The sequence below is a fragment of the Macaca fascicularis genome, chromosome 3 (genome assembly GCF_037993035.2).
Source record: "Macaca fascicularis isolate 582-1 chromosome 3, T2T-MFA8v1.1".
Classification (NCBI taxonomy): Eukaryota; Metazoa; Chordata; class Mammalia; order Primates; family Cercopithecidae; genus Macaca; species Macaca fascicularis.
In genome coordinates, this window is record NC_088377.1 from 43,499,730 (window position 1) to 43,571,818 (window position 72,089).

Here is a 72,089-nt window from a genome sequence, read left to right on the forward strand (position 1 = left end):
TGTCCGTTGTGACAACTCCACCCAGCATGGACCAGCACAGCATAGAGGACATAGACAAGAGGTCCTGTGTTCTGCTGAGACATGTATGGCTGCATGTCAAGGCACTCAGGGTATTGCACATTCTTGGCAAGTTTGTTGCCTGTGACATTGGAGAATCTCTTCAATACAAGGATGGGGACCTTGGCAGAAGTGTGTAGAGTGAACGTCTTGGAGGCAGGCGCCTTCTGGAGACAAAGACCACAATGATAGGCATTCTCTCCATTGAGTTCTTCGGGCTTCACCACCTGTTCCAAAGCTTGCTTCACACTCTGAGCTGCCTGGATATCCAGGGCGATGTCCAGGTAAGGGTCAAAGGTGTCCGAAACGCCCTGGCAGTGGAGACACTTGATTTGAGATCTCCAGCAGCCTCCAAATATCTGGTGGATGAGGGTGGTGTCCTCAGAGTCATGATCTACCTGCTTGTGCCCGGGAAGGCATGCCCTTTTCATGGCATCCACAATGAACATCAGAAATTCATGGGCATCTTCCTGCTTGCCTCGATGGAAGCCAGCAACCAATGCCTGTGAGGGCTGGATGACGTGGCCAGGACGGTGGAGGGCCCGTGTGATGTGAGCTTCCATCGTACACAGCATGCAGCACTTGTGATGATGACAAAGTTGAGAGTGCTCCCGGGACAGCATGTAGTTGGCAAGGGGTGGTGTGTATGTCAGGCACTGCAGGGAAGCATTCACATAGCAAGTATTTCCCATATTCTGGAGCCCAGCCCCCACCGCAGCAGGTCTCCTGCTACTGAGAGGAAGCTTCTCCCCAGGGGCAGGCTGTCTTGCCACAGGAGCCAAACCATCACAGAGGTCGACATGGGTCTCAGATGACAGTGGTGACTTCTCAGGTAGAGAAGTCCGCTGGATTTCAGCAAAAGCTGCATCTGGCCGAGAAGATGTGAGTTTTGAAAAGTGGTTGAACTGCCACTCACCTCCCAATTGGAGTGAATCGGCCTCCATGTCGCCAGGAGCAAGGATCACAAGCTTTCTCTGCTGGGACCGCACGTTGCAGAAAGATGCTATCTCTTCCGAGAGAGTCTTCAAATGACACGCCATCTGGCCGCATCAGCCCTTATATAACTCAACCCCGCCTACCTCGAACACCCCACCCACCCATCAGGTACGCGGTCCACCAATCCAATATCAGCACTCAGTTAAAGAATGAACCATAGGGTGTGTCCCCTTGTATTCCCCAGGGAGTTCACTTAAAACTCCTGGGGAAGGCGTTAGTTTACTTAAAACAGTGGTGTTTACTTAAAACAGTAAACTTAAGTGGTAGTTTACTTAAAATGCGTTAGTTTCCTTAAAACATGCAGAATCATGCCCATGTGAGTGTTTCTTTGTGTTTGTTTATATTTCTGGGTGTGTGTGTGTTTGAGCTGCGATGTGCTTCTAACTATGTGCTTTTGGCAGATACGATCATCCTTTCAGGCATTGAAGGACAGGAAGTCAGACCTGTACTTTCTGACTTGAGAATCATCAATGAAGTACAGTTAATAACACGGTGTATTTGTTTCCTTAATATCAAAGAATAGATCCACGCAGTCTAATAAGTATTCTAGCAGTAACCTTTCCATGTTCAGCCTATTGATTCTGTGTTCGAGTGAAATGACTTACCAGTGGGGACCGAGACATGTCTTTGCAGGAAATGCTCTTGTGGAAGCTGTATACCCAAATCATAAAGCATCAAGTGTTGGAAACATGCACTGAACCTAGACGAAATACTTAGTGCCCAAATTAGACTGTGAAAGACTTTCAGGAAATCATGCAATCACCGACATACCAATTGATGACATTCCCCGAATTTATGATTGCAAGTAAAGAGAAATACTCATGACATTCTATTTCCAGTGATTGAGGTCGTATGACCGCAATTTAAGAAATCATGAAATCAGAAAACTTGACTAATCACAATCTAATCCAACTAAAACCTTTGGTTCATTTAAGAAAGGATGAATATAAAAACAACATATCACGCAGCATGGGAGATAATATTTTAATACGTATGTGATAATAGATCAACATTTGAGAGAGATGAAATGAATAGTTGTAAATTTGAGAATAGCATATAACCAGAATTAAACACTGTAAATGCCTGGGTGATGGGAATGAGTCCCTGTCTCAGGAAGAAACATAGAGATTTAAAAGCAGGGCGTCTAAAAGAGATTTGCATACCATTGTTAATACTGGCAGTTGTTTTAGTAAGAAAGGGAAAAATAAACCATTTGTCTTAGGGATTCTTGCATGTATTTTTCATCGTCTGAGATGTTGCTTCCAATTCCAGTTAAGCATTGTGTGGTGGACTTGCAGTTACCACCTTTGGTGGAAAATGTCATGCTGATGAAGGTAGACTTGTTTCCCAAACTAAGAGGGACAGAATTTGGGTGTTTCTTTGGGACTTTCGGCTTACTAGGAATAAAGATCCTGGCTCTAGGGATTTTCTTAAAATTTTTCAGATAATGAGAAAGAGAATAGCATTTGGGCCAGGCGCCAAGGCCTCGAGGTGTACAGAAGCATCCCCGGTCTCAGGGCCCATGAAATCAGGACGATTTTAGGGAGGATGGTGGAATGAGGAGAGTGTGACCTTTGGCCTCCTTTCTTTCCCTTTTCTTTTCATGGGTCAGGTGTGTTGAATCAGAAGGCTTCCCGGGCCCGATGAAATGAGTCCTGGGGTAGGAAAGAAGCGCTGCGTAGAGAGTTGCTCCACAGGGAGAAAGGAGCCACCATTTTCAGGAGAATGATCCCCAGAAGCATGAGCAGTCCAGATGCCGTGGCTTCACACAAGACGCTGGTGGGTGTTATGTCTGAAGCGGGGACCTGGGCGTCGGTGTTCTTTCATGCTCATAACTGATTTTCAGGTGAGCCCAATGGATCACCTGTCTGCCAGTCATGCTCATCACACTGTACTTTGCACACACGTCACACACAGAGACACTGTTAATACGCGCATTTGTGTGCTTGAGCAGGGTTGCACCCGAGATTCTGTGGTTGTATGGAGCCCTGAGTTATGCCCTGGACATCTTTCCTCTCGGGTTGGTCAACTTGGATCGCTGTACCGAACGAGAAACGGAGCCTGAAATCCAATCAGCGAATACACAAAAGGAAGGGGCCATTTCCCACAATCATTTCCACTGCAACACCACCTCGGATGAACAAGTCTCACTGCAGGTCAGGGACTGTGCTTCAGAGATGCACCTTTCGCAGCTGGACGATTGACCCGGAATCTCCCAGACGCCATTTTGATGCACACCAAATGCGATTTATTTCAGTGCTTGCTGATTTTATTTTAGTTGAATACACACACGCTCCTGTGTTTGATTTCCTTTATTATCAATACGACTTACTTCCAAATGACTCACATACCAGTGGGATGATTTTCTGCTTCAATTCATTGGAAATGGACACCATTCAATAGGCAAGTGTGTCTGTCTGTCTGTCTCCAGCATTCTGTGGGTTCCACCAAGGGCACAAGTCCTAGGGCGCCTGACGTCCATTCAACAAGTAATGTAAAAACGGCGAGGCAGGTTCCAAAGAAGAACACCCTTCCTCTCTTCAAATGCGTTCCAGTTTCCACTACTCAAGGTAGCGAGAAGGATCCACGGAAGTCCCACGTTCGCAAAATTTCAACTTCTGGTGCTCACCAACAACTGACCAATGAAACACACCCCAAGAGAAAATAGTCTACCCCGTCCCCTGCAATAACCTCACGCGCAACCCTACACCGCAATATGTCATATTCAGAAACTCACACTGAATGACATCTACCGTGAACACAAACACACAGACAATCCCTCCACAGGTTCAGAAGACTCACGACTGCAAAACTCGATGTTTCCCATGTCTGGGCTCATCCTGAAACGCAGCCATCACTATCCAGTTTTCCCTCTTGTGTAGACAGACACCTGGGCTCCTCATTACTTTATGTCGGATTGACTGCGTAGGTGATGGTGTGTGTGTGCGCGCGCGCGAACCCCCTCGTGGGTGTGTGTGTGTGTACGTGTATGTGTGTGTGTGTCAGTGTGTGTGCGCATGCACTCCTGCGTTTGCATGGAGACTTTTCCTGAGATCACTGGCACACAAACAGAGCCCTCTTGCTGTGTTTGTTCCTCCCTTTGGATCTCCTGGTCCTCCCTTGCAGAGAAGTGAGTGTGCCAGTGTTCATGGACTCCTGAGGTGCCAGGTTCCTTGAAGAGAGGTTCAGCAGGGAGCTTTGCTGTTCAGGATGACGGTTGTTCATCCCACTCTTGTATTTTGATGGATGAATCACAAGCACGTTGGGAGGCAGGGTACATTCGACTTTTCTGACGTTGAAGTCAGGCTTGGTTTTGTTTTGCTCTTGGAGGAACTTCCAGTGGTCTAAGGTGCTTTCCTGAGTGGCTCTTTCCACCGAGTGCTCCTCCAAGTCGGGTACCTGGAGGCAGGGTTCTCTCTGGAGCTCTCCTTGCGTTGCTCGCCTGTCTTTGTGTTCAGCACCAAGGGCTCCTGGTTCCCTGCCTATTGACACACTCTCACTGCATCTTTCCAGTTGACTCTTCTGGATGTAAAAGAGGACATAGGCCTGTTGACTCAGGACAGAAGCGATGCTACAGGCAGTGACCTCGGCGTCATCCATTTTATACCACTGGCCTCCTGGAGCTTTGACATAAGAGAGGTAATGTCCGTTGTGACAACTCCACCCAGCATGGACCAGCACAGCATAGAGGACATAGACAAGAGGTCCTGTGTTCTGCTGAGACATGTATGGCTGCATGTCAAGGCACTCAGGGTATTGCACATTCTTGGCAAGTTTGTTGCCTGTGACATCGGAGAATCTCTTCAATACAAGGATGAGGACCTTGGCAGAAGTGTGTAGAGTGAACGTCTTGGAGGCAGGCGCCTTCTGGAGACAAAGACCACAATGATAGGCATTCTCTCCATTGAGTTCTTCGGGCTTCACCACCTGTTCCAAAGCTTGCTTCACACTCTGAGCTGCCTGGATATCCAGGGCGATGTCCAGGTAAGGGTCAAAGGTGTCCGAAACGCCCTGGCAGTGGAGACACTTGATTTGAGATCTCCAGCAGCCTCCAAATATCTGGCGGATGAGGGTGGTGTCCTCAGAGTCATGATCTACCTGCTTGTGCCCGGGAAGGCGTTCCCTTTTCATGGCATCCACAATGAACATCAGAAATTCATGGGCATCTTCCTGCTTGCCTCGATGGAAGCCAGCAACCAATGCCTGTGAGGGCTGGATGACGTGGCCAGGACGGTGGAGGGCCCGTGTGATGTGAGCTTCCATCGTACACAGCATGCAGCACTTGTGATGATGACAAAGTTGAGAGTGCTCCCGGGACAGCATGTAGTTGGCAAGGGGTGGTGTGTATGTCAGGCACTGCAGGGAAGCATTCACATAGCAAGTATTTCCCATATTCTGGAGCCCAGCCCCCACCGCAGCAGGTCTCCTGCTACTGAGAGGAAGCTTCTCCCCAGGGGCAGGCTGTCTTGCCACAGGAGCCAAACCATCACAGAGGTCGACATGGGTCTCAGATGACAGTGGTGACTTCTCAGGTAGAGAAGTCCGCTGGATTTCAGCAAAAGCTGCATCTGGCCGAGAAGATGTGAGTTTTGAAAAGTGGTTGAACTGCCACTCACCTCCCAAGTGGAGTGAATCGGCCTCCATGTCGCCAGGAGCAAGGATCACAAGCTTTCTCTGCTGGGACCGCACGTTGCAGAAAGATGCTATCTCTTCCGAGAGAGTCTTCAAATGACACGCCATCTGGCCGCATCAGCCCTTATATAACTCAACCCCGCCTACCTCGAACACCCCACCCACCCATCAGGTACGCGGTCCACCAATCCAATATCAGCACTCAGTTAAAGAATGAACCATAGGGTGTGTCCCCTTGTATTCCCCAGGGAGTTCACTTAAAACTCCTGGGGAAGGCGTTAGTTTACTTAAAACAGTGGTGTTTACTTAAAACAGTAAACTTAAGTGGTAGTTTACTTAAAATGCGTTAGTTTACTTAAAACATGCAGAATCATGCCCATGTGAGTGTTTCTTTGTGTTTGTTTATATTTCTGGGTGTGTGTGTGTTTGAGCTGCGATGTGCTTCTAACTATGTGCTTTTGGCAGATACGATCATCCTTTCAGGCATTGAAGGACAGGAAGTCAGACCTGTACTTTCTGACTTGAGAATCATCAATGAAGTACAGTTAATAACACGGTGTATTTGTTTCCTTAATATCAAAGAATAGATCCATGCAGTCTAATAAGTATTCTAGCAGTAACCTTTCCATGTTCAGCCTATTGATTCTGTGTTCGAGTGAAACGACTTACCAGTGGGGACCGAGACATGTCTTTGCAGGAAATGCTCTTGTGGAAGCTGTATACCCAAATCATAAAGCATCAAGTGTTGGAAACATGCACTGAACCTAGACGAAATACTTAGTGCCCAAATTAGACTGTGAAAGACTTTCAGGAAATCATGCAATCACCGACATACCAATTGATGACATTCCCCGAATTTATGATTGCAAGTAAAGAGAAATACTCATGACATTCTATTTCCAGTGATTGAGGTCGTATGACCGCAATTTAAGAAATCATGAAATCAGAAAACTTGACTAATCACAATCTAATCCAACTAAAACCTTTGGTTCATTTAAGAAAGGATGAATATAAAAACAACATATCACGCAGCATGGGAGATAATATTTTAATACGTATGTGATAATAGATCAACATTTGAGAGAGATGAAATGAATAGTTGTAAATTTGAGAATAGCATATAACCAGAATTAAACACTGTAAATGCCTGGGTGATGGGAATGAGTCCCTGTCTCAGGAAGAAACATAGAGATTTAAAAGCAGGGCGTCTAAAAGAGATTTGCATACCATTGTTAATACTGGCAGTTGTTTTAGTAAGAAAGGGAAAAATAAACCATTTGTCTTAGGGATTCTTGCATGTATTTTTCATCGTCTGAGATGTTGCTTCCAATTCCAGTTAAGCATTGTGTGGTGGACTTGCAGTTACCACCTTTGGTGGAAAATGTCATGCTGATGAAGGTAGACTTGTTTCCCAAACTAAGAGGGACAGAATTTGGGTGTTTCTTTGGGATTTTCGGCTTACTAGGAATAAAGATCCTGGCTCTAGGGATTTTCTTAAAATTTTTCAGATAATGAGAAAGAGAATAGCATTTGGGCCAGGCGCCAAGGCCTCGAGGTGTACAGAAGCATCCCCGGTCTCAGGGCCCATGGAATCAGGATGATTTTAGGGAGGATGGTGGAATGAGGAGAGTGTGACTTTTGGCCTCCTTTCTTTCCCTTTTCTTTTCATGGGTCAGGTGTGCTCTCTCAGAAGGCTTCCCCTTTCTGTTGGACAGAGTTCTGGAAGAAGAAATGAGCGCTGCTGAGAAAGATGCTCTACAAGGAGGAAGGAGTCACCGTTTTCAGGAGCATGATCCCCAGAAGCATGAGAAATCCAGATGCCGTGGCTTTACACAGGATGCTGGAGTTTCTTTCCTCTGGATCTGGGAACTTGGCATTAGTGTTCTGTAATGCCCATAACTGATTTTGAGGTGAGTCCACTTGATAACCTGTCTGTGTGTCGTGCTCATTACGCTGCAGTTCACACATGTGTCACACCGAAACACTCTGAATGAGCATATTTATATGCTTGAACAGTGTTGCACCCAAGATTCTGTGATTCTACAGAGTCCTGAGTTCTGTCCTGGACATCTCTACTCTTGCGTAGGTCAACTTTGATCACTATACCTAATGATAAATGTACAATTAAATCTAATCAGCAAATACACTAAAGGAAGAGGCCATTCTCCACAATTGTTTAACTCTGGTAGGTCAATGTTAATAACTGTACCTAAGAAGAAATTGATCCGCGATGATTCCACATCAAAGAACCTGTTGATTTTTTGCCATTTGAATGAATTATGTTAACATTTAAATAGAGTTTAAAACCCCAGATTTCCCATGAAATCTAATCAGCCATGAAATCTAATCAGCAGATACACAAAAGGAAGGGGCCATTCTCCAAAATCGTTTCCACTGGAACACCACCACCAATAAACAAGTCTCATTGCAGGAAAGGGATCCTGCTTCCAAGATCCAGTTTGCACCGTTGGACGATTGACCCAGAATCTCCCCTAATGCCATTTTTTTACACCCCAAGTGAGATTTATTTCTGGGTTTTCTAATTTTATTTCAGCTGAATACACACACTCCTGTGTTTCAATTTCTTTCCAACACCTTTTAATAATGAAGTATCTTGCTGCTTCACCCCTTATATAACTAATGCCCACCCACCGGTTCCACTACATTTACCCATCAATTACCCAATTTAGCAATGAAATATCAGCAGTCAATTAAGTTTTGTGTCTTAGGTTGTATCCTTTTGCATTCCTCAGGGAATTTAATGGACACAGCTTAAATTATGATTATAGAACAGTTGAATCAGATTTACTAATCAGTGTTATGGGCAAATATGATAGGAGTGGAAGTGGATTAGGACAGTGGCTACACATTTGCCTTATTTCATGTAAAACAATGCCAGTTAACAATTGTGTACATATTAAACAGTTTGTGTCTGTGTGTGTATTTGTATCTTTGTGTCTGGATGTGAGTGTGTGTGTGTGTTGAGAAGTACTTCCAAGCATGTGCATCTGGGAGATAAGATCATTCTTTCCGCTATTGAAGGACAAGAAGTTGGAACTACACTTTCTGATTTGAGAATGTGCAGCAATGTTATGTAATCAACACAGCATATTCTGTCTTAATTAAAATGGAGAGATCAATGGAGTCAAATAGACATTCCAGAGATAACCTTCCCACTTTTGACCAATTGATTCTATATCATGTTGCAATGATCTGGCTGTGGGGACAAGACAAGTCTTTGCATGAAATGTTCTTGTGGAAGCAATATATGCAAATAATAAAGCATCAAAAGGGACTATTCCTTCGATTTGTAGAAATATTCACTTAAGTTTGATGAAATTCTCAATGCCCAAAATAGACTGTGGAACACTTTCAAGAAAACATGCTATAACCCAGAGATTAATTGATGACATCCACCGAAGTTATGACTGCAAGAAAAGAGAAATATTCATGGAATTTTATATCCAAGGGTTTCTTGTATATGACAGCATATTTTGAAAAGTCAAAATCAGAAAAATTTGACAAACAGAAGATATCTAAGCTAAAACCTTTTGTTCATTAAAGGAGCCATGAGAGGCAGTTCCAAGATGGTCGAATAGGAACAGATCCAGCCTCCAGCTCCCAGCGTGAGCAACACAGGAGACGGGTGATTTCTGCATTTCCAACTGAGGTACCGGGTTCATCTCACTGGGGCTTGTTGGTCAGTGGGGGCAGGACAGTGAATGCAGCACACAGAGCAACAACCAAAGCAGGGCGAGCCATCACCTCACCCAGGAAGTGCAAGGGGGAAGGGAATTCCCTTTCCTAGCCAAGGGAAACCATGATAGACAACACCTGGAAAATTCGGTTACTCCCACCCTAACACTGTCCTTTATCAAGGGTCTCAGCAAACGTCACACCAGGAGATTATATCCCGCATCTGGCTTGGAGAGTCCCACGCCCACAGAGCCTCCCTCATTGCTAGCACAGTAGTCCAAGACCTAACTGCAAGGAGGCTGCAAGGCTGGGGGAGGGGCGCTCGCCATTGCTGAGGCTTGAGTAGGTAAACAAAGTGGTGGGGAAGCTCGAACTGGGTGGAGCCCACCACAGCTCAGAGAGACCTGCCTGCCTCTGTAGACTCCACTTCTGGGGAGAGGGCATAGCCAAACAATAGGCAGCAGATTTAAATGTCCCTGTCTGACAGCTTTGAAGAGAGTAGTGGTTCTCCCAGCGTGCAGTTTGAGATCTGAGAACAGACAGACTGCCTGCTCAAGTGGGTCCCTGACCCTGGAGTAGCCTAAATGGGGGACACCCCCACTAGGGTCAGATTGACCCCTCACACCTCACAAAACCGGGTACCCCTCTGAGATGAAGCTTCCAGAGGATAATCAGGCAGAAACATTCGTTGTTCAGCAATATTCACTCTTCTGTAGCCTCCACTGCTGCCACCCAGGCAAACAGGGTCTGGAGTGGACCTTGAGAAAACTCCTACAGACCTGCAGCTGAGGGTCATGACTATTAGAAAGAAAGCTAACAAACAAACAGAAAGGACATCCACACCAAAACCCCATCTGTACATCAACATCATCAAAGACAAAAGGTAGATAAAATCACAAAGATGGGGATAAAGAAGTGCAGAAAAACTGAAAATTCTAAAAATCTGAGCACCACTCCCCCTCCAAAGGAATGCAGCTCCTCTCCAGCAATGGAACAAAGCTGAACAGAGAATGACTTTGACGAGTTGAGAGAAGAAGGCTTCAGACGATCAAACTTCTCCGAGCTAAAGGAGGAAGTTCGAACCCATAACAAAGAAGCTAAAAACCTTGAAAAAATATTTCCTGAATGGCTAACTAGAATAACCAATGTAAAGAAGTCCTTAAATGACCTGAGAGAGCTGAAAACCATGACACAAGAACTACATGACAAATGCGCAAGCTTCAATAACTGACTCGGTCAACTGGAAGAAAGTGCGTCAGTGATTGAAGATCAAATAAATAAAATGAAGTGAGAAGAGAACTTTAGAGAAAAAAGAGTAAAAAGAAATGAACAAAGCCTCCAAGAAATATGGGACTATGGGAAAAGGCACAATCTACGTCTGATTTGTGTACCTGAAAGTGAGGGGGAGAATGGAACCAAGTTGGAAAACATCTGCAGGATATTATCCAGGAGAACTCCCCCAACCTAGCAAGGCAGGCCAACATTCAAATTCAGGAAATACAGAGAATGCCACAAAGATACTCCTCTAGAAGAGCAACTCCAACACATATAATTGTCAGATTCACCAAAGTTGAAATGAAGGAAAAAATGTTAAGGGCAGCCAGAAAGAAAGGTCGGGTTACCCACAAAGGGAAGCCCATGAGACTAACAGTGGATCTCTCGGCAGAAACTCTACAAGCCAGAAGGGAGGCGTGGGGCAATATTCAACATTCTTAAAGAAAAGAATTTTCAACCCAGAATTTCATATCGAGCCAAATTAAGTTTCATAAGTGAGGGAGAAATAAAATCCTTACAGACAAGCAAACGCTGAGAGATTTTGTCACCACCAGGCCTGCCTTACAAGAGCTCCTGAAGGAAGCACTAAACATGGAAATGAGCAACTGGTACCGGCCACTGCAAAAACATGCCAAAATGTAAAGACCATCGATGCTAGGAAGAAACCGCATCAACTAATGAGCAAAATAACCAGCTAACATCATAATGACCGGATCAAGTTCACATGTAACAATATTAACCTAAATGTAAATGGGCTAAATATTCCAATTAAAAGACACAGACTGGCAAGTTGGATAAAGAGTTAGGAGCTCTTGTAGGGCAGGCCTGGTGGTGACAAGACCCATCAGTTTGCTGTATTCAGGAGACCCATCTCATATGCAGAGACACACATAGGCTCAAAATAAAGGGATGGAGGAAGATCTACCAAGGAAATGGAAAACAAAAAACGGCAGGGGTTGCAATCCTAGTCGCTGGTAAAGCAGAGTTTAAACCAACAAAGATCAAAAGAGACAAAGAAGGCCATTACATAATCGTAAAGGGATCAATTCAACAAGAAGAGCTAACTATCCAAAATATATATGCACCCAATTCAGGAGCACCCAGATGCATAAAGCAAGTCCTTAGAGACTTACAAAGAGACTTAGACTCCCACACAATGATAATGGGAGACTTTAATACCCCACTGTCAACACTAGACAGATCAACGAGACAGAAAGTTAAGAATATACAGGAATTGAACCCAACTCTGCACCAAGCAGACCTAATAGACATCTACAGAACTCTCCACCCCAAACCAACAAAATATACATTCTTCTCAGCACCACATCACACTTATTCCAAAATTGACCACATAGTTGGAAGTAAAGCACTCCTCAGGAAATATAAAAGAACAGAAATTATAACAAACTGTCTCTCAGACCACAGTGCAATCAAACAAGAACTCAGGATTAAGAAACTCAATCAAAACTTCTCAACTAAATGGAAACTAAACAACCTGCTCCTGAATGACTATGGGGTACATAACGAAATGAAGGCAGAAATAAAGATGTTCTTTGAAACCAATGAGAACAAAGATACGTCATACCAGAATCTCTGGACACATTTAAAGCAGTGTGTAGAGGGAAATTTATAGCACTAAATGCCCACAAGAGAAAGCAGGAAAGATCTAAAATTGACATCCTAATATCACAACTAAAAGAACTAGAGAAGCAAGAGCAAATACATTCAAAAGCTAGCAGGAGGCAATAAATAACTAAGATCAGAGCGGAACTCAAGGAGACAGAAACACAAAAAACCCTCCAAAAAATCAATGAATCCAGAAGCTGGTTTTTTGAAAAGATTAACAAAATTGATAGCTAGCAAGACTAATAAAGAAGAAAAAAGAGAAGAATCAAATAGATGCAATAAAAAAAATGATAAATGGGATATCACCACTGACCCCACAGAAATACAAACTACCATCAGAGAATACTAAAAACACCTCTACATAAATAAGCTAGAAAACCTAGAATAAATGGATAAATTGCTGGACACATACATTCTCCAAAGACTAAACCAGGAAGAAGTTGAATCCCTGAATAGACCAATAACAGGCTCTGAAATGGAGGCAATAATTAATAGCCTACCAACCAAAAAAGTCCAGGACCAGAAAGATTCATAGCCGAATTCTACCAGAGGTACAAGGAGGAGCCGGTACCATTCCTTCTGAAACTATTCCAATCAATAGAAAAAGAGGGGATCCTCCTTAACTCATTTTACAAGGCCAACATCATCCTGATACCAAAGCCTGGCAGAGACACAACAACAAAAAAGAGAATTTTAGACCAATATCCCTGATGAACATCCATGCAAAAATCCTCAATAAAATACTGGTAAACCAAATCCACAGCACTTCAAAAAGCTTATCCACCATGATCAAGTGGGCTTCATCCCTGGGATGCAAGACTGGTTCAACATACACAAATCAATAAACGTAATCCAGCATATAAACAGAACCAAAGACAAAAACCACATGTTTATCTCAATAGATGCAGAAAAGGCCTTTGACAAAATTCAACAGCTCTTCATGCTAAAAACTTAATAAATTCGGAATTGATGGAACATATCTCCAAATAATAAGAGCTATTTATGACAAACCCACAGCCAATGTCATATTGAACAGGCAAAAACTGGAAGCATTCCCCTTGAAAGCTAGCATAAGACAGGGATGCCCTCTTTCACCACTCCTATTCAACATAGTGTTGAACTTCTGGCCAGGGCAACCAGGCAAGAGAAAGAAATAAAGGGTATTCAATTAGGAAAAGAGGAAGTCAAATTGTCCCTGTTTGCAGATGACATGATTGTATATTTAGAAAACCTCATCATCTCAGCCCAAAATCTCCTTAAGCTGATAAGCAACTTCAGCAAAGTCTCAGGATACAAAATCAATTTGCAAAAATCACAAGCATTCTTATACACCAATGACAGACAAACAGAGAACCAAATCATAAGTGAACTCCCATTCACAATTGCTTCAAAGAGAATAAAATATCTAGGAATCCAACTTACAAGGGATGAGAAGGACCTCTTCAAGGAGAACTACAAACCACTGCTCAATGAAATAAAAGAGGACAGAAACAAATGGGAGAACATTCCATACATTCCATGCTCATGGATAGGAAGAATCAATATAGTGAAAATGGCCATACTATGCAAGGTAATTTATAGATTCAATGCCATCCCCATTAAGCTACCAGTGACTTTCTTCACAGAATTGGAAAAAACTACTTTAAAGTTCATATGGAACCAAAAAAGAGCCTGCATTGCCAAGACAATCCTAAGTCAAAAGAACAAAGCTGGAGTCATCACGCTACCTGACTTCAAACTATACTACAAGGCTAGAGTAACCAAAACAGCATGGTACTAGTACCAAAACAGAGCTATAGACCAATGGAACAGAACAGAGCCCTCAGAAATAATACCACACATCTACAACCATCTGATCTTTGACAAACCTGACAAAAACAAGAAATGGAGAAAGGATTCCCTATTTAATAAATGCTGCTGGGAAAAGTGGCTAGCCATAAGTAGAAAGCTGAAACTGTATCCTTTCCTTACATGTTATACAAAAATTAATTCAAGATGGATTAGAGACTTAAATGTTAGACCTAAAACCATAAAAACCCTAGAAGAAAACCTAGGCGATACCATTCAGGGCACAAGCGTGGGCAAGGACTTCATGTCTAAAACAACAAAAGCAATGGCAACAGAAGCCAAAATTGACAAATGGGATCTAATTAAACTAAAGAGCTTCTGCACAGCAGAAGAAACTACCATCAGAATAAACAGGCAACCTACAGAATGGGAGAAAATTTTTGCAATCTACTCATCTGACAAAGGGCTAATATCCAGAACCTACAAAGAACTCAAAGAAATTTACTAGAAAAAAAAAAAAAACAATCCCATCAAAAAGTGGGCAAAGGATATGAACAGCCACTTCTCAAAAGAAGACATTTATGTAGTCAACAGACACATGAAAAAATGCTCATCCTCACTAGCCATCAAAGAAATGCAAATCAAGACCACAATGAGATACTGTCTCACACCAGTTAGAATGGTGATCATTAAAAAGTCAGGAAACAACAGGTGCTGGAGAGGATGTGGAGAAATAGGAACACTTTTACACTGTTGGTGGGACTGTAAACTAGTTCAACCATTGTGGAAAACAGCATGGTGATTCCTTAAGGATCTAGAACTAGAAATACTATTTGACCCAGACATCCCATTACTGGCTATATCCCCAAAGGATTATAAATCATGCTGCTATAAAGACACATGCACACATATGTTTATTGCATCACTATTCACAACAGTAAAGACTTGGAACCAACCCAAAGGTTCATCAATGATAGACTGGATTAAGACAATGTGGCACATATACACCATGGAATACTATGCAGCCATAAAAGAGGATGAGTTCATGTCCTTTGTAGGGACATGGATGCAGCTGGAAACCATCATTCTCAGCAAACTACTGCAAGAACAGAAAACCAAACACCACATGTTCTCACTCATGGATGGGAACTGAACAATGAGAACACCTGGACACAGGAATGGGAATATCACACACCAGGGCCTGTTGTGGGGTTGGGGGAGGAGGGAAGGATAGCATTACGAGATACACCTAATGTATATGACGAGTTAATGGGTGCAGCACACCAACATGGCACATGTATGCATATGGCACATGTATGCATATGTAACAAACCTGCACTTTGTGCATATATTCCCTAGAATATAAACTATAATAAAATAAAATAATAAAATAAAAAAGGGACGATGAAAATAAATGAAACGTAACACACAGTGTGTGAGATAATGTTTTAATACATATCTAAAAATGCCTTAAAATTCAATAGAAATAAAATAAAATCTTCTAAAACTTGACAAAAGGAAACAACAAAAATTACAGACTGGAAAAGCCTGGCTGACTGGAGTGATGTCCTGTCTCAAGAAAGAACAAACAAACACACAAACAAACAAAGAATTCTGAAAGCAGAGAATCAAACAGATATTTGTACACCGTTCTTTCTTCTTCCTACTGGCACTCTTCATAGTAGGAAAAGGCAAAAACAACCCAAATGTGTCACGAATTGCTTCATCAGTTTTTTAGGATCTGAAATACTGCCTCAATTTTCAGTTACTCATTGTGGGGTGGACCTGTAGTTACCACATTTGGTCCAAAATTTTATGCTGATGAAGGTAGACCTGTCCTGCATTTTCAGAGGGACAGAATTCTGGTGTTTCTCCAGGTTCCTTGGCTTACCAGGAATGAAGATCCGGGAAGAATGTATGTGTTTATGTATGTATGTATGTACATAATTATTTCCTGTTTTTAAATTGAAAAAATATGGGATACATGTGCAGAACGTACAGGTTTGTTATATAGGTATCCTTTGCCATGGTGGTTTGTTACACCTATTGACTCATCCTCTAAGTTCTCTTCCCTCACCCCCAGTCCCCAGCGGGCCGTGTTGTGTGTTGCTCCCCTCACTGTGTCCTTGTTTTCTCAATGTTCAACTTTCACTTATTAGTGAAAACATGCGGTGTTTGATTTTTTTGTTACTGTGTTAGTTTGCTCAGTATGATGGCTTCATCCATGTGTCTGCAAAAGACATGATCTCATTCCTTTTTATGACTGCATAGTATTTTATGGTGTAAATGTACCACATTTTCTTTATCCAGTCTAGCACTGAAGGGCATTTGGGTTGGTTTCATGTCTTTGCTATTGTATATAGTGCTGCAAAAACTTACATGTGCATGTGTCTTTATAGTGGAATGATTTATATTCCTTTGGGTATATAGCCAGTAATGGGATTACTGGGTCAAATGGTGTTTCTGGTTCTAGATCCTTGAGGAATCACCATACTGTCTTCCACAATGGTTGAACTAATTTACAGTTTCCCCAACAGAGTAAAAGCGTTCCTCTTTCTTCTCAGCTTCACCAGCATCTATTGTTTCTTAACTTTTTAGTAATCACCATTCTGATGGGTGTGAGATGGTATCTCATTGTAGTTTTGATTTTCACTTCTCTGATGATCAGTATTGTTGAGCTTTAAAAAAATATATTTGTTGGTTAGATAAATGTCTTCTTTTGATAAGTTTCTGTTCATATCCTTTGCTCACTTTGGATGGGGTTTGTTTTTTTGCTTGTAAATATGTTTAAGTTCCTTGTCAATTTTTGTTATTAGACCTTTGTCAGATGGGTAGGTTGCAATAATTTTCTCCCATCCTGTAGGTTGATTGCTCATGCTGATGATAGTTTCTTTGCTGTGCAGAAGGTCTTTAGTTCAATTAGATCCGAGTTGTCAATTTTGGCTTTTGTTGCAATTGCTTTTGACATTTTTGTCATGAAGTCTTTGTCCTTGCCTGTGTCCTGAATGGTATTGCCTAGGTTTTCTTCTAGGGTTTTTATGGTTTTGGATTTTACATTTAAGTCTTTAATCCATCTTGAGTTAATTATTGTATAAGGTGTAAGGAAGGGGTCAAGTTTTGGTTTTCTGTATATGGCAAGCCAGTTTTCCCAGCATCATTTACTGAATAGGAGATCCCTTCTCCCTTGCTTGTTTTTGTCAAGTTTGTCAAAGATCAGGTGGACATAGATGTGTGGTGTTATTTCTGAGGTCTTTGTTCTACTCCATTGGTCTATATGTCTGTTTTGGCAGCAGTAGCCTGCTGTTTTGGTACCGTAGCCTTCTAGTACAGTTTGAAGTTAGCATAATGCCTCCAGCTTTGTTATTTTTGTTTATCATTGTCTTGGCTATATAGGGTATTCTTTGATTCCAAATGACATTTAAAATAGTTCTTTCTAATTCTGTGAAAAATGTCAACGGTATTTTGATGGGTATAGCATTGAATCTATAATGTTTGGGCAGTATGGCCATTTTCACAATATTGATTCTTCCTATTCATGAGGATGGAATGTTTTCCAATTAAATCTGTGTCCTCTCTTATTACCTTGAGCAGTGGTTTGCAGTTCTCCTTGAAGAGGTCCTTCACATCCCTTGTACTCCTAGTTGTATTCCTAGGTATTTTACTCTCTTTGTAGCAATTGTGAATGGGAGTTCATTCTTGATTTGGCTCTCTGCTTGAGTATTGTTGGTGTAATGGAATGCTTGTGATTTTTGCACAATGATTTTGTATCTTGAGACCTTGGTGAAGTTGCTTATCAGTTCAAGAAGTTTTTCAGTTGAGATGATGGGGTTTTCTAAATATGAAGTCATGTAATCTGCAAACAGAGGCAAGTTGACTTTCTCTCTTCCTATTTGAATACCCTTTATTTCTTTCTATTGCCTGATTGCCCTGGCGAGAACTTCCAATACTATGTTGAATAGAAGTGGTTACAGAGGGCTTCCTTGTCTTGTACCAGTTTTCAAATGGAATGCTTCCAGCTTTTGCCTATTCTTTATGATATTGGCTGTATGAAATAGCTCTGATTATTTTAAGGTATGTTCCATCAATACCTAGTTTATTGAGAGTTTTTAACAGGAAGGGATGTTGAATTTTATCAGAGGCATTTTTGCATGTATCAAAATAATTGTCTGGTGTTTGCCTTTGGTTCTGTTTATGTGATCAATAACATTTAATGATTTGTGTATGTTGAATCAGCCTTTCATCCCAAAGATACAGCCCACTTGATCATGGTGGATAAGCTTTTTGATGTGCTGCTGGATTCGGTTTGCCAGTATTTTATTGAGAATTTTTGCATCGATGTTCATCAGGGATAATGGCCTGAATCGAGCAGGGGTGTGTGTGTGTGTGTGTGTGTGTGTGTGTGTGTTTACCTCGGTTTGCCAGTAGGTTGATGTGTGTGTGTGACGTGTGTGTGTGTGTGTGAATGTGTGATAGAGAGCCAAATTAGGGCAGAGGAGGCTCCCCGGCCTGCCATGACATTGAATGTTCTGAATTCAAGATGCTCCAATGGACTGTGTCAGTTGGCCTTCAGCCAGGAGGTGGTGCTTGAAAAAGACTGGCAGCTGTGGTGGTAGTGGTGAGATTTGGACTTGCCTTATGTTACCCATGGGAGGTACTCTGGTGTCTCAGGGAACGGGTAGAGCCAAAGGGCTTCTAAAAGTTTCTTCTGTTATTTGTGTTAATCTACCAGGGTAGGTGGTTGAGCAAAACCAGGTGGGAACTAGGTCAGGTAAAGTGATGCTCTGGCTCTCTACATGTGGGACAAGCAGTGGCTCCAGTGGGAATTGGAAGGCAGTTCTTGGGCCACTGGGGTAATTTTCCAGAGAGAAGTGAAGCTGCCTCTGCCTCTGTACAAGGAGAGTCCATATGAAGAATGGGGAGTAGCAGCTTGGCAGTAAGCCCCATCCAGCTCCCACACCCTTGGCAAGGCAGGTCTCACACCCACAGTGTTCCACTGGGAGTAGCTAGCTAAGTTTCAAGAAGTCTGAACTCAGAGCTCAAAACTGACCCATACCATAATCCTCTCCTATTGAGACAGCAACTGCAGCTTTCAGGCCACATCCCTCCTGATCCACCTGCAGAGCAGGGGCATCCAGCTCCTGTGCTTGCTGCTGCATCACACGTCCCACTCACCTCTCAGTTCTGGCCTGGGGAGTTTGTCCCCTCACAAGATTATATCAAACATTTCAGTTGGAAGGTTCTCTCAACCTGTGACCACCATTTGAGTTAGCTGGCAGACTTCTGGGAGGTCCTCTCTGAGGTAGAATCGGAAATGGCTTCCCTCCATCCTGCCAGAAACTGGGAACGCGCTGGAGACTCAAAGCGCATCCCAATGCCACTCCTCATATACTCATCACCCTTCACTAAATCAACTCCAGCTCTGAGTAGGATTAAGGCCTTCCCCTATGGCCTAGATTGATAGGTTTCCCAATGGAAGTGTATATCTTACAGTCAGTTTATCCCCCTCTCACACCCTCGAAACCCAAAATTTTCTGCCTAGCTTATGGCGTAACCTGCATCCTGCTGCTTCTTTCAAATGGTCTGTGGCTTATTTCAATTTTCCTGTTAAGTTCCTGTGTTGCTTCTTGAAAGAAAGTTCAGTGTGAATCTCTACACACCACTTTGTCTTTCCAAGTGCAAGAGGCAGGCTAACAATGCCTTCAATCCACCATCTTGGAAAACAAAAATAACAGTTTTCTCATTTTTAAAGGTTTTGTTAAGATCTGTTAATGACTCACAAAGAAATAGTATTGGGTATATTTGAAATTAGTATTTATTCATTTATGTTGATAAGTGAAAATATAAGATGGTTATCAAGATGGAAGTACTTAATATGTATATTTCAATATTCTTAGATGCAAAGAACTTCACTTTTGATGTATTTTTATTTTACATCAGTTTCATTTCAACTTAGGTTTAAGGGGTTCTTGATAATCTGACATGATAAGTGGTGTTGGAATTGGCACTAAAATCCACCATGCTCTACAGCACTTCATCCTTCTTCAGCAGGCACCAATTTGATCTTCTACTACTTTGCAGACATCTCTTCTGCAAACACCAGACAAATTGAGACAATGACCTTCAGCAGCACCCAAACCACCTCTCACTGCAGGAAAGAAGATCCAGTGAGATCTACATGGTCCACAAATGGAATGTAAATCCATAAACACTCTTAAGTAAGAGAATAAATTTAGTATGAGCATTTTTACGTGGGAGCTTTTGAAATGGTTGCTGCTCATATGTCAGAGACACATGCAGATTAAGAAAGGTAGTAGTTCCAATCCTGGTTTGGCACAACAGTCACGGTATTTTTAGTGGGGGAAAAGAGCTGTGGGAGGGGATGGTACATCTTCATCTTTTCCTCTGCGTTTTCTCTCAGAAATGGCTGTTGCTTACCGCAGGGCAAAAATGCCAGTGTCTTCTGCCAGAGTGGGTTACTGAGGGCCATGGTGGTTCCACCTTGTGGCTGATACTGATAGTCCCTTTCTGCTTTTTTTCGTTCCTAGCCAAAAAAGATATTTCTGCAGTCTCAGGTATGCTGATTTCAGCAGTTGTTTTTTTCTATATGGCTATTTTTTTTTTCTTTCACTCTCTCTCTCTCTTTTTTTTTCTTTTTTCTTTTTTTTTTTTTTTTTTTTTTGGCTTCACTGTGTTGCCGTGGCTTCTTAAGTGGTCCCTTGAACCCTCCCAGTGCTATTTTGGTTTGTACTTAGCTATCTATATATTTTTTCTTGGGGGAAGTATAGAGTTAAAGGCTGGTGTATCCTGCTCTTGCTCCCCCAAGTGATTTCATTCCCCCAAGCTAATATTTCAGGCTTTCAATTTATCCGTGCTTTCATCTGTCCAAACGTAAGTGGAAATTACTTTTTCTCTCCACATTTAGATTTGCTCTACCTACTTTAATTGCTAATAGTGTCTTAGTCATAGGATAGATTAGTTAGAAAAAAGTATATTTTTGACATTATAAATGATCCTTTCAATTTGTGTCTAAAAGTGGAAAATATTAGAAAGCTTAACATTTATTATTGTGTCCAGACCAGTATTTCCTCCAGATGACCTTTATTACAACAAAGATAATTTAATGAAGATCTCTCTAATGGTAAAGCTGATGGCTTTGTGCTGTTATAATATCCTTAAAATAAAGTGACAGTCTAGTGGAAAGACCAACTAAAGCAAGGGTTAGGAAAAAATCAGTTATTACCTTCATTTTGGTCTCACTCTGCATTAATAGTTTTCATTGTGTCAAAGATTTATTATTCATTAAGCAAATGTTCATTTAATAGTAAATGGATCCTATTAAAGATGATTTTTAAAATGATAATCACATTACTTTTATTCACATCTGTCTACTGATGCCATTCACAGATGAGAATGGTATAACGTTATTTTATTTTTTTCATTTTGCCACATCTTTATTTACTTAGGTTTATGCTGTATCAAACAATGTATGTGTGGGAGTAATGGGTGATGCAGGAATGCATGAGAGGGAGGTTTAAGCTCTTTAACTTCGAACAATTAAAATTAGCAACATAATATTGAAATACATGCATAACACTCAAGTGGTACTTTCAAAATAGTGTATATTTCCTCTGTTTATTTGTAGCTTTTAAACCCAGCTAGAAGTATTCTATTTCTTTTAGGCACCATAAGTCTGAAAGTCTGTAGTGAAAGCTACAAGTAGTAAATGATGCTAATTCATGTGCTCCCACCTGTGGAAGAATTGAATGTCTTAGATAAAAAAAAGATGGTGCAATTGGTGTACCAAGTATCTTAGAATATAATTTGGTGGTGGTTTTTCTGTTTCTGTAGCAGAGTAACATATATAATATATCCAAGTCATCAAGTTATTTAAATATGCCTTTAAACAGGGAGAACTGAAAATAATACTGTGAATCCTGGTAAGCATTTAAAAATAATGAGGAGAATATTGCCTTTACAAAGTCAAAATTTGTCTGAATACAACCCATATAGCAATTTCATAGCAAAACATTCCTTCAATCCTATTAAAGTCAGAAGGAAAAGAAGAATGTCCACTGTCAATGCTGTATTAATATAGTTCTAAAAGTTTTGAACAATGAAACATATTGTAAGAAGAGAAGTCAGAGGAGACTTGAGCCCATTGTTTTTCCTCTCCTTCTATACCTCCCAAAATACCATTGGAATGTTGTAACATTTTGAAGAATCTGTAGTAGTGTCCCAAATCATAGAATACTATGAATGCATCTGAATCTGAGATATCCCCAAAAGATACAAAATAGGTGTGACTAGAATGAATGAAAGATTTAGGCTTTTGGCCATGACTGCAAGTTAGCTGCTCTCAAGTGACTGCTGCTATAGAACAAATATATAGTAGAGGATCTCTTTGAAACATTTCTATCCCTGAAAATGGTTAGGCAAGTTCTTAAAATATCTCCTCTTTCAAACACAAAAATAGTCTGTGAACTGGAGCTTGAGCAGTGGGCACTTTGTACTGGATAGCTGATGGAGGGGGGTGAGGGTTTCCCAGATCTTCTGGGAAGATCTGCTATGATCAGTAATGCTAATGATGGTACTACTGACTCTTGGGCCATCAGAAATTCCAGTTTGTTAATGCTGAAACTTCTATATTGAGTTAAAGCATTGAGTCAGCTTCCCAGAGGAAGTCTGGATAATAGCATTCTCATTTCAGACCATAAAATGATGTCAGGTTAAGGATGAACAATGAGTTCAGTATTAAAAATGATCAGGTAAGCAAGACACCGTGAATAAAAGTTAATGAAATGAATAGCATATGTAGACCCTTTAAAACTAAATATATTGAAATCATCAATGTGGAGAAATAATTAAGCAGGTGTGTATCAATTGTTTAAAGAAACAATCTACTATTACAAAGATGTAAAAACAATAGTAAAACAATATAGATGATAGAAAAAATGGGCAGGTCTGGCTGGGCATGGTGGCTCATGCCTGTAATCCTAGCACTGTGGGAGGCCAAGATGGGTGGATCACGAGGTCAGGAGTTCAAGACCAGAATGCCCAAGATGGTGAAACCTTGTCTCTACTAAAAAATATATATATAAAAATTAGCCGAGCATGGTGGCGGGTGCCTGTAGTCCCAGCTACTCAGGAGGCTGAGATAGAAGAATCTCTTGAACCCGGGAGGTGGAGGTTGCAGTGAGCCAAGATCACACCACTGCACTCCAGCCTGGGCAACAGAGCGAGAATCCGTCTCCAAAAAAAAAAAAAAAAAAAAGGCAGGTCTGAAACAAGAAAATAATTTAAAAATAATGCAGGTTATTAATGATATATTAGACACAGGTAAGAGGATAACTAGTGAAGAAAAAAATGTTTACATGATATACCCAGAATATCGCATGGAAACACAAGGTCTAACATTTATTTAATTCAAATATGGGGGGAGAGAAGTGTAAAAGGATTCACCATTTCAAGAGATTCTCAGAAAGAAATTAAGAAATGGTATAAACCCATTGATTCAAAGAATATATTTCTAACAGATGATATAAAAATCAACTCACTTTAGTTAAATTATAAAACATTAAAACCAAACACCAGACCATACAAACATTGAAAAAAGGATAATTTATAATGAAATAATATTTATCTGATTATTAAAGAAAGAAAGAAAGAAAGAAAGAAAGAAAGAAAGAAAGAAAGAAAGAAAAAAGCATTAGTGAGGGAGGGCGAGTGAGAGTGAGTGTGTTTGGGCCCCTACTGATGATGCTAAACTATCACAAGCCCACACTCAGCCTTTCAACATTTGCTGGAGATTCACTTGTTCACTCATTCACTAAAAATGAGTAAACTAGTATCAACAAATGTCGAGAGAAAATAACTGTTAATATAGAATTGGGTACTCAGTAATGCTGTCTTTCAAGATCAAAAATAACAATATGAAATTGACAGATAAAAATTAAAATTGTTCACTACCAAAAGATCTGCAGCAAATAAAATTTCAAAGGCTACATATCAGAAAGAAAGAACTTAACCCAAAAGCTGATATTAGAGTCGACTTGGAATTCCATAAATATCACTAAACTGATGATAATAGTAACACTTTCTGACATGTGGGGATTCTGAAAAGAAGTGAACTTTTACTTTTGTTTAGAATTTAGACAGTTGTAGAAAAATGCTCTTGCCCTGACAAAGAGAATAAGCTGGATAATCTATAGATCATAGATTTCATTTTGAAACACAGAACTGAGGTCTCAAAAAAAGCTAATTATTTTAAATTCAGAGTGATGAAGCCCTGCTGAAAAAAGAACGGATCCACAGATGCTTTGTGCCTAGCTGAGTTGCAGCAGCAGAAGCAGGAGGAAGCTGCCCTTGATGGAGATAACAAGGAAACAAGTGAATCTCCAGCAAATGTTGAAAGGCTGAGTGTGGGCTTGTGATAGATTAGCATCATCAGTAGGGGCCCAAACACACTCACTCTCACTCACTTTCCCTCACTAATGCTTCTTTCTTTCTTTCTTTCTTTCTTTCTTTCTTTCTTTCTTTCTTTCTTTCTTTCTTTCTTTCTTTCTCCTTCTCCTTCCTTCCTTCCTTCCTTCCTTCCTTCCTTCCTTCCTTCCTTCCTCCCTCCCTCCTTCCCTCCCTCCCTCTCTTCCTTTCTCTGTCTCTCTGTCTCTCTGTCTCTCTCTCTCTCTCTCTCTCTTTCTTTCTTTGGAGTCTCACTCTGTCGCCCAGGCTGGATTGCAATGGCGCGATCTTGTCTCACTGCAACCTCCGCCTCCAGGGTTCAAGCGATTCTCCTGACTCAGCCTCCCAAGTAGCTGGGACTACGGGCGCATGCCACCGTGCCCGGCTCGTTTTTTGTATTTAGTAGAGACGGAGTTTCACCGTGTTAGCCACTGACCTCGTGATCTGCCCACCTCGGCCTCCCAAAGTGCTGGGATTACAAGCGTGAGCCACAGCACCCGACCCCACTAATGGTTTTTTCATGACCTATCTTGTGTGCTCCTAGGTAAGATCGGATGGAGAGCAGAACTACCTGAGACCCTTTTGAGGGACAGGCATGTAGGAACTGCTGCAGTTTGAGGTGAGAGCAAGGTAAAGGTCTTACTGTGAGAATCGGGTAAAATCCTCTGTTACTGGGGAGTGGGTGGGGGAGCTGAGACAATGCCCCATTCACTCTCTTTTCTCACAGGTGCATAAGCAGAGGGGCCTGATGTCTGAAGACAGGGCAGGGCAGGTAGATGAGAGAAACAGATTCTCTGGTCTTTCACTGAGTGTGAGGCAGCTACTGTCCAAGGCTGGGCAAGGGATGGGAGCCCTGAGAGATTCTTGAGGTGCAGAGATAGAGGCTTGCTGAGGATGAAAGTGTACAGGAGAGCTAAGAGAGGCTCCAGTGCTGACCATGGCATTCTGCAAGAAGAGAAAATCTGTATGTAGTGGTTTATGAGGGAAAATCATGAGTTCAATTTTGGATATCTATGACTTTTGAAATTCAGTGTCCAAGTAGATATACCAGTTATGCAGTTGGATAATTTATTATAAGCCTGCAGTTCAAAAGGAGGTCCAAAAGGAGAATTTAAGAGGATGAGACTTGCTGAGCCCCTCCAGAGTGTGTGGTGAGGGAGAAGAGAAGAGGATCAGGAACTGAGCTCTGGAGCTCTCCAATAGGAAGTGTGACGGGAAAAGATGAGGAAGAAACAAAGGAAGCCGAAGTGGTAGCTCCAGTGAGATAGGCTGAGAATCAAGTGAATGTGCTGTCCTGGAAGCCAAGTGAAGAAAGTATACTATGAAGAAGGAAGTGATTGTTTGTGTCAAATGCTGCTAATAGGCCAATTAAAGTTGTAGTAAAAAATGATCATTGGATCTAGCAATATGGAGATTATTGGTAACTTTGACAAAAGTGGTGTCAATAACATGATCGAAAAAAGGGGAGAGAGCCCAACTGTGATATATTTAAGAGACAATGAGAGGAGAGGAATTGAAGACAGAGAGTATGGACAACTCTTTTAAGATGTTTTGCTGAAAACTAGAGCAAAAAATAGACTGACAGCTGGCATCAGAAGAAAAGCAAGGACATGCTTAACAGCATATTTGTATGCTGATGGTAATAATTTACTAGCATAAAAATTGATGACACAGTCACAATTGATGACACATGATGTAGTGAACTGCAACAGGAAAATCCCCCAGTACACAGCAAAGAGGGAATATAATACACAAATATATTTTTTAAAAAATTATTTGAATCTCTGAAACATGTTTTGACATTAACCTTTCATTCCTGCAATAGTTATTTTAAGCATGTTCTCATTTGTCCAGTGTTGCCAGGTTATTATAAAGTATATTAGACTTTATGAAAAGCGTTTTTTAAAATGTTAGTTTTTTTCTCATTTGTTTCATTAATTTATATTTTGTATTTATAACTTTCCTTTTATCTTCTTTAGGTTTATTATGCGGTTTTTTTCCAAAAGCCCTCAAAATGCATGCTTAGACCATTAAATTTTAGCCGGTTTAGTATTGAAAGTGATGTTACCCATTTCTGTGTGGTTACCTGTAATATACCACGAGCGGCACTTCTTGGTGTCTTTACTTATTATTAATTCACTTGTCTGAAGTTCCTTTAACTCTCCTTTCTAGTCCTAAGTTTCACTTTGCAAATCATTTGTTATTCATAGCCACGTAAAATAGAATTTATTTTGAAAAGTCTCTCATATAATTTTCACTTATTCTAGGATTATAATTTTTCTGTTTGTCTCTTTGAATAAAACTTTCAGATTTGTCAACACTCATTTAGCAGTAGCTCCTATTGATAGAATTCCAAACATCTCTTTTGACCTAGTGAGCAAATATAATAATAAATGCTGCTGAAATTCAATCCTGTCAGATCTAACTGCCTGCATATAAATTTCCAGGTCCCACAAAGGCATCTCATTGAGGTCACGTTCTGTTGTATCCTTACTTTGTATCTTGAGATGCCTTGGTGGGGCATGGAAATTGATATGTAGGCAGTTTGATCTGACAGGATTGAATTTCAGCAGCATCCATTATTATATCCACTCACTAGATCAAAAAACATGGATGGAATCTTATCAACAGGAGCTACTGCTAAATGAGTCTCTTTTCTATTTTTCCCTATTATAATCTTAGTGAATCTGTAAATATTAGGTTCTTGAACCCACAGAACTGATTCTAGGATCTTGCTTGGCCAGGGATATAGCCTTCTAATCTGCAGAACCTTATAGTAATCAGCTACCAACTTACCTGGGGATAAAAGAATTGAAAAAAGAAGGAGAATAAGAAGAAGCAAATGGAGTCTCATGGCTGAAGGGCCAGCATCAATGTGGGTTGAGCCTGGAGTCTCTGGACATGGTAGGTCTGAGCCTTTTTATGATGCTGTCTGAGTCTGTGATTTGTTCTTGGTTGGTAGAGCCTAACGAAAAGAGAATAACTAAATCTTCCACAAGAAACTTCCGGGGACACACAAGTACCTAAATGTGGTGATATCTCAATGGATGAGAAAGCAGGTGAATGCTATTATTTCCAAAAGACTCAGGATGTCTTATTGTCACCTGCTTTCTTTATTATTTTCAACATGCACATGCAATAATCATTGCTCTTACTTTAAGTATAAAGTATTGTTTGCCAGGCAATATAGTAGGAACTGAAGTAAAATTGTTATACAAAAACAGTATGTAATTAATGGATATAGTTTGGCAAATTTGCACATATATATTACTCTTGTTACCACAATGAATATCCAGGTAATAATATACCCATCACCTCCAAATGTTTCCTACATCCCTTTATTGTTGTTGTTGTTGTTGTTGTCAGAATCCCTAAGATCGACCTTCTTAACAAATTGTTAAATACAAAATACCTCAGTAATAACTATAGGTACTATGTTTTAGAGCCTATCTCTGTAATTGACCCATTTTGCATAGCTTTAACCCTTGAACAATAACTCCCCGTACTGCTCTTTCCCACTCAGTAAAATACCAAACTCTTTTTTTTTTTTTTTTTTTTTTGAGACCGAGTCTTGCTCTGTCACCCAGGCTGGAGTGCAGTGGCCGGATCTCAACTCACTGCAAGCTCCGCCTCCCGGGTTCACGCCATTCTCCTGCCTCAGCCTCCTGAGTAGCTGGGACTACAGGCGCCCGCCACCTCGCCCGGCTAGTTTTTTGTATTTTTTAGTAGAGACGGGGTTTCACCATGTTAGCCAGGATAGTCTCGATCTCCTGACCTCGTGATCCACCCGTCTCGGCCTCCCAAAGTGCTGGGATTACAGGCTTGAGCCACCGCGCCCGGCCCCAAACTCTTTTAAAGCACATTCTATATAATCCGCTTTATGAAGCTTTTTCTAACATTCTTTTGTCTGCTCCCCCTCAGTAAAGAGAAATACTAACATAACAATTACCTATTTTGGATTTTTGTGTCTCTTACATATATTCCTGCATGAACCATTTACCACTTTATCTCCCATTATCTTAATATGAAGTAAAATAAAACTTGAAATGATTTTAAAAATGAAATCACAGAAGGGCTTTGTAAAAGTATGATGTACCATTGCTCATTTGTAAGAATTCAAGTGACATTAGGGGTTTTAAAACATCTTTTGTTTTGATTGGTTCTTTGCTTGTAAACCTTGTGTCTTGCATATTGTGGGCACAGTGTCCTTCCCAGCTATTTGCTTGGGGAAGATCAGTTAGAGCTACAATGAACATCAAAGGCTATCTTGTCTAGTGACTTACCTTACAGATGAGGAAATGAGCTGAGGGAAAGGAAGAAACTTGCCCTAGATCACCCAGTGATCAAGTGAGGAAGGTGATAGGGACAGCACTAACGCTTGGTATTCTCAGCCTCATTCTATTTTCCACTCTTGTCCCTTCTCTGTTTCCTCCTCTCTTCCCCAGCCTTCTAAAGAAAACTTTGCAGTTCTGCTGCAATGTCTACCTAAGGACATCCTGAGGAGACCCCGCTTTTCATTAGACTGCTTTTTTAAGCACTGTCCTGCATTTTCTTCTTCAGTCTTGTTGCATCCCATTTTGGCTATAAGTAATGCTTCTGCTGTGCTGTTCTATCCAATTAGTTTTTTTCTATTTTCATTGATTGAAAATTAAAACAACAAAAAACATGAGTTTATCTAAATTTGGAAGTTTTAAAACTTGATTAAAATTTCCTGGGGATATGGATGTAAGACATAGATTTTAAAATATTTTTCATTTTCAAAATTAAAAATCAAACCCATATATTTAGCCAGGGTGACTACTTGATAACTACTAATCAGATGGGTCTTCAGTAATGCCACAAGGTTAATACTCTTATAAATCAATTCCCTGGTGTTTCGTGCTACTGAGTTAATACAATTTGATACGGTATCACCTTTAACCAGGCTTTGAGGAGTCACACAAAGGAACAGCACAACAGAACCATAGGGTGGGATGTGTGGGGAAACCGAGATGTAAAACACAGCCTCGACTCTGACATTTACTCCACTGTTGGGAAAAGTACTTCAATTCCCAGGGCCTTAATATTTTCCTGTATAAAACAGGAAAAATAGAGCCATCTTTAAGGTTTTGTCAAATCTTGTTGCTGAGTGATTTTATAGTGTCTGCAGCTATCCTCTCTGCTAATCACAACAAGGTTAGCTAACTGTTCTTTTGTTTAGTTAAAGATATTTTTGCATTTGCTTACAAATACTTATTCTCCCCTTCACAAAGAAGGAAACATTTTAAAGATAATTTATAAGATGTTCAGAGTCTCTTACATATCAACTCTTCACATTGTGGTAGAGTAGCTTAACCCCGTTCCTAAGAGTATAGATTCAGATCAGCCTGTATGTAATTAACCCCCAAACCTATGTGGAGTGTGGGATAGATAATATATTTCAAACACATGAAAAGGCACACGCACACACACACACACGCACACACACACACACACGCAGTATTACCAAGGCAGAGGTTCAGGTGAAAATATTGGATAGACAGCTCAAAACTCTTAGTACTAAAATAATCCTAATAATAACTTTCCTTCCAAAATCACCACCGACAATCAGATCTCTTAAAGGTTGGTGTCTTAGGTTTTTGAACTTTGTGTAACTTTTGACTTTCTTATTTGGTTGTATGCTATTGATCTCATAGAAAGAAACTTCTACTTCATCCTATGCCAGTGCTGTGTTGTAGGGGCTTGTGGTCGTTTTTCTGGTCTATAGCAATCCAGGTTACTGGCCTCTGGCTTCATAGGAGCAAGGCCATCACATGCTTTTGTTCTTTGCTTGCTTCCTTGTAAGGGCCTGACATACAGTGGGTGCTTAACAAATAATTGATCAACTGAAATCATTTTCCACCTCCGTTCTCTCACTTCAACCTCTCCCTTTTACTTCTTCCAGATTAGTTTTCCTACAGCAAAATGGGAATTGTCCAAAAACTGCCCTTCATCTTTACAACTTGAAGGATTCATTACCCTAAGCAGTCCTTCAAAATTGACTATCAGAGACTAGATAAAAAGTCTGGGTTCACCAAGAATAGGCATGTGTGCCATTATATTTTCTGTTGAAAGCTTTGGAAAGTGTCTTTTAGCAAACAACATAAAGCATAGAATTTGACCATTCCTGACAATGTAAAAGGATCATCCACATTCTCACATGTCCATGGCTACTTTCCCACTCCTTCCCCAACCTTGAAATCCTGAATTCAAAAGAAAACATAAGAAGATAGTATGCCTCATGTAAGGCAACAGGTTGCTTAATCTTTCTTGCCTATACACATTCAAGAGCTCCAGAAAAATTTCTGAGCTACTTAGGATGCCTGATCCTCTTCTTGGGTAAAAGCAATAAGTCCTACGTGTAGTCACCAAAACCAAGTCTGTTCAAGGGGTCTTATACCTGTGATTCATGATTGCATGCTAAATGTAGAAGGATATGCTCTGTTGCAGGGCCATGTCTGGTCATTGTTTAAGTTCTACTTTGGAGGACTAGTTGCTGAGAATGAAGAGGGAATGATAATGTTAGAAATTGGAATAAAACTTAAGAGGAAAAATCAAGTACAAGGGACCAACAGTACTAAGGGGCAATAGGTTGAAGATTTCTTCGATTATTGTAATATTTTCAAGGAGACTCCCATGAATCCTTCCTGGCTGACCCCAACATAGCTTTGGCATAGCCCTTATGCCAAATGTCTTAGGCTAACTAACTTTTCCTAAAGAAAATAGAGGAGTTATGGAGACCAGTATTTAGTAGAATAATGCCTGATTATCTTGCTTTTGAGGTTTAGTAACTGCTAGTAAACTTGCCTAATTAATTCACATTTAGAGGTAGAGTAACGAGGGTTTCAAGCGCTTGAAACAACACTGGCTTCATTTCACGTGAGAGTTCTTATGGAGAGCTAATGAACTAGGAGGCTGCAGGTCTCTTGGCCAATAAGTCTTCTAGATTTTCTGTGACTCCCTTTTCTGGTCATAGGTGATTTTGCTTTTGCTTTGAGTATTATAGCACCATAAGATGTCAGACACTCTGCTCTTACCAAGGCTTACACAAAGTTTATCTTGTTATTTGGTAGAGTTTGGCCCATTAAAAAAAAGAGAGTGTGAGAATGATAAAGAGGAGGAGAGCAATCCTCACTGCTGAAGGAAGAAGAAAGCTTGGCTTTATTTCCAGTAGGCAGAAAAAACTTCCCTCTGTAGCTCTCTAGCACCAGTGGAATGTCTTTGTTTGGATAATAAGTGTCCTTCCATACCTCATTAGGCATATTCACAGACAGAGATGTACTATGCACGCAAAATCACCTTCATGGGATGACTGAAAGTCCATGTTTTATTGGACACTAAGTTCATTAGAAAGATGTGGGTGCACAGTTTTGACCAGAAAACCTTGTTAAATGGGAACATAAGCTACAAATATTTTGGCAAAAGATTAAAGTTTATGAACAACCAACCAAGCATTTATATTAAGTTACAATTAATTAGGCCATGTTGAGAAACCATTTGGTTTAGTTAATGATTAAACATTTTGTTAGTGAACACTTCCCAGACTTTACTAGCCCTGCTAATCCCTGCTTTGCTCCTGGTCTGAACCCCCACAGTGCATGATACAGTGCCTACTGCTTGTATGCTAGATTAGTGAATGTATAGTTGCCTCCTCTACTACTGTGTGAGCTTCTTGTTTGCCAGGACAGGGCTATATTCCTCAGAGCTGAGGAGAGAGTTGAATCATGTGGTCATTTATTCTCAAATCCTCTTCAACAAGTGAAGCGAAACAGGACGGTGCAAGGCCACTGCACATGGAACCAGGAGGTCTGGATTTGAGTTCTGAATCTCTAGATCTATTACTAACTGGAGGTATGGATACAGTCAGGAAAATATTCTTCCTTGTCTTGATAGCACCTATGTAGGTCCAGATCTGTTGGGATTCTCAATAATTACTGTGCATAAAATCAACTGAAAGTTATTTTGCAATGCAGATTCTTAGCCCCATTCTATGAAGTGGTTACTGTTTATAAATTGATAAATAATTTTTATTACACAATGTAAATTTCCTTACTTGCACCAGCATACAAAAATATTGAATAATATTAGCAGCAGAATCTTTCAACAAAATAACTATGTATAGCTATGAAACCACTTTGTTTCACTGCTTTTTATTTTCTTTTATTTATCACCATTGTTTTATTTATAAACATTGTTTCTACTCATAAGGAGTATGTATTTTCTACATGTTTATAAAATTAATGCCTGAATGAAGTTGCTTAAACAAGACAGAAGTTGATTTCTTTTTCACTTAAAATTAACCTGTAGTTACACCATTCAGGGTTAGTACAGATACTTTCTAATGTCTTTAGGGATGCAGGTCCCTTCCAGGTATCTGCTCTGCTATACTTTAGAAAATACCCTAGTTTGGCTGCTAAATTCCCACCTACTATTTCTGAATTCTAGACAGCAGGGAGAAAAAAGGCGTGGGAGAAGGGCAAAGGAACATCTACCCTTCCTTTTTAAATTTTTTAACCAACCCCCCTTAAAAACACTTTGTTGAGATACGATTACATTCAAAAAGCTGTACCTATTTAATGTGTATATCTCAGTGAGTTTGAGGATAAGGATACATTGTGAAAGCATCACTACTATCAAGATTGTAAACACAATCATCACCTCCTGAAGTTCTCCCTCCCATTCTAATTATTATTTCTATTAGTAAGAACAATTAACATAAAATTCACCCTCCTATTATATTTTAAGTATGCAACACAGCATTCATGGCTATAAGCACTATGCTGTAGATTAGACCTCCTGAACTTAATGTTTGTATATCTAAAACTTTGTACTATAATCACACCTACTCATTTACCTGCACCACAGCTCCTGGCAACCTCCAGTCTACTCTCTGCTTCTGAGTGTATTTGAGATTTCAAATACAAGTGAAATCATACAATGTTTGTCATTCTGTGTTTGGTTTATTTCACATGACTTCATGCCCTTCAGATCCATCGACGCTGTCAGAAATGACAGGGTTTCATTATTATATAATACTGAATAATTTTGCATTGTGCATACATATATATATAAAACGTTAATTCATCCATCCGTGAATGAATGATAACATGTGTGTCTTCTTCATATATCTTGACTATTGTGAACAGTGCTGAAAGGAACATATGAGTGCAGATATCTCTTTCACATAATGATTTCAATGATTTCATATACATTATATATTATATATATAAAAAATAAGTGGGATTGCTGGAACAAAATAGTATTTTTATTGTTAAGTTTTTGAGAAACCTCCATACTATTTTCCAAGATGGCCATACTAATTTACATTCCCACCACCAGTATACAAAGGTTCCCTTTTCTCCACATCCTTACCAACACTTGTTATCATCCATCTTTTTGATAATAGCTATTCTAACAGGTGTGAGGTGATATTTCATGGTAGTTTTCATTTGCATTCCCGTGGTGACTAGAGAGGGTAAGAATTGTTTATATATATATATATCGTCCATTTGTATCTCCTCTTTTGAGAAATTCTTTCTCATATCTGTTTGTTCATTTTAGTTTTTTAATTTTAATTTTATACACAGAGGATACATGTGCAGGTTTGTTCCATGGATGTATTGTGTGACGCTGAGGTTTAGAGTATGAATGATCTCATCACACACACAGTGAACATAATACCCAATAGACAGTTTTTAAGGCCTTGTACCCAACCCTCCCTCCTCCCTCTAAGAATCTCCAGTGTCTATTGTTTCCATATAAGTGAGAGCTAAACAATGTATAACCCAATGTTTAGCTCTCACTTATAATGGAGAATATGTAGTATTTGGTTTTCTGTTCCTGCGAACAATACCACACTGGGCTAATTTTTGTATTTTTGGTAAAGACGGAGTAGCTTCAGCATGTTGGCCAGGCTGGTCTCAAAATCCTGAGCTCATGTGATCCACCCACCTCACAAAGTGCTGGCGTAACAGGCATGAGCCACTGCACCTGGCTTTTCTGAATTTTTTTTAGCTTATATTAGGTTTGTCTGTTCTAGAATTTTGTGTACATTTATTTATATTATAGGACACTTTTTAGCTTAGCTTTCCCTACTCAGGATGAGAAAGATTATATTGATCCAAGATGTTGATTAATAGAGTGGATCATCCCCCGTTATTGCCCAATATTGCTCTATAATATGCATATAATTTGTTTATCGATTTCCTCTCGTAGACGTTTGAGTTGTTCCCAGGTTTTAGCTATTGTTAATAGAACTCAAGGACATGTTTTTAAAATAAAAAATTTCAATCCAAAATGTCCTTTCCTTTTGACTCTCCAATATTGTGTCAGGGTTACATTTTTGTTGTCATGAAAATCCAATTACATTGAACAAGACGTGTTTCCAGAATCAAGATTCAGTATATGTGTGGTCTAGCTGTGTCCCTAGAAGGAACCCCTATTAGTTTTATTAAGCATTTTCCTATATAAACTGAAATCAAGTAGAAGATGCATTTTTCCACAGTAGGAGAAATAGAACAATTTGGGACTTTGGAGAGATAGCAACTTGTTGCTTGCCTATGCAACCCACCTCAAAAGATACAACTCCTCCAACTTTTGGTTTCTGGTGACTTGTCCTAACAATTAGATGTGAACTGACCTTATTCCCTTACAATACTACAAGTCGATCTTCTGCACCTGGCTAAATACAGTAAAAAATTGATGGGCATACATTTCTTTTGTTTTCATGCTTTCTATTTAAACCTATTCTCTTTGACTGGGCACTATGGCTCATGCTTATAATCCCAGCACTTTGGAAGGTCGAGGTGCATGGATCACTTGAGGCCAGGGGTTTGAGACCAGCCTGGCCAACATAATGAAAGCATTCTTTCTGAAAAATACAAAAATTTTCTGGGCATGGTGGCACATGCCTGTAATCCCAGCTACTCAGGAGGCTGAGGCAGGAGAATCGCTTGAACCCGGGAGGCAGAGGTTGCAGTGAGCTGAGATCCTGCCTCTGCATTCCATCCTGGGTGACAGAATTAACCTTCATCTCAAAAAAGTAAAAAGCTAGTCTATACTTTTCTTTTGGTGCATTATTAGAATGTAGGAGGTAATAAGGCAAAACTATTGTGGGTATGTTAATGTGTATCTGTAGCACCTAGAATAGTGCCTAGCCCATCACTCGTGTTGAAAATTGAGAGAACCTTCTTAATATAACTTTTCCACACTCTAGTTCTGAATTTAAAGAAAGAAAAATATAGGTTAGCAAATATAGGTATCAGTTATTTCTATTGACAGATCATTTGGGGAATATATTTTTGGATGTGGGAGAATAAAAATCCCTAACTCTTCACCCCAGAAATAATTTTGCTGATACAAAAATCAGTCAGACATGGTGGCACATGCTTATAATCCCAGCTACTTAGGAGGATGAGATGGGAAAATCACTTGAACCCAGGAGGCAGAGATTGCAGTGAGCCAAGAGTGCCCCACTGCACTCCATCCTAGGCAACAGAGAAAGAATCTGTCTGAAAGAAAAAAAAAAGTTGTTACTATATAGCAGACAATTTTATTGTCATCTCATTTAAAATTGAATAGTACATTTGGGTCGAATTCTTATGCCTGCAGAGACATTTGCCTCTGGCTTAAAATCACTGGCTCCAGGAGGAAACTCCACCTGAACGCATCGTAAGGATTTCATAGTGTCTAAGTCATCTTGGTAATTCTTCAAATAATTCCTGGCAATTCTGTTAGGTCTTGAACTTCACTTACTTCCTACATGTTTAATAAAAAGAAGTTCAAAACGTTGCCATGGCTGTTGAATTCCCACAGGCTTGTCTTCCCTTTAAAATTCATTACATGGTTTGTACTCTTTTGCAAATATAATACATAAGTTTGGAGGTGGATGCTTTCAGCCATTAAGTTCAAAAGTACTGCTACATGGGCCGGGCATAGTGGCTCATACCTCTAATCCCAACCCTTCGGGAGGCCAAGGGGGGCAGATCACAAGATCAGGAGATTGAGACCATCCTAGCCAACATGGTGAAACCACATCTCTACTAAAAATACAAAAATTAGCTGAGTGTGGTGGTGTGCAAGTAGTCCCAGCTACTTGGGAGGCTGAGGCAGGAGGATTTCTTGAACCAAGAAGGTGGAGATTGCAGTGAGCTGAGATCACACTATTGCACCCCAGCCTGGTTACAGATCAAGATTCTGTCTCAAAAAACAAACAAACAAAAAAAAACAGAAACAAAAAAACAGTACTGCTACATGGACATCCATCATTCTGGCATCTCTGCCATAACAGCTGAGTATTGAGAATGTCTGTTAGTTTCTTTAACTCCAAATTTGTGTTGTGTCCCTTGGTCTCCCGTCATACTATAAAGTGTATTATTTACAAAAAGGACAATTTATCTATAGTTATTTCCTCTCAGTATGCTACATCCTTTTAGAATTTAAACATAGTGTCTCCCAACCTGAAATCTGATTTTTGAAAAACCAGAAAAATGTTTTTGGACAACTTTTATTTCCAGCTGTTTTCATCTTCATCTCTTCTCCTGAACTCAAGTTGTGGGTAAAGTTCATTCATCAAAATTTCTCCTCAACTCACAACAACCTCATCCCACTCCAATATGATTCTTGTCCCCATGAATTGATGCACATAATTCTTGCTGGCAGTGGTAATGTCCTAATAAAAAAAATCATGAGATGGCATCAGACTTTACCTTATTTTCTAGCTCAGAGAATTTGATCCCTGTCTGATAAGGAAACCATATTTTCCCTAGAAACTTTTCACTTTTGTCACAGGTTTGGTTCCCAGGGAGCTGGATATAGATGAAGTTTAGTGTGCAGGATGTTTATTAGGAAGTAATGTCAGGATCCACATCCGTGGAAAGGATTGGAGGGAAGCCTTACGTGCAAAGGGACAAGTCTAATGGCAATGCAGCCTGACTTTGTCAACTGGCCGCACAGACAGAGCTGTTAAGCTAAGAAGACCTCCCCATTTGTCCCAACGGAATCAAATGGCAAAGCCTATGCACCCGTGCCTCCATTAATTATTGTGGGCTTGCCACTTGTGGAGGGTGAGACTTTGAAGCAGGTGGCTTTCTGTGGCTGAAGAAAAGCTTAAATGTGCCGGCAAAGTTTTCCAAAGAGACAGAGAATGGCATCTGCCATGTATGTTGCCCCTTTCCAAGGAGGAAGCAACAAGGGTAACGTCCTCCAATGGCTCTGTATGCAGATGGGTGGACAGTAATGTCTGTCCCTTCTGTGACCTAAGAAGAACAGAGGGCAGACATGCAGCCAGGCAGTTAGAAGTGACACAGTGTTAGGAGATAAACATCTGTCATAAGCAGTGCTTCTTTGAATCTGGTGTGACACAAGTCTTGCATCCCTTGCATGGACTCCTTCTCCGTTATCCTGCTGTCCTACCTCATGAAGGTGAGTGGGGGCTGGGTGGTGGGCAGTCCCAAGACAAGGTACACTTTGCCTGCAGTGTTCCCACATGAGTTCCAAGGTAGCCCAGGTGGTCACCCATGAACTTTGTATTTTCCTTATGCTTCTTGTCTTTGCCTTTGAGGAACAGGTCTCATTGGACTCTGAGTCCAAACAACTCATGTATCCCTATATCTTCACATTGTCCTTCACTTAAGGGAATCTCTAATCTCTAATGCCTTTGTTTTATTATTACTATCAATATTATAATAAATAACATTGTCGTTATTATCTTCATTGTTGATTTTCAGTTATTTTTATTAATGTAGTTAATATGAATTATTCTTTTGTGGCTACTTACACCAAGATGAAGATAACTTATTAGTTCAGGAAGAATCTGCATTCTGAAGGTGAATAGAAGTTCACACTACAGATGGGCAGACACATGCCCGCCCAATTCCTGATGGACCTCCTAGTGCCTCCTAGACCTAATGGGTCTCCTGCGATGCTCCAAGATGCCACCAAGGCATGGATCCGCTTGTGCATGCTGAGAGCATCCAGGATGAAGTGAGGCTCTGGAAAAATGCACAAGTTTCCACATAATCCCCAAAAAACCTTACAGGTAAACTGGATGCCACAGAAACGGGAGTGGTCATTGACACAACAAAGTCACCAAAATTGTTTTGAAGTTAATTAGGAAACCTAGGAATCACTCTTGTGGCCATTAAGTGGAAGAACAGGAGCCTGTGAATGACATCCCTGTCCTGCCTGAGACTCCACAGATATTTCTATGTGGCTTCAGGTACCAGGAATCTCCGTGATTTTCAGAAGGGCAGGGACAGCTTATGCCAGCCCATCCCTCTGCAGAATGTGCCCCAGCAGATCAGAGGCATGGAACCATCATGGACTGAACAAAGGCTCAAGGGCAGCTTCCCAGACCTGCCTGTGACTCTAGGTAAGTTCTGAGTCCACATGGGTGCCGAGGAAAGGTTAATGATGACCTGGAAAGATGGGACAAGCAGACACCACCCCTAAACAATCTGCACGATTCCAACTTCAGCAGGAAGCCAAAGACCAGCTCATGCCACATTAGTGCACCTTGAAAACCCCTGGATGCAATGTCGCTCTGCAGAGATTTCAACAAAGACGTGGCTGGGAATTTTGCATTCTAGGCTGCATTTTACAGTGCTTCTGGACACGTGATCAGAAATTTAACATTGGTATATCTAACTCTGACATTTTTCACAAAAAGGTTTTTTAAAATGAACTAATATAGACAAAATATAATATAACCATATGTATTATATGCCAAAATATGCTACACTAGCATCAAGTAGACTCACCTTGAAATACAATCTAGGACAACCTCCATTTTCAGAATATTTTCTTTTCCAGAGTGAAATTCTCCCACCAAAAAACAACAACATTACAGGTTTTTGCATCCAACAAACCGACAGAAAGCCAATACGTTTATTCTACCTTTGTGAAATGGACTGCGGTGGAACATATCCGTGTGAAACCCCACATGTGGCATCGCAGTGAGCCAAATGGGGACTCGTGGTGCAAGCAACGCTCCCCACGTGTTAGCGTGCCTGAGATTCACTTGGCGGAATTTGACTAGGTGCATGTTGGTAGAGTGGGCTGAGGTTCTCTTGCCCCTGTGGATGTTTAAGAAGTCACAGGTCCTGGGAAGACTTGTGGTCCCCTCAATCAACTCTGTTTCGGAGACATAATGACTTGGATTACTGACAAGTCAAGACATTTTCAAGCCCTTGGAAAATCAGTTACACACAAACACGGAATGAAAGTCAAAAGAGAGTACGTCATCGTTTTGAGAATTTTATTCACTTCAAAACAAATTAAACACACCTATTTCCAACGGCATTCCAGAGCCCAATTTTCCAGGCTGAGGAAACACCCCAAGAACGCTTTGCGCAAAACGCTTCACATCATCCAAAACACTGCTTTCAGGGCGGGGCACAGCTGGAGGCCTGCATCTCTCAGGGTTCCCTAACTGTTCCCTGATTCAGCCATCTAGAGAGCAAACACACAGTCATTCCCCAGTTTCCTACTGACATCACAGCGGAAGTCTGACTCCCGCGCGTCGCCGTCACCCAGTTTCTGAGGCAACGAATCATTGGCACAGAAGCTTCTGGTGGCGGGTTTCCGGAGAGCCCTGCGAACTACAATGTCCCTCACCAGAATTCGATGAGGCAGAGTCTCTGCATGTGGTCCCTGCCTGGCCTGGGCTCCAACATCCACAGAAGCACCACAGCCGGGGAGCTTGGGAGTCACCACACACAGTCTGCTCTCTGCTCCGTGCTCCTCAGTCCCACAGACCCCTCCAAGTCACGGGAGCTGGGTGCAATGGAGCCCCGGCCACCTGTAGTCTCACTCCAGGTCAGAATCGCTGTCCTCTGAGGAGGAGGAAACCTGAAGGTCCTCATAGAGGACACTCAGCGGGACAGGAACACAGGGAGCCTCAGACTTCTCTGAGACGTGAGGGCTGTGAGCGAGGAAGTCTCCCGGCTCCTCAGGAGAGGGAAACGAGGGAGCTGTCAGGAGGCTGGAGCTCCACCATCCGTTTTCCAGTCTCCGGAAGAGCATTCTGAGAGGCTGGGCCCCATCGGGGCTGGCCGCTGGGTGATGGGACATGGTGCAGGCCTGGGCAGTAGGCAGGTAAGGTCTGCTGTGCGGAGGCTGCCGGTCGCTGCTGGGCACCTGGGCGGGTGTCCCCCTGCTCATCTGGGGCGACGGACTTGGTCTGAGTTCGGTTGCAGCAGGCGGAGGTTGGAGAGTCTCCGGGGCCCCCAGCTCACCTCCCTGGATGGCATTTTCGGGCATCTGGAAGGGACCCGTTCTCGGTTTCTTGGGGAAGTTCAGGCAAGCCTGAGTCAGAGCCTGGGCAGGTCTCTTGGCTCCTGGCCTGAAACTGAGATTGCAGCCGAGGCCCAGGCTGTGTGTGTCGGCTGGTGGGCAGGGCTGTGAGGTCACCGCAGGACGTTTGTCTTGTGCCTGGGGGCTGGTGACCCGGATCAGGCCGTGGGGCTTGGAGGCAGCCTGGGGAACTTCTCGGCGGCCACCCTGAGGCCTGCTGTGTGTCGGCGTCACCACGACGAGAGGCTCCGGGCCCTGCTGCCTGACTCCCGGCTGAGGGATGTCGGCCACAGCCCCTGTCTGTCGTTCCTTCGGTCGGAGACTTGACGAGGAGCTCGGACTGGCTTTTCTGAGGGGAGACAGCGAAGCCAAGACGGATACCGTGTCAGACATTTTGGTAGCTGAGCCATCAGTGAGGGCAGGGTCCACGCGTGGCCTCTTATTGGCTGTGTGCACCGGCATTGGCCTGCTTGCAACCTGAAAGAAAGGAGACCACACACGTTAGAGGTTCCTCGGCATGGAGCCAACATGGAAATCAACCACATCCAATGACAAGGTGCACACAGCAGGAAATTCTTAATACGGTATGGACAGGCGGTCCTTGGAAGTAGGGACAGATCCTCAACGTGAGTGCTGATCGGGACAAGACCCATGAAAAATGCCCTCTCGAGCTATGGTCTAAGAATACCATTTTTCTGAAGACTGTGTCTTGGGCATTCACTGGATCAAAGCGCCTCCACTCAGCCTTCCGTGAAGTGGGACGGACTAATGCCCTTCTGAAGGCAGTTTGGTGGCTCAAGGGTTCCCAGGACGTCTTTTCTGAAAACATGCATGTTCCTGGGGTGAGCCTCCTCCATGTTTGGGGCCCCTGAGGGACTAATTTCCTCAGGCCACTAGGAAGATGTTGTTGGCAGGCTTGCCATCATTGCACGGAAAGAAAGCAACAGCAAATACGGCACCTTCAGATGCCTTCACCTGGAATCAAATGGACCTGGAAGGATCGTGGAGTCCCTGACCCCAAGAAGGCAGGGAAGAGGGGTTCCCCGATCCCCTCACGCACACGGGAACCTGAAAGGAAATCAACCAGGGTGACCTAGAGGAGAAAAAGACCAGGGGCCCAGGGTGACACTCACCCTCAGATAATCACAAGATTCCATGGATGCTTTTCGATTTGGCGGCTGCTTCTCCGGAGGTGTCCCGGAAAAGATCTGGAGGAGAGCCTTCCTCTGCGGGTCTTGTTGCCTGCAGAAGAGAAAAAGTTCAGGCCCTGCCCCCCGGTTCTCCCCAGGAGACAGGGAGAACCCTGTCTGGGGCCCAGTCCCGTTCTGTGTTTTGTGATACATAAATGGAACTTTTGTGCCCTTTCCGCCTCTGCACCTTCCCTCATGTGCCAACCTTCCCATCCTGCCGGTGGCCCTCTAGGCTTCCCAAGTAAGGACTGCCATTTGGATTCCGTTGCTTTTCCCCCTGTCATGGGGAACCTGCACGAAGCGCCCCCGCCTCTCCCCCGTCCCTGAATCTCCCAGAGCCAAAGGAGCTCCTGGGTGGGGAACCCAGGAGGACACGGAGCTCTGGTCTGTTTCTCTGCAGCGTTCCTTCCCTGTCCCGGAGACGGAAAGGCACACGGTGTGCAGGTGCAGAGACACCGTGTCCTTAGGTGGCAGTACCCTAAGGATGGTGAAAACCCCTCCCACTGCTCACCTCGGTCTCTCTTCCTTCTCTCCCTTTTCCTTGTTCAAGGGCCCAGGGTTCCCTCGAACCTGGGGCTTCCATGGTTTCAGGTTTTCCTTCCCTTCCTTTCTCCCAAAGGTCTGGGGAACCAGGGCTCCGTTCCAGCACTTCATGGGGCACCTGGTACTTCTGGCCGTGTGCCCAAAGGCCCCGCAGTTTTTGCACTTGATCTGTGGGTGGAAAGGAAGTGATGTCAGTGAATGAGCTGAAGCCACAGGCAGTGATCCAATGTCAACATTGAGACGGACTGTGAATTCAGAACTGAGTGAGGATTCCAAAGAGGGGACACCGGCATGGGGGCCCTGAAGTGGAGGGAGGGTTCGGTTACGATGTTCCCTCCCAAAGCCCATGTGACGGAGGAACTCTCAAAGGAAGGACTCAGGGTTCTAGCGCGGACGATCGTGAACCCGATGTCCACAGCACAGCCCAACCTGGCTACACAGGATTCTGAGTGGAAAGGGAGGTTGCTCCCAAGAGTCTCTCCAGGGACCTGTCGGGCCGGGGAGGAGGTCCCAAGCCAGGCCCACCTTGGATGGGAAAAGCAACCCGGGTGGTGCTGGCAGAACTCTTTGGAATCCAACCCAGTCTCTGAGGACCGTGTGACACTCGCCCGCTCCTCCCCCCTCGATACCCAAAAGATTCCAGGGCTAGACGTACCCTGGGATCCTCTTCATCGGGTGGGGGAGCCCTTGGCCCAACTGGGGCCCTCTGCTGCTTCTGGAGGGTCTGGGCTCTCACGAGTCTGTTTGCCCCACTTTTGGGGTCACGACGTGCCATCATCTTCGTCTCCTGGGCGTTTTATGGCCGCCTTTTTCCGGGGTTGATGGTTGGGTCACCTGAATCACACACAAACACACGAAAAGCGATGGTTAGGCACACTGGATATTCACACACCCACAAGAAACCCCCAGCTAATTCCATGACGGTGTGGTCATGAGGAGACCTCACCACCCGTCGGTCAAATCTGTGGATCACAATGTGGTGTGTGCATCCTCAGATATTGTGTGTTCCTCTGCCGTGACCACCTGGTCCAAGAGTAAACCTGGCCTGCCACACGGCCCACGGCCTAGGTATGTGGAGTTGGAGTTGAGATTTCAATCCCACCCAAACAACTGATTCTGGAGACTGCACTTAGGTCTCTCACCATTCACTCCAGTAGAAGACACAATGATTCTCTCTCCCCTGAGGGACAAAAGAATCGAAGCTACAGGGCATGGCCGATGTCACCCCTTAGCAGGTCTGCTTGAAGTCAGGGATAAGGGATGCTTCCTATCATAACTCAAATCGCTACTCTTGCCGTTTCACTAGGCAACTTCCAAACACAAATTCATCGAGAGAAGTTATCTCCCTCTCTACCACACTAGCAGGTGATGGTCTTTCCTGCTCTGTCTTTTTGGCTTTAGCTCCAGCCCCTCTTTATTTATTTTTCTGGTATTTTACACACGCCATACGAATTCATCTAAACAAACGCTGAACAAGTGGCATATGAATCTCTTGCATGGCTAAAGGGCAAACCACCCCTTTTCCAAAGTTCTTTTTCCATTTACCCACCAATTCAGCGTGCTGGAGTACATTTCCTTTTGCATTTCCATCTGGCTCTTATCCCGGGCACGGAGATGGAAATGTTTTCTCGCTTTCTGTTCCAAGAATTACGGATAAGGAGAACACATCCTACCCCATCAGCGAGCCCCAGTGTGATCTGTTTCTTTCACTCTCCTTTGTCTCTTTTCCCCCAACTCCTCAGGGATTAGGCGAAACAAACAGTCGTTCAGGGAAACTTACCTGAAATTACAGGTCTACTTTCTTTCCTCGGCTGGCGCTCAGATGAACAGGTGCGCTGGCGCTCAGATGGGCAGGTGCTGGAGCAGCCCTGCTGGAAGCGGTGCAGCCTTCAGGAAGCCGGAGGAAGGAGCAGAGAGGGACCTTTGCTTTCCAGGCTGCCTTTTATACTGCCTCTGGACCCCTGACGCGAAACGGACCCTAACCTAATCAACTTAATCCCATTACATGACCTGGAAAGGTCTGTTTGCCCAGCCCCCTCTAAGACGATGTTCACTATGGACAGACATTCTAAAACCTACCTGTACAGCTGCAAGCTTTGAAGAATAGATGTTTCCCGTCAGGTATGTACTACTGGTGCACGTACCCCTGTCTTGTTTTACATCTTTTTTTTTTTTTTTTTAAACAAGGTGCTAAAATAGACACAGTGTAATTGGACCATATTCACTCTATTTCAACGTAGGCCTCAGTGTCATCACGGAGGTACACCTTGACATGCAATCTCGGTCGTTATCCATCTTCAGAGCTTCTCCTTCTTCCCCACGGTAAGTGTGTCAGCAGAGAACCCTGACCACACCCTCACGTGTTTTCTCCTCCAGGAGGCCCTTGGAAACCACCGTGAATTGGACTGCACTGGGAAACCCAGATGAAGAACGTCAACACCACTTTGTCCTTCGGTGCCTGGCTCCTTTTTCAGCTCGTCCTGCGGCTCCAGGCATTATGCCTGAAGAGTCTCCAGGACACCGGTGGGGCTCTATTTCCTTGGGTCCCGTTGCCATTTCTCTGGATTTGCGAAGATCCAGCGGACTTTCTGTGGAACTCTCTTGTCGGGGAACTTGGGTGCCGCGTCCCCTCATTCTGCTCTTCGTCATCTGCACCTGCACAAGTTAGGGTCCACGTTCCCTGGGCGGGAAGAGACAGGCAGGAGTCAGAATGCTGAACCAGCACACTGGGGGCATTTTCTCACGTGGTCCAAGTGACCCCATGGTCTTCTAGAGCTTTGGAACCAGTCGCGTCCCACTTGACACTACACCCGACTCTCAGTTGCTGAATCTTGTTGGCCCTCCGGCGATCTCCCGTTGGATGAGTTGCACCTGCTGAAACTCGATTCCCCCTGGATTTGCGCCTCATTAATTATTCATGATCAGGTGGGAACGCCTGCTTACATCCCCCTGTGGCTGTTCTCTGAGCTTTCCGGTCACATCCTTTCCTGCCACGCTCTTTGGTTCATTTTGGTCATGTTCCTTCTGCTGTCAGAGGAGCAGAGAGTTGATCTTGTTGATTCTGGATACTGATAGTTTCTAGGTGATCTGGACAACCAAGGTAACGACCCTCAACGGCGGCGGAAAGGGAGCAGCCATTTGGCATTGCTCAGAAAATCCCACTCAGTTCCCAGGCCTCCTAGATGTGGAATCCTGGTCAGAGTTGTTCCCAGGTCAGAGAACGGAGATAGCCTGTGCATGGTGGGATATCTTTACCTAGAGCTTTCAGTGAGTCTCGACCTCAGCTACTCTTAGGATCGGGGGAGAAGCATGGAAAGGCCCGGTGCTCAGGCATCCGGAAAGAAGACGGGACGAATATTCTACCTCTGAAGTACATCCCAAATCTGGGAGCTTACTTCAGCTTTACTGGGTTCTACTTGGCGAATGAAAGTGTGCCTCGTTCATACGCACATCCGGAAACCACTTCATGGGGGCCGTCACAGTTTGAACCCCACACGTGGCATCGCGTTGAGCCAAATGGGGACTCGTGGTGCAAGCAACGCTCCCCACGTGTTAGCGTGCGTGAGATTCACTTGGTGGAATTTGACTAGGTGCGTGTTGGTAGAGTGGGGCTGAGGTTCTCTTGCCCCTGTGGATGTTTAAGAAGTCACAGGTCCTGCGAAGACCTGCGGTCCCCTCAGTCAACTCTGTTTCAGAGACATAATGACTTGGATTACTGACAAGTCAAGACATTTTCAAGCCCTTGGAAAATCAGTTACACACAAACATGGAATGAAAGTCAAAAGAGAGTACGTCATCGTTTTGAGAATTTTATTCACTTCAAAACAAATTAAACACACCTATTTCCAACGGCATTCCAGAGCCCAATTTTCCAGGCTGAGGAAACACCCCAAGAACGCTATGCGCAGAACGCTTCACAGCGTCCAAAACACTGCTGTCAGGGCGGGGCACAGCTGAAGGCCTGCGTCTCTCAGGGTTCCCTAACTGTTCCCTGATTCAGCCATCTAGAGAGCAAACACACAGTCATTCCCCAGTTTCCTACTGACATCACAGCGGAAGTCTGACTCCCGCGCGTCGCCGTCACCCAGTTTCTGAGGCAACGAATCATTGGCACAGAAGCTTCTGGTGGCGGGTTTCCGGAGAGCCCTGCGAACTACAATGTCCCTCACCAGAATTCGATGAGGCAGAGTCTCTGCATGTGGTCCCTGCCTGGCCTGGGCTCCAACATCCACAGAAGCACCACAGCCGGGGAGCTTGGGAGTCACCACACACAGTCTGCTCTCTGCTCCGTGCTCCTCAGTCCCACAGACCCCTCCAAGTCACGGGAGCTGGGTGCAATGGAGCCCCGGCCACCTGTAGTCTCACTCCAGGTCAGAATCGCTGTCCTCTGAGGAGGAGGAAACCTGAAGGTCCTCATAGAGGACACTCAGCGGGACAGGAACACAGGGAGCCTCAGACTTCTCTGAGACGTGAGGGCTGTGAGCGAGGAAGTCTCCCGGCTCCTCAGGAGAGGGAAACGAGGGAGCTGTCAGGAGGCTGGAGCTCCACCATCCGTTTTCCAGTCTCCGGAAGAGCATTCTGAGAGGCTGGGCCCCATCGGGGCTGGCCGCTGGGTGATGGGACATGGTGCAGGCCTGGGCAGTAGGCAGGTAAGGTCTGCTGTGCGGAGGCTGCCGGTCGCTGCTGGGCACCTGGGCGGGTGTCCCCCTGCTCATCTGGGGCGACGGACTTGGTCTGAGTTCGGTTGCAGCAGGCGGAGGTTGGAGAGTCTCCGGGGCCCCCAGCTCACCTCCCTGGATGGCATTTTCGGGCATCTGGAAGGGACCCGTTCTCGGTTTCTTGGGGAAGTTCAGGCAAGCCTGAGTCAGAGCCTGGGCAGGTCTCTTGGCTCCTGGCCTGAAACTGAGATTGCAGCCGAGGCCCAGGCTGTGTGTGTCGGCTGGTGGGCAGGGCTGTGAGGTCACCGCAGGACGTTTGTCTTGTGCCTGGGGGCTGGTGACCCGGATCAGGCCGTGGGGCTTGGAGGCAGCCTGGGGAACTTCTCGGCGGCCACCCTGAGGCCTGCTGTGTGTCGGCTTCACCACGACGAGAGGCTCCGGGCCCTGCTGCCTGACTCCCGGCTGAGGGATGTCGGCCACAGCCCCTGTCTGTCGTTCCTTCGGTCGGAGACTTGACGAGGAGCTCGGACTGGCTTTTCTGAGGGGAGACAGCGAAGCCAAGACGGATACCGTGTCAGACATTTTGGTAGCTGAGCCATCAGTGAGGGCAGGGTCCACGCGTGGCCTCTTATTGGCTGTGTGCACCGGCATTGGCCTGCTTGCAACCTGAAAGAAAGGAGACCACACACGTTAGAGGTTCCTCGGCATGGAACCAACATGGAAATCAACCACCTCCAATGACAAGGTGCACGCAGCAGGAAATTCTTAGTACGGTATGGACAGGCGGTCCTTGGAAGTAGGGACAGATCCTCAACGTGAGTGCTGATCGGGACAAGACCCATGAAAAATGCCCTCTCGAGCTATGGTCTAAGAATACCATTTTTCTAAACACTGTGTCTTGGGCATTCTCTGGATCAAAGCGCCTCCACTCAGCCTTCCGTGAAGTGGGACGGACTAATGCCCTTCTGAAGGCAGGTTGGTGGCTCATAGGTTCCCAGGACGTCTTTTCTGAAAACATGCATGTTCCTGGGGTGAGCCTCCTCCATGTTTGGGGCCTCTGAGAGACTAATTTCCTCATGCCGCTAGGAAGATGTTGTTGGCAGGCTTGCCTTCATTGCACAGACAGAAAGCAACAGCAAATACGGCACCTTCAGATGCCTTCACCTGGAATCAAAGGGACCTGGGAGGATCGTGGAGTCCCTGACCCCAAGAAGGCAGGGAAGAGGGGTTCCCCGATCCCCTCACGCACACAGGAACCTGAAAGGAAATCAACCAGAGTGACCTAGTGGAGCAAAGAACAGGGACCCAGAGTGACAGTCACTCTCAGATAAATCCAAGATTCCGTGGATTCTTTTCGATCTGGCAGCGGCTTCTCCAAAAGTTTCCCAGAAAAGGTCTGGAATTGAGCCTTCCTCTGTGGGTCTTGTTGCCTGCAGAAGAGAAAAAGTTCAGGCCATGCATCCAGTTTTCCCTAGGAGACAGGAAGAGTTCAGTCTCTGGTCCATTCCCATTCTGTGTTTTGTGATAAATAAGTGGAACTCTTGTGCCCTTTCCACCTCTGCACCTTCCCTCATGTGCCAACCTTCCCGTCCTCACAGTGATCTTCTAAGCTTTCCAAGTAAGGACCAGTATTTGGATTCCATTGCTTTTCCCCCTGTCATGGGGAACCTGCACGAAGCTTCCCCACCTGACATCGTCCTCCCCCAGCTCGATATCAGGAACAAGTCTGTTAATTATTATTATTATTAAATATAATATAAATTAATAGTAATCATTGACAATAATAATCACAATAAAGATAGTAAAAATTAATACTGGTTAAAAATGTTTTAACAATTAGTAGTAACAATTAATAGCAATATCACTATTAGTAATGAAATGATATCAGCAATTATTGTTACTTAATACTAAGTGATGTTGGTTATAAAATAATGATTAATATTATGAACTACTAGCATTGCTAAATGTCATTAATATTGATAATTAATTTTAAGCATACATAATCATATATTTAAAATAATTATCCTTAATTAATTATGGTATCCTATTAATTATTAGTATAATCGATAATTGTTAAAATCGGTCATTGATGTTTAATAATTAATCATATTATTACTCCTAATACTGCAGTGTGTATACAGCTACCTGTGATGTCATTCCTAATATCCAGGGAGGGAGAGTATGGTTTTAGTTTTAATATCACAATAAGTGTACACTCACCCTGTGACACAGATCCTAATATTCAGTGTAGTGGAGTATGACATGACTCCCAACATAGCAATGAATAGATAGCCACCCGGTGATATTGCTCTTAATATTCACGGAAGATGCGTATTATATTACTCCCAATATCGCAGGGAGGGTACAGCTCTTCTGTGTTATGATTCCTAATATCCGGAAGAGGAGAGGATGATAATAATTCCAGTGTCACAGGCTTTGTTTACCGGCCCTGTGACATTGTTATTAATATCTGGGAAGGGAGAGGATATTACTCCCAATGTGGCAGGGGGTGTACATCCACCCTGTGATATTCTTCTTTCTATTCCAAGGCCGAGAGGTTGATATTACTCCTAGTATCACAGACACTGTACACCCCCATATTTTTAATCCCTGCGATATTGAGAGTAGTATCATCCTCTCCCCGGTGGAAATTAGGAACAGTATCACTGGGGGCGTATACACCCGCTGCGATATTGAAAGTAATATCATCCTCTCCTGTCCTGGATCATGGGAACAACATCACTGGGGGATGTACACTTTCTGTGATATTGGGAGTAACATCATCTTCTGTGCCTTGGATTATTAAGGACAATATCATGCGGAGACATGTGTACATCTTCTGCAATATTGGGAATAATATTATCCTCTCTCCCCTTGCATATTAGGAAAAATATCACAGAGTGTGTGTTCACCTCCTGCGATATGGAGATTAAAACCATCTTCTCCCGTTCTGGATATCAGGAAGAGTATCACACGGGGGTGTACAGTGTCTGTGATACTGGGAGTAATATCAACCTCTTGGCCTTGGAATATTAAGAAGAATATCACAGGGTGGATGTACACCCCCTGCCATATTGGAAGTAATATCAGCCTCTCCTCTCCATGGATATTAGGAACAATATCCCAGGCTAGGTGTATGCCTCCTGCTCTATGGGGAGTAATATCATCCTCTCCCTTCCAGGATATAAATAACAATATCACAGGACGGGTGAACACAGCCTGTGATACTGGAATTATTAACATCCTCTCCCCTTCTGGATACTAGGAACCATATCACAGAAGAGCTGTACCCTCCCTGCGATATTGGGAGTAATATCATACGCTTCTTCTGTGAATATTAAGAGCAATATCACTGGGGGCTTTCCATTCATTGCTATGTTGGGATTCATGTCATACTCTACCCCCTAGATATTAGCATCAGTGGCACAGGGTGATTGCACACCTACTATGATATTAAAACTAAAATCATGTTCTCTGTCCCTGGATATTAGGAACAACATCACAGGTAGGTGTACACCCCCTGTGGTATTAGGAGTAATAATATGATTATTAAACATCTATGTCGATTTTAATAATTATCAATCACACAATTAATACGATATCATTATAATTATGGATAATTATTTTAAATATATGATTATGCACGCTTGAAAATAATTAGTAATATTAATGTCATTTAACAATATTATTAGTTCTTAATATTAATTATTATTTTATTACCAACATCACTTAGTATTGATATAAGTAACATTAATTGCTGATATCATTATTTTATTGTTAATATTGATGTTATGATTAATTGTTATACTAATCGTTAATATTTTTTACCAATATTAATTTATACTATCTTTATTGTGATTATTAATATTGACGATTGTTATTATTTTTTACTATAGTTATTAATATTAATAATTAATAGACTAGTTCCTGATATCCAGCTGGGAGAGGATGATATTACTCCCAATATCGAGGAAAGTGTACACCCCTCTATGATGTTATTCCTAATAGCCAGGGGATAGAGGATGACATTATTGAAACTTTTGCAGTGTGTGTCCATCCCTTCGGTCATGTTGTTCCTTATATCCAGAGTGGGAGAGGATGATATGACTCCCAATATTGCAAGAAGTATGCAACCACCTGTAATATAGTTCTGAACATCTAGGTGAGGAGAGGATGATATTACTGACCATATCGCACGAGTTGTAAAACCCCTTCAATATTTTGCCTACGACCCTGAGGGGAGAAGATGATATTACTCCCAATATCGAAGAAGGTGTACACCCCTCTGGGACACTATGCCCAATATCCACTTTGGGAAATGATGACATTACGCCCAATGTCCCAGGGGATGTACACCTACCTTGGGATATTGTTCTTTATATCGAGAGGGGGAGAAGATGCTATTGCTCCCAATAACGCAGGGGCTGGGGCTGTACACCCCTCCTGTGTTATTGTTCTTAATATCCTAGGGAAGAGAGGATGATACTACACCCAATATCACAAGGGGTGTACACCCACCCAATGATGTTGTTCTTAATGTACTCCACCTCCCACCACCAGGGATATCATTACTAATATCTAGGGGAAGAGAGGAAAACATTATGCCCAATATCGCAGGGGAGCATACACACCCTCTGTGATGTTGTTTCTAGTATCCAAAGGTGGATACGATGATATTACTGGCCATATCACAGGGGGTGTACACCCTTTTGTGATATTGTTTTTGACATTCATTGGGGGAGAGGATAACATTAATCCTAATATCGCAGAAGGCATACAGACCCCTGCTATGTGGTTCCTAATGTACAGGGGAAAGAGAAGAATATTGCTCTCAACATTGCAGGACGTGTAACCACCCTGCCCCCTGTATATTGTTCCTAATATGCAGCGAGGTGGAGGCTGAGAGTACTACCAATATCCAAGAAGGTGCACACACACCTGTGATATAGTTCCTAATATCTAGCGGGAAAGAGGCTGTTTTTACTTTCAATATCGCAGTGGGTGTACACCGCAGCCAGCCCCGGGGTATCATTCCTAACATCCAAGCAGGAAGAAGATGATATGGCTGACAATATCGAAGGGGGTGGACACCTCTTCTCTGATATGGTTCCTGATATCCAGGGGGTGAGTGGATGATATAACTCCCAATAAAGTAGGAACCGTACAGCCACCCTGGGATTTTGTCCTTAATAACCAGAGGGGAGAGATGACATTACTACCAACATTGCGAGGGGTGTACACCCTCCTGTGATATTGTTTCTCATATCCAGGAAAGGAGAAGATGGTATTAGTACCAATATTGAAGGGATGGACACCCCCCGTGGGATATTGTTCTAAAGTTACATGTTGAAAGAGAATGAGATTCCATCCAATATAACAAGGGGTATACACCCCACCTGTGATATGAGTCGTAAAACCTAGAAGAAGAGAGAATGACATTGCTTCCAAAAACACACGGATTGTACACCCACCCTGTGATATTGTTTCTGTCATCTAAAGGAAGAGATGATGATACTACTCCCACTACCGGAGAAGGTACACACCCGCTGTGATATTGTTCCTCATTACTTGTGGTAGAGAGCACGATATTACTTCCAGTATGACAGTGGCTTGACACCCAGTCTGTGATACTGCTCCTAATTTCCAGTAGGTAAAGTATGATGTTCCTGCCAAGAGAGTAGTGGGTGTACAGCCACCCTGTAATATTTCTCCGAATATTCAGGGAAACACAGGATGACATTATCCCAAATCTCCCAAAAAGTGTACACCCATTGTGTGATATGGTTCCTAATATCCGGAGGTGCAGAGGATGGTATTCATTCTCCTATCGCAGGCTGTGTACACACAACCTGTGAAATTGTTCCTAATATCCTGAACAAAAGAGACTGCTAATAATGGACACACATTGCAGGAGGGAGTAATTGGCTATTACGATCCACATCTCAGGGGGTGAGGCACTCCCCGCGATATGGGGAGTAATAGCAACCCCTCTCCCCACTGGCTATTATGATCCACATCGCAGGGCAGTTCAGGACACCAGCTCTGCCCCAATTTTGACTCAGACAGTGGGTGTCATGGGACCACCTCAGGATGGGTGGCAGCTCAGCTCGAAGGTATCCTTGCTGCCAAAGACCAACTGTTCCTGCTACTTTGAATCTGGCCACAGGGTCTCTGTTGGTGAGACAGATGACCATGAGGCAGATACCCTGAAATCTAGCGACAGAGCTCAAAGTCCCATTAGAGGCACCATAGCACGCAGACTTTGCAGACATACTAGTGAAGGCCGCAGCAGGCCCTGAGTGAGGAACAAGCTGACCAAGATCCTGGGGTTCTGCCACACAGCCCTTATACCAGGGACTGGAAACTGTTTCCCTAAAAAGCCAGGAGTCAGTATTTTCAGCTTTGCCAACTGATCTTTGCCTCAAGCATGCAACTCTGCCATGGCTGCACGACAGCAGCCTTCTGCAGGTGGCCTGTGAAGAGATGGGCATGACCGCACCCCCATCAAACTTTACTTATGGACATGGAAATTTCTCAGTGTCATGAAGTGTTATATTTTTATTTGTTCAACCATTTGGAAATGTAAAATCCATTCTTGATTTACGGGCGACTAGAGCAGGCGGGGACAGGCCGCCCCTTGCCGACCTCTGGAATGAGTTTAGAGAAGTAAATGACAGGTCGGGCCAGCGCAGCCTCCTCACAGCGGATTCGCTGCAGGAGGGTCCTTCGTAGCAACCACTTCCCATCCTTCATCTTGGCTTCAAGTGCAGCTCAGGTGGAGAAAGAGAGAACAGAACTGGCCTCAGCAACAAGAAGGAAGGAGATGCAGGGTCAAGCAGCCATGTGGATCCATCACACTTAACATTCACACCAAGCGGAGCACAGGCAGGACCAGCCCGGGGGGGCTGAAGTGGAGGCTCTCTGGGGTGGGGGACCTCTGGGTGGGCAAGATTCTCTACCTAAAACTCAAATAGAAGATCTACACAGCAGTAGTTACAGAAAACACACACTAAGAAAAAGGCCAAAATAAAAATAGGACACCACGTTTGGCCAAACGGGTCTCACAAGCCAGTAGGTAAGAAAGCCCAGGAGGGCCCACCAGAGGAGCTGGGGGTTGATTCCTGCCTGCTGGGGCCTGGGACACCCCATTCCCAAAGAGGAGGACCCAAGCTTTGGGGAGGAAGCTGTCAGAGTCACCCAGTGAACTGTTCAGAGCTAGAGCCACACAGCAGGTGAGGAGCCCTGGTCATGCCCCCTTGTGCGCTGAGAAGCTGGGGTGAGGGCACACCCCCAGGGGCCGATGCAAACAGTGGACCGCGGGCCCTCCTCCTGTCCAGAGGATGCTCAGCTGCCAAGGGACCACCAAGGCCTGAACCCAGGGACACACCACCTGACCATCATGCCCAGGCCTCCTGGACCAGGCAATGTCCAGTACAGGCAGGCAGTCTGGACTTAGGGCCAGGACAGTGGTGAATGGTCCTGCTAGGCAGGCCTCCTTCTCCCTACCAGCTGGGCTGATTGCACTGTAGTTTGGGTTCTGGCAACATATTGTTGCCCACTTTGGCCACACCAGTCCCCGGCTCCCTGGCAAGGCCCAGTGCTGTCCAATCTACCTACACAGGCCCCACACACCCAGTGCCCACCAGGCTCTGTCAGCCAGGAGGACCCATGCTCATCCCCTGAAGTTTCTGTGGGAGCCTGCATCCCACAGGGACCCACAGCTCAGGGCCAACCTCCATGGGGGCCTCTTGGTTGTGGTGACAGGGGTGAGGGGTAGTTGACCTCCAGCCCTCCCATCCTGGCCACTGTATTTTGTGGGAATCATTCAGTCCTGTGAGCTTCCTGGGGACCCCAGAAGGAAGAGAACAGGGTGGTCATGGCAGCCTCAGCCCCAGGCTCTGGGCCAGAAGTTGATAACGACCAATTGAGAGCAACCACTGAATTCAAGCCTCTTACAGATACACGAGAAGTTGGCGAAGAACTGAATGTCGACCATTCTACAGTCATCCAGCATTTGAAGCCAATTGGAAAGCTGAAAAATCTTGATAAGTGGGTGCCTCATCAGCTGAGCAAATATTTTAAAAATCATCCTTTTGAAGTGTCATCTTCTCTTGTTCTATGAAACAACATTGAAACATTTCTTGATCAGATTGTGACATACCACAAAAAGTGGATTTCATACAACAGCCAGCTCACTGGTTGGACTGAGAAGAAGCTCCAAACCACTTCCCAAAGTCAAACTTGTACCAAAAAAAGGTCATGGTCACCGTTTGGTAGTCAGCTGCCGGTCTTCTGATCCACTACACTTTTTGAATCCTGGTGAAATCATTACATCTGAGGAGTATGCCAAGTTAATCGATGAGATGCATGGAAAACTGCAGCACCTGGAGCTGGCACTGGTCAACATGAAGGGCCCAATTCTCCACAATGCATGACCACCTGTCATACAACCAGGGCTTCAAGAGTTGAATAAACTGGGCTATGAAGTTTTGTCTCATCTGCCATATTCATCTGACCTCTTGCCAAACAACTACCACTTCTTTAAGCATCTTGACAACTTTTTGCAGGGAAAACACTTACACAACCAGCAGGATGAAGAAAATGCTTTCCAAGAGTTCATCGAACCCTGAAAGCAGGGAATAAACAAGTTTATTTCTCATTGGCAAAAATGTGTTCAATGTAATGGTTTCTCTCTTTTTTTCTTTTTTTTTTTTAAGACCGAGTCTCACTCTGTCGCCCAGGCCAGAGTGCAAAGGTGCAATCTCGGCTCACTGCCACCTCTGCCACCTGGGCTCAAGAGATTCTCCTGCCTCAGCCTCTTGAGTAGCTGGGATTACAGGCACATGCTACCACACCCGGCTACTTTTTGTATTTTTAGTAGAGACGGGATTTCACCACGTTGGTCAGGCTGGTCTCAAACTCCTGACCTCCTGATCCGCCCGCCTCAGCCTCCCAAAGTGCTGGGATTACAGGCGTGAGCCACTGTGTTCAGTCCATTGTAATGGGTTCTATTTTGATTAATAAAGATGTGTTGCAGCCTAATTATAAAAATTTAAAATTCACGGTCCAAAACCACAATTACTTTGGCACCAACCTAATAATAGAAGAATTAAAAGAGGCCTTTATATTAGAGAGCCCATGGATGATAAAGTAATAAAGAATATTACAATCTCCATAACCCACAAACTTGGTAACTTAGACCAACTGGATGAATTAAAAGACACAATCTATTAATACTAAAATATAGGAGAAATAGGTCATCTAAATATATTGATATCTATTTTTAAAATGGAATCAATGACTAATAACCTTACAGAAAACCTATATATTCCAAAAATCTGACATTCTGACATGTTATTCTAACTGGTGGGCTTCAGGGATTTCCATTTTGATAACAACATAGGTGAGTCACACACACTTACTTTTAGTGCTCATTGGTCAGGAAACCTATGTCCACTATAGGATACTGCAGAGCGAAGCATTTTGGAGAATTTAGGCAAGATAATATTATTTTCCGATTTAAGGGAAGACAACCAGTTTTATGTACAGTAATTCCTCATAATATCACAGGGGATACCATATTTAAACTTTGGGGTATCCCCAGGTATAATTCTTATTTGAGCCACATGTGAATTTCAGACACAGAGGCTGCCCAACTTTGCTGGCTTGCAACAGATGTGGAAGTTAATTCACAACCTACTTTGTGGAGGCATAAAATTCAATGAGCACTCATTTAGCATTTTATTTTAAATATTATTTTTGTAAAGTTTGCATTTCCAATTAGGTGAAATTTTAAACCTGTTTCAGTTCTTATCCACTTTCCCCCACCCCCCCGAGACGGAGTCTTGCCCTGTCACCCAGGCTGGAGTGCAGTGACATGGTCTTGACTCACTTCAACCTCCACTTCCCAGGTTCAAGCAATTCTCCAACCTCAGCCTCCCAAGTAGCTGGGATTACAGGTGCCCACCACCACGCCCGGCTAATTTTTGTATTTTTAGTAGAGATGTGGCTTCCCCACATTGGTCAGGCTGGTCTTGAACTCCTGATCTTGTGATCTGCCCACCTGAGCCTCCCAGAGTACTCAGATTACAGGCCTGAGCCACCGTGCCTGGCCTCTCCATTCTTTTTAGGCAGAGGGGAGCAAGGATTGCTTTAAGTTAGGAGGGACTCCCATGTACCCAACACATTTGTGTAAATTTCTTCCTTCAGAGTTCTTCGAATCAGCATCACCATTGTTAAAGGCCTCCCACATGGTAATAATTGTGCTACAGGGTTTCATGAACATGAAGTTTATGTTTGGCTGAATTAACCTTCTTGCTGTGGCACAAGGGTGGCATAGGTGTTTTTACCAATTATGAAGCGGGTTCACTGTGCAATGGCTACCAACTTTTCTGAGTACAATGAGACCAAACACATTCATACATAAATTCCACGAAGTGAATTTATTACTTACAAATAGCAAACAAAAGACAACAGAAGTCTAGGATTCTATATGAACCACTACCCCAAGATCAGGAAGGCTACCCAGAGCAGATGGATGGAGTTTTGACTGTAAGTGCTTCACTTGCAGTACAACAGAGGGACCCCAGAAAGTAGCCTACCTTGGGTTTTCTCTCACGATGTGGTTTGCTGGACACAAGCGTTAAAGGCCATTCTGTTTCAAGCAGGGACTATAACAGAGCCTGGGCTGTTCTGACCAATGTCACCTGATTATCAGCATATTGCCTTCCCAGCATATCATACAGTTATCTTGAGAACTACCAGTAAGAAAGGAAGGAAAATGGCCCTACACCCTTAAAACTGAAGGATCAGGATATTTGTTGTGACAGAGGCGCAGACAGTAGCAACAGAGTGTTCTTGTGAGCCATCTACTAGTTCTCTTGACCGGAGCGTGGCACCTAACTGTCTTTCTCTTTCCTTTCAATGGAAACTGTTTCAGAATATTTTAAATATTTTGAGTTTCTATATCTACAGAGTGGAGGCACATGATCGCTGGCAGTGTAGACTCTCTGCATGGTTACAGGAAAGAGTTCAGGAGCCCATCAATCCATATTGGAGGAGACCACCTAATCCTCCAGAGACTGTCACTCCATCTTCCTGGGGTTAGCTCCACATGCAGTAAGGCCATTATGTCTAAGGCCGGCAAGACTTGCAGTCCGAAGATTCAACTTTTGGCATGCTGATAAGCAGCAGTGATAAGAAAAGCCCACACACTTGCTAGGAATTTTTCAATGAAAGCAGCTGAGACTCTTCTTCATATGCTTCGATAGGGGCTAATATCAAACTCTTTCTTCCCATTTTCTTTACTCATCAGTGACTGAACCATGAGGCACCTTAGATATACACCTCATCAGGAGGGTGTAGGGGACAGCGGTAAGGGGAGCAGCAGCACAAGAAACAAACAAGGCCACTACTTCTCCCTACATAATAACTATTGTCTTGGAGTATACAATAATTAATAATGTCCACATGGCTGCCCTCAGCATACAGAGATGGTGACCAGAGTAGATGCAGGGACTACAGAGATACAGCCTGATCCTTGCTAATTACGACTTAAGTGTCAGCTTATGTGCTGCGCTTTTGTGCATTAACAAGCCAGGGCCTCAAAACTGCCTGCTAAGCACAGGCCAAATGTCATGCTGGGGTGTAATTAAACATTCATGTCTAGGAGATGAGAGCATTTTAGTGTGGGAGAAGATGACAACACCTGAAGACCACAAAATGCTGTGCAGACCAAAGGGAAGGCCCATCGTCAGCTCACGGTCTGACTCAGGTGACTGATGATGTGTTACGGAACCGTCAGCCGACAGCAGGTAGGTCAAGTTGAGCAGGTGTCCTGCATGAGGGCTGGTCCATTTCGTTTGTGTTGCCAATTGTTTCAATAGCGTCTCATGCACCCCACTGGTGAGGAAGGAATGAGCACCCTACGTTTACTGGCACCGTTAAACACATAACATCTATTACTGAACAGATAAGCCAGACATCAGTTATTAATTACATTTAGGAGGATGGTGTAAGCTCCCACAGGCCCAAACAGGGATTAACTTAGGAGCAGAGAGTGGTATAGCATGAAAAAAGTGAGGATGTTCCTTTTTTTTTTTTTGAGACAGAATCTCTCTCTGTCACCCTTGCTGGAGCGCAGTGGTGTGATCTCAGCTCACTGCAAGCTCCGTCTCCCGGGTTTACGCCATTCTCCTGCCTCAACCTCTCTAGAAGCTGGGACTACAGGCACACACCACCACACATGGCTAATTTTTTGTATTTTTCGTAGAGACGGGGTTTCACTGTGTTAGCCAGGATGGTCTTGATCTCCTGATCTCATGATTCACTGGCCTCGGCCTCCCTAAGTGCTGGGATTACAGGTGTGATCCATTGCACCCGGCCGAGGATGTTCCTTTGTTCATACAGGAGTATGTGATTGGTTTGTCTATTGGCTGGTAGAGAACTGAATCATGTCACACTGACTGGTAAGACTGTAATACTCTAAAAAACAATATATAAACTATCATATCATAATGGTGCAATACTATCTACTACAATAAGAAAGGCATCGATGAAAAGCCCAACGCTATCATATGTGACTGAGAGATTGAATGCTTCATCCCTCAGACTGGTTACAACATATTGTCCCATCACAGTCCTCTCTCCTTCATTCAAAGTGAATGATCCAAATAATAGACAGAAATAATAAAGAATAAAGGGCAACAAATGCAAAGAACTCATGAGATGATACTCTATGGTAAAATTTATTTACTTAGGAATTAATACCAACTCATTATTAGGAAAAAATAAACATCTTTACATCAAGAGTAGTTTTTCCTTTAATAAAGAAAGGTGGAATGTGTATAATGAACAAGGGATAATCGAAATTTGCCAAATGAGGCTAGTAAGACAATCCCAAAAATTCACAATCATTATTCACTTGTCCATTAATCACAGGACAATACACACAAATGAAACTTACCTGACCGGGTGCAGTGGCTCATGTCTGTAATCCCAGCACGTTGGGAGGCCAAGGTGGGCAAATCATGAGGCCAGGAGTTCAAGACCAGCCTAGCCAACATGGTGAAACCCTGTCTCTACTAAAAATACAAAGAATTAGCTGGACGTAGTGGCGGGAACCTGTAGTCCCAGCTACTCGGGAGGCTGAGGCAGGAGAATCACTTAAACCCAGGAGGCGGAGGTTGCAGTGAGCCGAGGTTCACCACTGCACTCCAGCCTGGGCCCAACAGAGTGAGACTCCATCTCCAAAAAAGATAATAATGAAATTAAAAAATTAAACTTACCTTCATATTAGAAAACATTAAAATTCAACCGTGAATCCAGCACATTATCAAATGAATAGACAAAAATTCTACCAACAAACAATATCATTATCTATGAAACTCAAGTACTACTGCTTAAAGAGCATTTACAGAACTCTCACCTCAAGCTTTCCCTGCAAAACAAGATGAAATGCCTACTCAAGACTCTTTAAGAATGAGCCACTGATAAAAACAATATACTTGTAACTTGTGTAACATTTCATACATTTTTTCAAACACTGCACCATAATTAATTTACATCAGGCTTTCCAAATTAGAAAAGCTTCACTTATAGAACTTCTTTCCCATGGGAGTTTTCACATGACTTTTCAAGTAAATGTGAAAACTGAAAATATTCTTGCAGTTTCCAAACTATTAGAGTTTTAATCCTGTGTACGTTCTTGTATTTACAAGGTCCAGCCAGCTACAGTGTGCATTTTCATATGTTCTTGAGTGGGCATGAGAGAAATGAAACATTCCCATATTCTGGACATTCATAGGGTTTTTCTCAGGAATGAGCTGATGTCTTCAAATGGAACTAAAACAACTGAAGGCCTTACCACAAATTTAGATTCAAAAGGCTTTTCTCCACTCTGAGTCCTCCCAAATCTTCAAAAACAGGAAAATCTGAAGGCTTGACCACATTTCCTACATTCTTAAGGTTTCTGTGCAATGTGAGCCTTTTCATGTTTATGAGGGAATGGGAAAGAGTATATGTTTTACCACATTTTTTACATTCAAGGGTCTTTATTTATTTATTTATTTAGTTAGTTAGTTATTTTCTCTAATTTTGAGATGGAGTCTCACTCTGCCACCAGGCTGCAGCACAGTGGCACAATCTCGGCTCCCTGCAACCTCCGCCTCCTGGGTTCAAGCGATTCTCCTGTCTCAGCCTCCTGAGTAGCTGGGATTACAACCATATGCTACCACACCCAGCTAATTTTTGTATTTTTAGTAGAGACGGGGTTTCACCATGTTGGCCAGGATGGTCTCGATCTCCTGACCTCGTGATCTGCATGCACAGGGCTTTACCCCAACACCCCATGGCTTTTTATGTCCTTGAAAAAGAACTAAGACAACTGAAATGTGCCACCATGCACAGTTAATTATTTTGGTTTTTTTTTTTTTTTTTTTTTTTTTGAGATGGAGTCTTGCTCTGTCGCCCAGGCTGGCATGCAGTGGTGCGATCTCGGCTCACTGCAAGCTCCGCCTCCCAGGTTCACACCCTTCTCCTGTCTCCACCTCCTGAGTAGCTGGCTTGAGCCAGCATGCCCGGCATTATTTTATTGTTTCTAGAGACAGGGTTTCACCATGTTGCCCAGGTTGTTTCACATTGTTTTAATCCCGGCTGGTTATGAACTCCTGGGCTCAAGCAATACACACACCTTGGCCTCCCAAAGTGCTGGGATTATAGGCTGAGTCACTACACCCAGCCTCTATATCATGACTTCTTTCATAGCGAGTAAGATGGCTGGAACGAATGTAGGCTTTACCGCATCTCTTACATTCATAGGGTTTTTCTCCAGTATGAATTCTTTCGTGGAGGTGAAGGGAACTGAGACGACTGAAGGCTTGGTCACATTGTTTACATTCATAGGCTTTCTCTCCAGTATGAGTACTTCTATGGTTACAAAGGGAACTCAAATGACTAAAGGCTTTGCCACATTGTTTACCTTCAAAGGGTCTCTCTCCAGTATGAATGCTTCCATGGTAACGAAGGGAAGTGGAACAGCTGAAGGTTTTATCACATTTGGTAGATGTATAGGGTCTTTCTCCAGCGTGAGTCCTTTCACGCATCTTAAAATAACAAGAAAATCTGAATGCTTTCCCACATTCCTTACATTCCTAGGGTTTCTCTCCGGTGTCAGTTCGTTCATGTATTACACAACAACCGGAAACAGTGAACGCTTTACCACACTGTTTACATTTATAGGGTTTTTCTCCTGTGTGAGTTCTCTGATGTCTTTCAAATGAATTGAGAAAATAAAACACTTTCCCATATATCGTACATTTATAACTGGATTTCCACTGTGCATTATCATGTGTCTTCTAATACCTGGAACAGAAACGAAGAATTTCCCACATTGTTCACATTTATATTGCTTCTCTCCATATAGTTTGTATCCTGAGTGAGCCAGGATATGCCTATTAAGGAGGGAATGATGTACAAAGACTTTTCCACAAACACTGCATTCACATTTTTTTTAATCCAGTAGAAATGTTCTCATTCAGATCAAGATTTGGAACTTGGCTGACAACTTGTCCATACTGTCTACCTTCTTTGCTTTCACACAGTCTCTGTATCACATGATTTCTGTAAAAAATATGAAAAGCACATTATTATTGGTTGGTTTAATAACTTTCTACTTATTAATAGGTCTTGGGCTTACACTGCTCCCAATATCAAGGAAAATGCATTGTTATTATATTTTTTATATATTTTTTTTGCCATGATTGAATTATTTGAAAGTAAATGGGTTACTATTGAAAACACAGCTACCACCTGCATGGCTATGACCAAATTAGTAACATTCATATACACATTTTTGTAGTGCTACTTTCAATTAAACTGTTTTCCAAACACTGACTGCTACACTGAAGTATATTACATTTTGGGTGAAATTTTTCTAAAAAAAAATAAATTTCAAGTGACTCTTATTTGTTTTGGTTGCTTGTTTCTAAGTTCATGACAAGCTAAGATTCCTTCAGAGGACTTTATTTCCTCTTCTCAGTGCAAATTATTTTATCTCTTTCCCAGGTTTTTCAAAGTGATCTTCAATATTCTGGTCTTTCCATTTGTTTCCTAAAATGCAGACCCACAAAATTATCATGAATTATTACAAACTACAGAAACATTACTAGATTTCATGTTCATTGTACACAGTGCCCATGCCTGATTTCTTCACCAAATCATTCCCTTGCCACATTCCAAATCACAAATAGCACTGATGATAGGGAAATACTTCTGTAATTAAGTGAAATGTGTTGTCATTCTTACCTACAGAAGCCAGATTCCTGCAGGCTTCCTGCATCACTTCTCTGTAGAGGTTCTTTGAGAAGAATCTATCAAAATCCATTCCTCCTGGGTAAAGTTCAGAGCCACATCCTCAAAAGCCATGGAGTCCTAGAACATTCCACACTTGTGGATAGAAGGACGGGTGAGAATGACAGCACTGGGAATCTATACTCAATCCAAAAGCTGTTTACATAATTCTAAAATTTCCAAGCATTTATTCTGTGACTTGATTGTCACAACTCTTACTCTGTTCACACATACTCCCTCCCACACAGCAGTACTATTGCTAGAATTGAACTATTCAAAAAGGCAACAGCAAAGTAGAAACACCCATCTCATTAGAGAATCCAGGGAGTAAGATGTGCTGCTGGGAGTTACCTTTTAACTTCACTTTGTACATTTCTAGTATCTGTCATAATAAAGTCCTACCTGATGTGCATAAGGGAGTTAATATTATCAGTCCTGAGACTACTTATTCTTAAAAATGCCTGCTCACAAAATTCCATCTTTGTTTGTATTGGTAACTTACATTTTGAAAGGGATTCCACCAAACCAAGTAATAAGAATGACTCACTGCATTTAAATGGCTCATGTAATATATTTACCAAAACTTTTTCTGCCGAAGGTCTATTATTTTCACTACAGTGGTGCTTAGGAAACCAGACACCAAAACACAGTCTGAACACTAAGTGTTCAATGAGTTTCCCTGGTAGACAATATTTTATACGTGCTGTCACTTATTAACTGGGGAGTTGAGCCCATTCCATGTGATTATACCAAGAGAGAGTAGGATTATTAAATTTAATTGAGTAGTAAATAAAACCAATAATTGATATTTAACAATACTAATACAATAATTTTTAAAATTTCTATTGCACAATGTCAAGGCATTTTAAAATGACATTAATGTCACCACTTCCAGATGCTATTCCTATGAAATCACATAAATTCCCAAATCAGGTTGTTTTTAGGCAGGAAAAATTACTTTTTCATGCGTAGTAAAAATGACAAATGACTAATGTTTTTTCGTCATCTAAAAAAAGAGTGATGGCTTGTCTAACATACTTCTAAGATTTTCAAACGAAAATACTCAGGACAGCTCAGTATTAGCAGAGAGATGAGCAAGCAGACCAACGGGAAGAAAAGTCTTAATGACCCAGCATTTATGTGGAAAGTTGACGAATGATAGAGTAGGCACCGTAGAATAGAAAAAGAAATCACATGCACTTTAAAATATGAGGCAAACCAGGCTGGCGTCTACTTGGGAAAATACATTGCATTCTTCTCTATTCCATGAACCATAATCAATGTATTAGATATTCAAATACGAAAGATAAAACCAGAACACTTTCAGAAGTCACAGGAGGATTTTTTTTTTTTTTTTTTTTTTACGAAGGATTAGACAGAATTTCTTTTATGTAAGAAAACAGTAATAAAGGAACAGACCAACTCTAACATGTTAAAATTTAGGGAATTAAAAGAAAATAGAGTGGGCCGGGTGTGCTGGCCCACGCCTGTAATCCCAGCACCTTGGGAGGCTGAGGCGGGCAATCACCTGATGTCAGGAGGTTGAGACCAGCCTGGCCAACATGGCAAAACCCCGCCTTTTTGCTGTTTGTTTGTTTGTTTGTTTTTTGAGACGGAGTCTTGCATTGTCGCTTGGGCTGGGATGCAGTGGCAAGATGTTGGCTCACTGCAAACTTCACCTCCCGTGTTCAAGCAATTCTCTTGCCTCAGCCTCCCGAGTAGCTAGGATTACAAGTGCCTGCCACCAGACTCAGCTAATTTTTTTGTATTTGTGGTAGAGACAGTTTTTCGCCATGTTGGCCAGGCTGCTCTGGAACTCCTGACCACGTGATCCGCCCACCTTGGCCTCCCAAAGTGCTGGGATTACAGGCATAAGCCAACGCGCCAGGCCTAAAACCCTATGTTTACTAAAAATACAAAAATTAGATATGTGTGATGGTGGGTGCCTATAATCCCACTCGGGAGGCTGACACAGGAGAATCACTTGAACCCGGGAGGCAGAGGTTGCAGTAAGTAGAGATGGTGCCACTGCACTCCAGCCGGGCTACAAAGCAAGACAGTGTCTCCAAAAAAACCATAAAACAACACCAAAAAACCCCTCAGATATCCAGATAAGAGGATACAGATGTGTCCACTGTCATAAATTCTTCACCATGCTACAAGAGGGAAACTGACATTTTGGTGAATCTTTGTAAATCATCAATTTATCTATCACACTTTTATTTCACTAGTAGCATTGACAAAGCTGAGTGTTACAATTCCATTTGACATTACCCTTGAAAAGAACAGACCTTTAAAACTTACTACACTCACTCTGGGGAAGAAAGAAATATGAACTTTTAGCAAATAAAATATGTCATTTTACCTTGTTACTTTAGAAATAGTACCTTTATCTTTCAAGCTGTACTGACAACATGTATCTTACAGTCAATGAAAAACTGAAACTCAAATAAGCGGACAAGCCTTATCAAGGTAACAAACTCAGGGAGAGGCAGTGCTGACTCCAACACAGACCTTTCTAAGTGTCACGGCAGGCCCTTCTATCCCTCGGGACACCCATCCTGTTCAGTAAAGTCCTCAGTGACCACCTAGGAGGCACTGGCACTGCTCTTTGTCCTCCTGTGTGCCTTCAGTGCATTTTCATATTCAGGTTCTTGCATATCCTCTCTGGGGTGGGTTTTCCTTGACCTTTGGGACAGTTTTTCTCTCTTCACAAGTCTGAGACAATCTAGAGAGCAGAAATCGTTTCTGCCTTTTCCTCTCAATATCAGCATCCCATTTGCAGACCGTCAATGTGTGTCCGAGGAATAAAAGCTCTGGCTGGAGGAACAGTTTTTTTTTTGTTTTGTTTTGTTTTTGTTTTTGTTTTTTTTTTTTGAGACGGAGTCTCGCTCTGTCGCCCAGGCTGGAGCGCAGTGGCCAGATCTCAGCTCACTGCAAGCTCCGCCTCCCGGGTTTACGCCATTCTCCTGCCTCAGCCTCCCGAGTAGCTGGGACTACAGGCGCCCGCCACCTCGCCTGGCTAGTTTTTTTTTTTTGTATATTTTTAGTAGAGACGGGGTTTCACCGGGTTAGCCAGGATGGTCTCGATCTCCTGACTTCGTGATCCGCCCGTCTCGGCCTCCCAAAGTGCTGGGATTACAGGCTTCAGCCACCGTGCCCGGCCTGGAGGAACAGTTTTAATGACCTATCTTTAAAGACATTACGTTGTATTGTCCATTCATTTTAATGTCCTAAAATTTTAATAACCCTAAGGGGTCACCATTTTAGATGAAACTATACCAGGAGATTCCTCTAAGGCCAGGAGCATCCAACTGCTCCCCTGAGAGACTCTACTCCCTACCTCAGGCTGTCGTTGGCGAAGAGATGACCCCGGGGCTGATACTCACTAGACCTGCCAATAGACATGGCCACTGTGGGTATCCTGGGTCATCCCCAGACAGTTCTAAAATGCCAGGACTAGGAAAAGACAGGAGGGTGGCTGAGGACACAGCACCCTGTAAAGTTTTCACGTGGGGACCTCAACCTAAAGACATTTTGGTAATATGTACACTTAGGAAAGATGAAAAGAAGAGAGGCACAATGATTTTTTTTTTTTTTTACAGTAGAGTGTCAGATGATTTCTTCTCCACTTTCCTCTCATGTAAAATGTTTGGAAACAGAAAAATATTTTGGCCAAGGTGGCTCACGCATGTATTCCCAGCACTTTAGGAGGCCGAGGTGGGCGATCAGTTAAGGTCAGGAGTTCAAAACCAAACTAACCAACATGGCAAAACCCTGTCTCTACTAAAAAAAAAAAAAAATAGCTGGACGTGGTGGTGGACGCTTATAAGCCCAGCTACTTGGGAGGCTGAGGCAGGAGAATTGCCTGAACCCAGGAGTCAGAGGTTGCAGTGAGCTGAGACTACACCATTGCACTCCAGCCTGGCGACAGGGCGAGACTCTGTCTCAACAACAACAACAACAAATATATATATATATAATATAAAATACACATTTAAAATTACTACCTGTAGATAGTATTTGAAGTCATGGGACTGACTGAAGGTAGAAACAAGAGAAGGCAAGGAAAGTTTTTATATTTATATTTATATATAATTATATAAAATTAATATACATAATTATAATATATAAATGTATCATATAGGCTGTGCACAGTGGCTTACACCTGTAATCCCAGCAATTTGGGAGGCCAAGGTGGGCAGATCACCTGAGGTCAGGAGTTCGAGACTAGCCTGACCAACATGGAGAAATCCCATCTCTACTAAAGATACAAAAATTAGCCAGGCGTGGTGGTGCATGTCTGTAATCCCAGGTACTCAGGAGACTGAAGCAGGAAAATCACTTGAACCCAGGAGGTGGAGGTTGCGGTGAACCCAGATTGTGTCATTGCACTGCAGCCTGGGTGACAAGGGTTAAACTCCATCGCAAAATAAATAAATAAATAAATAAAACAAGAAATATATATTTATATCTAAATATATAATTATTATACTTAAATGTGTATATACATACATTTATTATAAATTTATTAATATATGAAATATATTTATTTCTGAGACAGGGTCTGGCTCTGTTACCCAGGCTGGAGTGCAGTGGCACTATCATAGCTCATTGGGGCCTTGAACAGATGGCTCAAGCGATCCTCCCATCTCAGCCTCCTGAGTGGCTAGGATTGCATGCACACACCACCATGCATAGCTAATTTTAAAATTTTTTGTAGAGACAGGGTCTTCCTTTTTTGCCTAAGCTGGTATTGAACTCCTAGGCTCAAGTGATCTTCCTGCCTCAGGCTTCCAATGTGTTAGACGTGGGCCACTGCATCTGGTCTAATGCATTTTTTAATTTGCAAGTTTACATTATTTAATATTTTGAAGTACTGAATGTGTTGAACAACCAAGTTGCAGAATTCCCGAACAATGGACGGTCAGCTGTCATGTCCTGGTTCAAATCGTCCCAGCACACCAAGGCTAGAAACCTTTCAGCCAACTTCCACTTATATCTCCCGGGGCAGGACAATGTCACTTGGCCAATCTCCACTAAGAGGGACTCTGGAAAGGCAAGAAACTATTCTGTTATCTATAATGGAACGTGACCAGGGAGGAGGCAGTTGGGAGGGCCAGCTGGGCCCTCCAACCAGCAGTGTCCACCATCGACCAACTGCCCTAGAGCTACACCGTGCTGGGCATTTGGGGCACTGTTATGAGCAAGAGTTCCCATTTTTCTTCTCATGGGACCTTCATGCTAGTGGCAAGAGACTTTTTTTTTTCTTTTATTTTTTGAGACAGAGTTTTGTTCTTGTCACTCAGGCTGGAGTGCAATGGTGTCATCTCGGCTCACTGCAACCTCTGCCTCCTGGATTCAAGCAATTCTCCTGCCTCAGCCTTCCGAGTAGCTGGGATTACAGGACTGCACCACCACATCTAGCTAATTTTTGTATTTTTAGTAGAGATGGGGTTTCACCATGTTGGCCAGGCTGGTCTGGAACTCCTGAGCCACTGCACCCAGTCAAGAGGGAGATTTTAAATCAATAAGTAGAATTGTGATGAATGTCGGAAAGAAGAATGTGTGTGATGGGGAGGGGACCTAAGTTATTGTCTCATATTTTAACACTTTCATAGGCAATAACTAAAAACTTAGAAGCTTAAAGTAACAAACACCTTTAAGCCAATTTTGGCAAGCTAGGAGTTGAGCACATTTTAGCAGGTCCTGTGCTTGGGATCTCATGCTAAGCAGCTGGGCTGCATCCTCATCTGAGGCTCCACCAGGGCAGAATACATTTCCAGGTCCGCCGAGGTTATTGGCAGAATTCATTTGCTTGGACCTGCTTGGCAAGGGCCCAGCTTTTTGCTTCCTTGCCTACGGGGCTCCTACAAAGATCCTTTCTCAGCAGAGCATCTCCCTCCTGGAGCGCCTGCAGGTGGAACATTTCTCTCTAGTGTGCGAAGGTGATGCACTGTGACAGTGACATACCATTGCTTTTGCCAGGCTCTATGGGTTAGAAGCCAGTCACCGGTTTTGCTCGTACCCAAGGTCAGGAAGACTATGCAAGGGCATAGGTCATTGGGGGGTCAGTCACTTTAGGGTGTGGCTGCCACCACTGAACTCGGTGAGACATTAAGGGCTGGTAGGAGCTGGCCAGGTACAGGGGTGAGGGTGTGTCAGGCAGGGGTGAGGGCATGGAGGGGGATGCAGAGGCCTGCACCCTGGAATGTCCTTTCACTCCCTGAGGTTTTGTTCTCCTTATCCCTGAGTACATCCCAGAACACGGTGGGGCCCTAGCAGGGGAGAGGTAGGGAAGCCTGTGTTGTTCATCTGGGGACCTTGTTAGGCAAATCAGATTAGGGGCCAGGCTTTCAGTGGTGGGTGTGAGCGTGGGAGTGATGAGTGTGCAGGTGTGTGTGGGAAGAGCGATGGGGATGGGGTCAGCCCCAGCCACCATGAAGACCTTAACCGTGCATCCACCCATCCCAGCAGCGTCCCTGAGTGAATGCCTTCAGGGTGCATGTCCTGTTTTACACATGGAAGTGAATCAGAGTGGGACACTCCCTTGCCTTAGAGAGGTCACACTTCTTCTCCTTCTTCTTCTTCTTTTTTTTTTTTTAAATTTGTGACAGATTCTCACTCTGTTGCCCAGGCTGGAGTGCAGTGGTGTGACCTTGGCTCACTGCCAGCTCTGCCTCCCAGGTTCAAGCAATTTTCCTGCCTCAGCCTCCTGGGTAGGGGAGCTGGGATGATAGGCACGCATTACCATGTCTGGCTAATTGTTGTATTTTAGTTTCCATATTGGCCAGGCTGGTCCCAGTCTCCTGGCCTCAAGCGATCTGCCTGCCACAGTCTCCCAAAGTGCTGTGACTACAGGTGTAAGCCACCACACCGGGCGAGAGGTCACACTTCATGTCACATGGGAGGCAGCCACTCAGACAGCACCCCAGCTGGCGCTGGGAGTGAGGGGTGCTCAGCGTCCTAGGAAGGCAGAGGGCTGCATGAGAGGTTTGGGGAGGAAGGACTGGAGGAGGATTTGAGATTTTCACCTGAGCAGCTGGGTGGATGGAGGGGCTGTTTACAGAGAATCACAAGAATGTGGATGAGCAGGTTAGGGCACTAATAAACCACTCTGTTTTGGCCGCGGACAATTTGAGATGCTTCCCTGTGTCCAGCTGGGGCTTTGGGAAAGGTCAGGGCTGGGCATCTGACTGGGATGGATGTCTCTGGCAGGCAGCAGAGCATGTGGATGGTTTGTGAAGCCCGCAAGGGCATGACATTTCCTGTGGCAGTGCCCACTGCAAATGGAAGGGCATTTGGCCTGAGTCCAGACATATACAAGTTGGGCACAGAAGGGGGTGGGTCCTCGGAACCCACCGAGGAGCAGCTATGGAAGTACAGGGAAACCAATGTGTGGGGGCACATGAAGCAGGAAGCTCAAATAAGATGAGGAAAGACGTTTTAAAGACGATCAGGGCTGGAGACAGTGGTTCATGCCTGTAATCCCAACACTTTGGGAGGCTGAGACGAGAGGATAGCTTGAGGCCAGAAGGTTGAGACCAGCCTGAGCAATATAGGGAGACCCTATTTCTATAAATAAATAAACACCATTGGTACTTGGCATTTCAGGCGGGGAACAGCAAACATATGAAAGCTCTGAGGCAGGAAAGGGAAGTGATTAGTGCTTGCTCCTGGTTCCTTTATCAGACCTTAAAGAGATGCAGAGACATTTCAGATACTCCTTGGCCGAGTTCCTTCAGAGAAGGCCTAAGTTCGCTTCTACTTCCCATCTATTAATTTTTTTTTTTTTTTTTTTTTTTTTTTTTTGGAGACAGAGTCTCACTCTGTCGCCCAGGCTGGAGCGCATGCAGTTGGCACCATCTCAGCTCACTGCAACCTCCAGCTCCCGGGTTCAAACGATTATCTTGCCTCAGTCTTCCCGGTAGCTGGGACAACAGGTACGCGCCACCACGATCGGCTAAGTTTTTGTATTTTTAGCAGAGATGGGGTTTCATCTTGTTGGTCAGGCTGGTTTCGAACTCCTGGCCTCAAGTGTTCCACCTGCCTCGGCCCCACAAAGTGCTGGATTACAGTGCTGGGATTACAGGCCCTACTTCACTCCTAACGCCCACCATACCTGCTTCCAACTGTTTGCTGAATGACAAGGTGAACGAGTGAATGGGACTACATGACTTCGGGCAGCAGGCAATCCTATTCCTTGGACCTCAGTTTCACTTTTTGTAAAGCAAGCCTGTCTCTCGCTCTCTGCCCTAAAAGCCTGAGTTCTGGGCTTGAGATGAGCGCGTCCTGTAGAGCAGACTCCAGGTGGACGTTGAGCTGGGTCTTCTAGGAGGCCAGGATCCTACCAGCTCTTGGGTCCGGTCCTCCCGCGGGACCCTGCACGCCCAGTCCCAGCGCCGCCCCGCCCAACCTCCATTTGTTCCCCCAGGCCCCGCCCTCTCCACACGGCTCGCTCCCCATTGACCGGGGGGCGGGCCCTTGGCGCCCGGCTCCGCTGGGGGCGGGG

The 72,089-nt window shown here is 43.4% G+C and overlaps 1 pseudogene; it reads right to left on the reverse strand.

The window, feature by feature from the left end:
- Positions 1-20,009: 20,009 nt before the first annotated feature.
- LOC135969867 (beta-defensin 109-like) lies at positions 20,010-27,382 on the reverse strand (annotated as a pseudogene).
- Between the last annotated feature and the right edge of the window lie 44,707 nt (positions 27,383-72,089).